Source organism: Eptesicus fuscus, chromosome 23 (genome assembly GCF_027574615.1).
Source record: "Eptesicus fuscus isolate TK198812 chromosome 23, DD_ASM_mEF_20220401, whole genome shotgun sequence".
NCBI classification, from domain to species: Eukaryota; Metazoa; Chordata; class Mammalia; order Chiroptera; family Vespertilionidae; genus Eptesicus; species Eptesicus fuscus.
Window position 1 is genome coordinate 11,170,398 of NC_072495.1, and position 60,948 is coordinate 11,231,345.

Sequence of the window (60,948 nt, forward strand, 5' to 3'; positions counted from 1 at the left end):
CCCCCGCCATACCGCTTCCTCCCACGCCTCCGAAGATGGGGTGACCTCTGTGGCTGACTGACTGCAGGATCGTCTCCAGATGACAGAAAGGCTGAGGAGTCTGGGAGCAGGCGGCAGAAGCTGGTGCTCGCAAAGGATTTCAGATCCACAGTAATCCGCTGCCCTGTGCCTCCCCAGGCCCCCTAGCCCCACCCGGGGGAAGGGGGTCAAGGTTGCAATCCAGGAAACCCGCTTGCTTCTGCATAACGTTCCCGACACCACCGAGCCAACAGTTGGGTCCTGTGTTATTCCCGGGGTACCCTGCAGTCGGTCCCCCCAAGGAGCGGGCCTTGATGGTTCAGCCGTGAAGGCCAGAAGGGAGGCACTGAGGAGCGGAAAGCTTTGCCCTCCAAGAAGGGGGGGATCGGATCCCTGCCTCCACCCCTGCCCGCCTGGGGCAGCTGCTTCTCGCTGAAAGGAATCGGCCCCTTGGACCAGCGGCCTGAGTGTCTGGCTCTGAGGCCTGGTTGCTCTTCGTTCCTCCATGGACTTCTCAGCCCCTCGCCCCGTCCCCAGGCTTTCTTTCCTGCACTGGAGTTCCACCTCCCTTTGAGCCGTGTGTGGTGGGGGAGGGAGGGGGGGAGGGTTGCGAGGTTTTGTTGGTGGTTTTCTGTTTCTCTGTTTTGTTTTGTTTTGCTAATTGGTGCATATTCAGGTTCCACCTTTGACGTGGGGATCTCTCTCCTGACCGCCGTGGGAAGCATCTGCCAGATTCCACTTTCTGAGAGTTTCTGAGGGTGAGGCTCTTACTCTCGCTTTTTTAAAGGGAGCCCATCCATTTCCTGCCCTTCAAGAAGAATCAAAATGTTCCTGAATTTCAAATACCTCACGCAAAAATGTCTCCCGAGATAAGGGGAAGCACACGTGCGAACTTTGGGGATCCCGATGTTGAAGTGAGCGGTGGTGGCCGAAAGTGTTTTGTCTTAAAAAAAAACACACAACAAAAAATCCTTATCAGTTTCATGCCCCTCAGGCGGTCGGTCAGCGCTACGCAGGCCTGGGCTCCTTCTCCGTGTTACCTCTCGGCGGCGCCAGGCGGCTTTACCTCCAGATCCTGTGGGGTTTGAATCACGTTTTCCTTTGCAGCAAAACTCCGCTTCGATGAAAGGTGAATTGGGATGTTTATTTCCTGCTCTTGTTTGGGAAGCGAGAGGTGACAGCCAAGGAGAGTCACGCACGCACTTGCACACGCATGTCCATCGGCCAGGGTCCCCTGCGCCCTCTGTCGGCCCCGCGGACAGGCCAGGGGCGTCCACACGGTGGGGAACGAGGACGCCGCCCACGACACCGCGGCTGTCGTTAGTTTTTCTCTGAAGTGCCTGAAGGGAGGGGTGGGCCGGCGGCCTGGGAGCAACCTGGCCCCACCGCGGCCGCGGCCACGCCGGGCGACGTGCCAGCTGGCCCCGCACTTGACGCTGGTCCAGATGAGACTGCAAAATCCAGATGTGCTTCCTTCCCCACAGCCTGCTCCTCGGAGCCGCTGTCCCCCGCCTACCCCGCGCCACGCCCTCTCCCACCTTGCAGCTGGCGCAGCTGGCCCAGCCAGGACGGGGCCCTACGCGAATGAATGCCTTCCGTGGACACCAGGCCCCCGTGGCCTAAAGGGCTCCCAGGGCAAACCCGTTCCCCCAGACGCCGGGGAAGCTGTGGCTACACATTCCACAAAGTGCTGGCACTTACACCCGAACCCTGGAAGGCCGTCGGCTGACGCCGCGGGTGGTGACCTCCCGTTTCCAACAGCGTCGTGGCTTGGCATGTTCGTTACCGCCAAGGACCTGGTTAGAGGTATAAAGACCTTTTTTTCACGTTACCTGATTTTTGTTGTTGTTTTCTCTTACGATTATTTTTTTTTTGGTGTGTTGTACAGCAGTATAATTTTTCACTTATTTATTCCATCAGTAGATATGGTTTGTACAATGTACAATGGTTCCATTTCAGAAAATAAAAAAAAAATTTGGATCATGAACAACACCATGTGGTTTTAGTAACATTGTAATAAAGAGTGAAATCCAGCTGATGGTGAGAAAGTCCCTCCGCCCCTGCTCTGGCCTCCCGCGCGGCTGGCTGTGTGGCCCTGACGTACAGGACGCCGTAAGCTCCTTGCACACAGTCGTGCCGGCTGCCATCAGGCACCAGTGGGTGCCGTGGGCAGGTGTTGTGGCCGCCCTACCACGGGGAGGCAACATCAGGACTGTCTCATGTGTGAGTCATGCAGCCAATCAGAGCCCCAGTTTAGAAGCCACACCTGCCCAACCCCCACCCTCCGCCCCAACCTGGGTCCCGACCGAGGACCCTGTCCCTGGCTCTGGGCAGCTGTGGCCCGTGGCGGGGACTCTGAGCGGTCAGACCACATCCCAGGTGTGTTGTCCTGACTTGTCTTCACTCGCCATCTGGTGACGTGCTCCGCCCAGAGCCAGAACCTTCCAGGCACCTTTCCGCCTCCCAGCGGCGCGGCCTTTCCCTCTCAGCTCAGACTTCCTCCCTGAATTGACGTTTTTATTTTATTTTTCTCAGTCCGGCCTCACTTCCTCTTGCACCTGCCGCCGGCCCTGGGGGAGCGAGCGGAGATAAGGAAAGGGGAGGGCTAATGTTGAGCCTACTCCAAGCCTCACCCCATTGACCCACCTGGAGGCAAATGTTCCCTCCGTGTTTGCGAGCCTCTCTGCTCCCCACCCCTCTGCTTTCTAACACGTCCCGGTGTTTTCACCAGGACTGGTTGCTCAGCAAAATAAACTCCCGACGTGGAAAGTTCAGCTGGACGGAACACCGGTCACAGGGGCCTGCTTGCTTAGCAACCAAAACGCGTTAGCCGGCCCCCCTTTCCCTCCCCTTTCCTGCCCTCGCTGAGTGCCTGCTCCCTGCATCACAGTCCTGGACGGAGGTCCCTTCCTTCCAGACTGGTCTCCCTATGCATCTGCCCCTCTCTCTGCCGTTCTTCCCCCACCCCCAGACCGCTGTCTCCCAGGCGTTTTGTTTCCGGTTCTTTGTGTTTCTCTTGGCTTCTCTGGCTTTTTCAGCTCCCTGTCTGTCTGTCTGTCTGTCTGTAGCTGTCTGACTTCCTCTCCTCTCCCCGCACTGAGGAGCAGTCAGTTTTGCAGGCTTTCCAGGCATCCGTTGAGCACCGCGTGCGTGCTGAGCCCTGGTCAGCAGTGACTCGAACTTGACCCTTCCCCTCGGGGCAGAGAAGTGAGCCAGCCGGTGCGCTAGGGTGTCTGGCAGTTTGTGAGGAATCATGGGAGAGATGCATTTTGGTGGTGTGGTTAGGAAGGCTCCTAGGATGGTGGAGGAAGCCCAGGCACGGGGCTAAGAAGCTTGTTTTCCCTTGTTGATAAGGAGTGGCTGGAGGTTTCTGAGCCAGGGCTCTGCTGGACTGAGGGCAGGGTTGCCAGTATGGCATGGGTTGGCAAAGGTCAGACTGGAGGTGGGGCAGGACAACCAGGGAACTGGGGCAGTAGGCCAAGCAGCAGGCGGGGTGTTGGCTGGAGGGGCTGGGTGCCCCGAGGTAATGTGAGGCAATAGACTGCAGACAGGGGGGACGGGGACAGGTAGGCTGGGGAGGCCGGTAGAGAAAGGTCTTGTGCAAGTCTGAGTTCTGGATCACCTGAGTGTCATGGAGGTCAGTGGCTGGTTTCAAGGGGGAATTGCACCAAGCCTTCAACACCAAGTCTACCCACTCCCTCTGGGTGAGGAATGCATATTTTCCTGCTACAGGCTGATAGTAGACACCAGCTGCCTTTGCCAGTTGCAGTCTCTTCTTCTTCCAGTAGAGGGCCCCCTCATTCACTCTCAGTGCCAGGGATGACCATGTGACCCAGGTCTAGGTCCCGCCCCCTAGTGACAGCAATTGGTTCCAGGGTGGTCACATGACCAAAAGTGGCCCAATGAGAGTCAGCCCTGGGATTTTTTTTTTTGTGGGAACTGTTGGGAAAGAGTTCTACTGGAGTGTGAAATGGAGCTGCTGGGGCCCCGCCAAGGTGGGGAGAAGCCTGCCTAAAAATGAAGCCAGCACCGGAGAGAGTTGAAAGACGGTGAGTGTGAGCTTCCTGAGAGTAGCATTGGAGCACTTGGTCCCAGCCGGCCCTGAGCCAGCCCTTCTCCTGAACTTTCCAATTTTGTGAGCCAGTACATGCCCGTGATAGTTTCGGTCCGTTTTCAGTGGGTCGTTCCCACGTGAGCCCCCATGTGGGGTGTCTCCTGGACAAATCCAGAAGGAGTGGTTGCTGAGATGGTAGCTCTGACTCCTAACTGGGAGCGTTCCTCTCCCCCTCCAAACTGCTCCTCTTTCCATGTTCCCATGTGACAAGGACTTGGAAATTTCACCTCTGGCACCAGGAACTAAACGGAGGATAGCATGGACCCGTTGGGGACTTCTGAAGCAGCCTCTTCTAGAATCCTCAGAGCTGCAGCACCTTAGAGCTCTGTGACCTCAGGTACGTATTTTAACGGCTCTGGGCCGCAGTTCCCTCATCTGGAAAAATGGGGAGAATAATAGTGCCTACTTGGGTGGTTGTGAGGATTAAATGGATTAAAACATGTAAAATGCTTGGGACGAGCCCCGGCACATAGTGAATCTCAATAAATGTTAGCTGCTATTGTTATTACTACTGTAGTTATTATCCTCACGCGTGTTTACACTCCAGAAGTCCAGCTCCTAGAAAATGATGCACAGGGGAAGGCAAGAGTCACCCACCCCCAGCTGCTTCGGGCTTGCCCTCTGAATTACTCTCTCTCTCTCTCTTAAATATATTTTATTGATTTTTTACAGAGAGGAAGGGAGAAGGATAGAGTTAGAAACATCGATGAGAGAGAAACATCAATCAGTTGCCTCCTGCACACACCCTACTGGGGATGTGCCCGCAACCAAGGTACATGCCCTTGACCGGAATCAAACCTGGGACCCTTGAGTCCGCAGGCCGACGCTCTATCCACTGAGCCAAACTGGTTAGGGCAGTGGTCGGCAAACTTCGGCTCTTGAGCCACATGCGGCTCTTTGGCCCCTTGAGTGTGGCTCTTCCACAAAATACCACGTGCGGGCACGCACGTACAGTGCAATTGAAACTTCGTGGCCCATGCACAGAAGTCAGTTTTCGGCTCTCAAAAGAAATTTCCATCGTTGTACTGTTGATGTTTGGCTCTGTTGACTAATGAGTTTGCCGACCACTGGGTTAGGGCTACACCTTCTCTCTTAAGACTCACCTCTTTTCCGTATGATTGACACTGGACTCATCCAACCAGCACCCCCAGATGGTCCTTGCCTGAGTCATGCCTTGGGGGATGAGTAGAAGCCCACTAGGAAACAGGAGGAAGAGAAACCTGGCCGAAGGAAGGGTGTGAGCAAAGGGCTGGAGATTTGACAAGACATCCCCACATCCCAGTCGCCACCAGATCCCTCTTGCAGGGAGCTCGGGCCCTGGGGCCAAAGGAACAGGCCCTTGTGGGAGCTTCTGGGAGGCAAGAATCAGGATGTGGTGCCAGGCCCGTGGGTCCTGTCTCCCTCTGGGATGCCCCTGGGATACTGGTGCCCATGGCTGCACTGGATGACTTCGGGTCAAGGTCTCTCCAGATTTTGACAGAAATATCCCTCTGCTTTGTATTGAAGAATCTCAAGACACGGTTAACTCCTGCCTCCCCCTCGCCCCCAGAGGGCTCCCTCAGTTATGAACTCATTTGCTCTCCTTGCAGCACTGAATGGTAGTGTTGAACTGGAATCAGCCTCCCATTATACAGATAGAAAAACTGAGGCTGGGGAAGTGACTGAACGGCCCTGCAGAGACGTGGTGAAAGAGGCTTTGGAATCCAGCCCATCTTCCACTAGATGAGGCAAGTCTGGCCCGCCACTTGCTTTTGTAAATAAAGTATTATTAAAACACAGCCATGCATACGTGTTTACATATTGTCCTGGGCTGTTTGCAAGCTACAACAGCAGAGTGGAGTAGTTGCTACAGAGACTAGATCGCTTGCAAAGTCGAAAGTGTTTACCATCCTGCCCCTTCAGAAAATGTTTGCCACTGATGCACTCAGTTATAGTTTCCTATTGAAACACTGTGTCCTTGAAATAATAATAATTACCTACTACGTGCCAGGCACCTGCAAGACTTTTCTGAATTTCATATCCACATGTAAGGGTGTAATGTAGCTCAGTGAATGTCCTCAAGGCACCTGCATGACCAGCTCCTCGATCAAGAAACTGCAGATTACTAGCCCCAGACATCACCCACATTCCTCCTGCTCACTACCATCCAAGGGTAACCACTACCTGACTTTTCTTTGCACAGATGAGTTTTTGCCCATTTTTTGGACTTTCTATTCATGGATGTGCTCTTTTGTGTTTGGCTTCTTTCACTCGATGTGATGTTTGTGAGATTCGTCGATATTGCCCCATGCCCCTGGAGTCCATTCATCGTCATTCCCGAGACTCCTCCACGGGGCGAGAACACAGCAGTGGACTCGCCCACCCTCCTGCTGCTGGGTGTTCGTCCTGCTTCCAGTGTCCGTGGAGTATGATGAATATGCAAGACATTGGAGCTCCATTAGCTCGTTCCACCCTGGCTTTACCCCTAAAATGGGGCTTTAACCCAACTTGTAGCCCCATTTTAAAGATGTGAAGACTGAGGTTCAGATACGATGGTGCCACAGGTGACCCAGCACGCAGGGAAAGCCTTGGGTGCAGGTGGGCGTGCTTGCTGTCCTGGCTCACTGCTCCCTTGTTAGATTCGGGCTTGAAATCCCACTGTGACTGCAGACTGGATCCCATTTATATGAAATTTCTAGAAAAAGCAAAGCTAGAACATGCAATCAGAAGGTAGAACTTGGGCTATCTGGGGCTGGGAACAAAGATTAGCTGCATAGAGGAAGGAGGAAATGTTTTGAATTGTACTCTTAAAGTGGGCGAATCTCCTGGGGAGTGTAAAATTCGTTGAATAAAGCCCAAGAAATGCCTCTATTTCTTCTTCCCCTGTGCCTCAGTTTCCCTTAGAGGTGTGAGGCTGGCTGTCCAGACTGTCAAGGGCTATCCACCCATGGCAGTCTTCCAGTTCCCCCCACAATTAGATGCTCCCCACCAGCATGACCTGACCCAGCAGAGGTATCTGTCGGGGGTGGGGTGGGGTCTCCCAGGCCAGAGGTGACACTGAATGACAATGAAGCATCCTGTTTGGCGTCCCTGTATCCGACCTGCTGTCCGGCGGGGCAGGGGAGCCACGTGCAGCGGATGCCCAGGCCTCAAACTGTTTCTCCAAGTAGTCCCCAGAGACGGCTGCTGCCTTTCAGTGTCCGCGCTTGTTTATTTTCAAAGGGATGTTGCCAGACCGCGAGGCCACCCCTGCCCTTTCATGGTTTGTTTCACGTAAAAAAATTCAGGAGGAGCGTGAGGCGGGAACGCGACCTGGAATCAATTCTTCTGCCAGCAAAGAACGGCAAGAGGCCCCAGCTGTCAGGTTTGAGGAACGTGCGGGGCCAGGAGGTCCCCTTGCTGACCCTGGCCCCCAGAACACCTGAGATCCTGATGGTGTTAATGATCATTGCGAATATCCAGTGACTGATGCTGGGACAATTGGACATCCCTGTACAAGACTGAATGAACCTCAGCCCCTACCTTGCACCTTATAGCTGGCAAAAGTCACTCAAAATGGATCCTAGGCCCAAATAGAACTAAAAGTTCTAGAGGAAAACATAAGAAAAAAAAATCTTGGTGATCTTGTGGTTAGGCAAAACTTTTTTAGGCATCAAAGCACTAACTATAAAAGGAAAATATTGATAAATTGGACTTCATCAGAATTACAAACTTCTGCTCTGCTAAAGAACTGCTAAGAGAATAAAAAGACAAGCCACAGATGGGCAGATGATCTTTGCAAAAACACTTATCAGATAAAGGACTTGTATCTAGACTATGTAAAGAACTCTCTGGCGGGTTCGCCGGGGTCAATGGGAGAAGGGGGACATATGTAATACTTTTCAACAATAAAATTTTAAATTATTTTTATTGATTTCAAAAAGGAAGTGAGAGAAAGAAATAGAAACATCACTGATGAGAGAGAAGCAATCGGCTGCCTCCTGCACGCCCCACATTGGGGATTGAGCCTGAAATCTGGGCAAGTGCCCGGACCAGGAATCGAACCGTGACCTCCTGGTTCGTAGGTCGACGCTTAACCACTGAGTACGCCAGCTGGGCAACGATAAATATATTTTTAAAATTAAAAAAAAAAAACTCTCAAAAGTCAATAATAAGAAAGCCAGAACCTAACCCCTAAAAAACCTAGCAAAATATTTGCAGACACGTCATCAAAGAAAATGTACAGAAAGTCAATAAGCACATGAAAGATGATGAGCATCATTAGTTTTTAGGAAAATGCAAACTAAAACCATAATGAGATGCTCTACATTTCCACTGAAAAGCTAAAAAGAGCCCTAGCTGGTCTGGCTCAATGGACAGAGCGTCTGCCTGCGGACTGAAGGGTCCCAGGTTCGATTCCGGCCAAGGGCACATGCCTGGGTTGCGGGCTCGACTCCCAGTAGGGGGCATGCAGGAGGCAGCCAATCAATGATTCTCTCTCATCATTGATGTTTCTCTCCCTTCCTCTCTAAAATCAATAAAATATATTTAAAAAAAAAAAAAGCTAAAAAGAGAGACCATACCAAATGCTGGTAAGGATGCAGAGAGATGAAAATTCTACGTGCTGGTGGAAAGGGAAAATGGTGCCGCCATTGAGAAAAACGTTTGGCAGGTCCTTCTAAAGTTCAACACAAACTTACCCGACAAGCCGCCCAGTCCCACTCCTAAGAGCAATCAAAATGTACGGAAGCCTGTGTGGGAATGTTTACAGCGGCCTCATTCGTCATCACCAAAAACTGGAAGCAACTGAAATGGCCTTCAACTGGTGAACTGACCGACAAACTGCGCTATACTCACAACACGAAACCCTACTCGGACATAAAAAGGAATGGACGACAGCTACCCGCGGTAATGGGGGAGGATCTGGATGCGTTTTGCTGAGCGAAAGGAAGCCAGACTCAAGGTTGCTTACTGAATGGTTCCATTTATATGAAATTCTGGAAAAGGCAAAGCTATAGAGACAGGAAGCCGATCAGTGGCTGCCGGCGCCTGGGGTGGGGAGAGGGGCTGACTACGGCAAAGGGAGAGGGAATTATGTGTGTGTGTGTGTGTGTGTGTGTGTGTGTGTGTGTGTGTGTGTGTTAGGGCTATTTCATGTCATGGTTGGCGCTGGTGAGAACGTGACTAAATGTTTGTCAAGCTCATGGAATTGTACACAAAAAAGAGAGGACATTACTGTAGGTAATTCATACCTTCTTCTGCTTCTGCTAAAGAACTGCTAAGAGGCCCTAGCTGGTTTCGCTCAGTGGATAGAGCATTGGCCTGCGGACTGAAGGATCCCGGGTTCGATTCCGGCCAAGGGATGATGCCTGGGTTTCGGGCTTGATCCCCAGTAGGGGGCAAGCAGGAGGCAGCTGATCAATGATTCTTTCTCATCACTGATGTTTCTCTCTCTCTCTCCCTCTCCCTTCCTCTCTGAAACCAATAAAAAATAAATAAAAAGAACTGCTAAGAGAATAAAACAAAACAAATAAAAACAATAATAGCCAACATCACACCATAGGTTATGTGCCCGGCAGGTTGAAGTACTTTACGTACGTTAATTCACTCAGTCCTTACAACGACCCTGTGACGTAGGTATTAATTATCCCCAAATTGTAATAAAAGTTTTGTCCCCAGAGCCCTCTCACCTCCTTAGTCTCCAAGCCCCTCGGTCTGACCCTCACGACCCTCTTCCTTCGGTGCCTCTCCCCTCTCCCGGGACGGTCCTCTCTCGCCCACGGCCGTGTAGGAAGTTGCCGCTGGCTTGTCCCACGGAGGAGCACACAGTCAATAATGAGGCTTAGCAGGGATTTCAAACTCCAATGCCTGCAGGAACCAGGCAGGCGATGCAGACCAGCCAAACCCACGGGACAACGGGGAGGGGTGGGGACTGTGGAAAGCTGGGGAGCACGTGCTGTGTCCAAAGGGGGTAGTGGCTCCTTCGCTCCAGTTGCGACGAAGTGGAAACAATATGGGCCCAGGGTTGTCAGCTCTTCGGAGAGTTCAAGGAAGTCCTAACGTTCTGATGTTTATGTCGATTTTTAAAATGTTAGCAAATCATAACCAATGGATACAAGACACTGGGGGGGGCAGGTGAGGGCATGTACTGAGGGGTAGGGGAGGCTGGGGGGAGGTCAATGGGGGGAAAAAGGAGACATATGTACTACTATTTGTAATATTCAAACAATAAAAAACAAAAGGGCAGACAGGAAAATAAGATCCCAAACTCCTGAAATCCCAAGGATTTGAAAAATAAAATGGCATTACACTTTTCTGAAAAATAAAAATAAAATAATAAAATAAAATGTTAGCAAATAAGTCACATTTTAAAAAGCCGTTTAGATACTGGTTTTTACTATTGTAAAGACATGTTCACCCCTTTCTTTTTTTTTTTTTCCAAAGTCACCCCAAAGTACAAGGAAATAAGAAGCAGAGGCAGAAAATCCATAGTTAGTGAAATAAAGCAACATGTGTAGCCCAAACCACTGTATAAAGGAGGATGGCGGAATGGAAACGAACTTTGCAAGGCGCAGGAACACAGACCCAAGTGCTGCAGAAATAGATCCCACCGCCCAGGTCAGTCCTCCCCCGAACCCTAGAAAAGCTCAGGAATTGGGGGCATCAGGTATTGCAGAAAGCAGAGGGTTAAAAACAGGGGTTGGTTGCCTGGCCAGCATGGCTCAGTGGCTGAGCATCGACCTATGAACCAGGAGGTCACGGTCACGGTTCGATTCCCAGTCAGGGCACATGCCTGGGTTGTGGGCTTGATCCCTAGTGTGGGGCGTGCAGGAGGCAGCCGATCAATGATTCCCTCTCATCATTGATGTTTCTCCCTCTTCCTCTCTCTCCCTCTCCCTTCTCTGATAGCAATAAAAATATACTTAAAAACAACAGTAACAGGGTTTGGTTGAAAGATTGCATGTGAAACAGACCTCTAGGTTGCCAGTCCCATCCTGCCGTCTCAGCTGACTGCCCCCCTCTCTCCCTCCTTTCTGCTGGAGACTGAAGTTCAACATCTGGAGAAGTTCATTATCATGGAGACTTGAGCATCACAGGTAGTAAGCATGGAGGAGTGCGGGCAGTGAGGTGCCAGAGGCTGCAAGCAGTGGGTAGCAATGTAGTGGCAGTGAGCAGAGCGAACAGCAAGGCTACTGTCCTCTTCCCTGGCCTAGCTCCAGAGTTTCGGCAGCTAAGCTTGTACCCTCCCTTCCAAAGGCAACTGGAGGTCATCGGTGCCATCTGAGCCACCCAGAGAGAAGACCTCCAGGTTCCGCCAGTTTTTAACATCAGCCTGAAGAGGTTCTCTCCTTCCCAGAAATGGGTATTGACTTTTTCAATTAAAGAAAAAGTATAGCCCTAACCGGTTTGGCTCAGTGGATAGAGTGTCAACCTGCGGACTCCAGGGTCCCAGGTTCGATTCCGGTCAAGGGCATGTACCTTGGTTACAGGCACATCCCCAGTAGGGGGTGTGCAGGAGGCAGCTGATTGGTGTTTCTCTCTCATCGATGTTTCTAACTCTCTCTCCCTCTCCCTTCCTCTCTGTAAAAAATCAATAAAATATATTTAAAAAAATAAAGAAAGAAAGAAAAGAAAAAGTATACATCCTCCTTCATGGATGTCTTTCGTGTTTAAGAAACCAAACAGAAATAAAGAGTATACTCCCCCCCCCAAAAAAAAAAAGTATACAAGTAATAATTGTTTCTTTTGGAAATTAGTAAAGATAGGTAAGCATAAAGAAGAAAAATAAAAATCACCCCCACCCAAGCAGATAACTGGTGTTAGTTAACACGGTGCACTTTCTGAGATATACACATAAATATAGGAATTTATTTATTTTTGAAATTGATATCAAATTACTGATAATTTTTTTATCTTTTTGTTTTGTTTTGTTTTGTTAATTCTTACCCGAGGTTATTATTATTATTTTTTTATGGTCAGATGAAACTGCCAAATCTGACTTAATTTTATTTATTTATTTTCATTTTTTTATTAAGGTATTATATGTGTACACATCTTACCATTGCGCCCCCCCCCCCCAGGTTATTTTTTACATGGATTTTTAGAGAGAGTGGAAGGGATGGAGGAGGGGGAGAGAAAGGGAGATTGGTTGCCTCCCACATGGGCCCCAACTGGGGTTAGGGATCAAACCTGCAACCTAGTTACCTGCCCAACCTCAGACCCTTTGGTCTGCTGGCCAACACTCTAACCACTGAGCAGAACCAGCCAGGGCTACTGATAACTTTTTATTTGTTTATTTATTTTAAAATATATTTTATTGATTTTTTTTACAGAGAGGGAGGGAGTGGGAGAGTTAGAAACATCAATGAGAGAGAAACACCAATCAGCTGCCTCCTGCACACCTCCTACTGGGGATGTGCCCGCAACCAAGGTACATGCCCTTGACCGGAATCGAACCTGGGACCCTTGAGTCCGCAGGCCGACGCTCTATCCACTGAGCCAAACCGGTTAGGGCCTGATAACTTTTTAAAAGTTGTTTTTCCATCCAATATATTATGGACTTCTTCCCATGTCAATAAATATACACGTACATCATTTAATATGTAGTGTTCCGTTATATTTGGGGCCATATATACCCGACGACTTCCCACTTGTTAGACATTACATTGTTCCTGCTTATGCTTTATAAATGGCACTGCAGTCATCATCCTTGCACACGTATCCTTAGGCTAAAATTCTAGAAGTGAAAGTGCGGTGTTGTATGTGGCTGGGCATTTAAGAGTTTACCAAGAAGAAAAATTTCCAGGTGAAAGAAGGCAAATCATAGGCTGGAAGCTTCAGACTTTTGCAACCAGAGTTCAAAGCGATGGTTTGGGCAAGGAGGGTGGGGATGTCAAACTCCTAGCGGAAGCTGGCAGTCCCTGGTGACCTCCTCCTCCTGAGAGACATCTAGGAAAGGAGTGAGTGCCGCCGGTTTGGAGAGCCCTTCCTCCCTTCCATTCCCAACACCCGCCCCTTCAGGAGGAGGGTGGGGCAAGGCGATCAGCCTGCATCCAAATGTGGAAGTGAAACTGGCTTCAAAGCAGTGGAGGGTGAGGCCCTAGAGGACTCAGGAGGTCCTGCTGGGACTAGGGTGGGTGCCCAGGGCCCTCACTAGGCTTCTTGATGCCCTGCCACCCCCACTCTCCCCACACCACCCCCATCCCAGGCTGGCTCTGAGTTCCTAAAACTTTCTCAGCTTTCTAGAAGTGTTAACTATTAGATTGAACCATACCAAATTGCTGTTTCTGGGGATCAGAAGTGGTTGGGTATTGGCATTATTTAGATACGTCTACATTGCACGTTTATTGAACACTCATCCTGGGCCAGGTGTTGTGCTAAGCACTTTGTATTCTTTTTTTTTTTTAACTGTCACAACTTTCTGGTGCATAGGAATTGTTCCCCCGCTTGACGGAAAACAAATCTCTGGCTCAGAATTTCCCTGGCTCGCCCTCCAAACTTAAGATCTTAAAACAAGCGCCTCTGCGGACGGACGTACTGCGATCTCCCAGGAAAATGCCTCAACTTGGCAGAGCCACCTTCCACCTCTGCATAAAGCGAGGTCTCGGGGGGAGGGGGGGAGGGGGAAGTTTTCTTGATCTTGTTTTCACGGTCGAAAAATGCCTTTGGTATTCTGCGACTCAGTCTTCTCATCAGTAAAATGGGGACAACAATCACAGTGCCCCGCAGCATCGGGGATGAGCTGTTTAGGACGCAGTTCCGGGCTCTGCAGAAGAAAGCGGGGTTGGGGTGGGGGTGGGGGGCCGAGGAGAAGCGGGAAGGGGGAGCCCCACCCCCACCCACCACGTGGAGGGCCCGCCCCGCCCGCAGCTTGGCCGCAGGGCGATTCTCCCGAGCGTGGGGCGGGGTCAGCACAGCCGGCTCGGCCAACGCCTCCCCTAGGCCAGGACACTGGCGATTGGCACTACCTGGCCACCGCGTCCCCCGGCACCAGGACAGCCCGGAGGGGAAGGGGCGGCGAGGGGCGGGGCTCAGAGGCGTGGCCCCGGCTCTCCCTGTTTTTTTTTTTCCTTTTTGTCCGCCTAGATACCGAAAGGCTCCCCTGCGCCTTTAAGAGGCCGAGGCGGGCATCCGATTGGCCGAGACGCGCCGGTGACGTCACTCCGGGGCGGGCGCCGAGGCGGCCCCGTCAGCCCGCGCCCTCCCCCCTCACGCCCCGCGGCGCGCTCGCGGGCAGTCGGCGCGCGGGCCGGGCCGGCGTCCCCTCAACCCTCGCTCGCCCGCGTCGCCCCGGGCCCCGGGGGATGCCCCCGACCGGGCGCTCCCATGGCCGCCGACGTCTTCATGTGCTCCCCGCGCCGGCCCAGCAGCCGGGGCCGCCCGGTGCTGCTCAAACCCCCGGTGCCTGAGGACGACGACGACTCGGACACGGATGAGCCGTCCCCGCCGCCCGCCTCCGGAGCGGCCACCGCGGCCCGGGCCCACGCGAGCGCCGCGCCGCCGCCACCCTGGGCCGGGCCGGGCCGCGAGGAGCCTCCGCGCCGCCAGCAGATCATCCACAGCGGCCACTTCATGGTGTCGTCGCCGCACCGCGAGCACCCGCCCAAGAAGGGCTACGATTTCGACACGGTCAACAAGCAGACGTGCCAGACCTACAGCTTCGGCAAGACCAGCTCCTGCCACCTGTCCATCGACGCCTCGCTCACCAAGCTCTTCGAGTGCATGACCCTGGCCTATAGGTAGGGGACCCGGCGACAGCCGTCCGGCCCCACCTGTCAAGCCGCGCTCCCTTCGTTGACACAACCAGCGTGTGGGGGGGCTGGGCCGCCTGGGGGACCCCTTGACTCCACGCATGCCCTCGGGGTCGCCCCCCCCTTCGGGAGGGTTTGTGGGTCCGGGGTCCTGGCCTCTTCCCCTGCCAGCAGGGCTCGGGTTCTTCCGGCTTCGCGCTCCCCACCCATGCCCTCCTCCCGGTGTCCCGAGGCCACCGATTTTGGACCAGAGCGAGGTGTCCGTACGGGCTTCCCCTCCTCCCAGGCGCCCCGTGTGTTTCCCGCAGTGTCGTGACGACCACCTTGCCCAGCGGTGGCTCGGGGCTGGTTCCAGCCTTGAAGGGCCGGAGCCTGTGTCCTCCCGGATAGAGAGGGGATGAAGTCGTCGTGATCTGCTTCGCTTGGCTGCTTGTGGGGATGGGAGGTCGATGGGTGCAGCGCTTCCTGACGCCGGTGTCTGGCTCCTAGCTGGACGCTCCTTCTCTTGTCCCAGCAGAAGGAGGCTGGGTCTCCTGGCACCCCCTGGACTCGGGAAGCCGGCCCCCAGCTTGGGAGGGGCCCTGGGCGTCTCCCAGGAAGATTTCTGGAACCACAGCTGCTGGAGGTGCAGCCTGTCCTCCTGGCAAGTCGGAGGGTTCTCTGGCCAGCCCTGAAACATTATATGGAGATGCCCGCGGTTAGGGCAGGCATCCCGGACACCACCCTGACGTGTGGATTTGGCTCTGGGCAGAGGGAAAGCAGGCCTGAAATGCCAGGCCCTCCCTTCCCATTCTCTTCCTTCCTCGTTGTGTTAGGTCTTAGCCCCAGGTGACTTCTGCCTCAGCCAGCAGCAGAACTTCTTTGGACTCTGCAGAGAGCCCCGTCCTGCACCCGAGCTCATGCCAGGGTAGGATCTCTGCTAAGCTAAGCAGGGTTATTGATTCAGTAACTGGCCTCGCTCAGGCTGTCTAGGGTGTTCTCTGCAGGCAGCCTAGGAAGTTTCCTAGGAGATTCCAGAAAAGTGTAAAGGAGAGGGGGGAACATTTCCCACCCCCACCCCCTTTTTTTGGGGGGAGAGCCATGAACCCAGAATACATCCAAGTTAAAACATTACCCATTTACCGGAAGTTGAAACACTAGATACAGGACTCTGGGTGACATTTTCCTCTTCTGGAATAAATGATTAATCCATTTGTTCCTTTGTTATGTTCCTGAAATGCCCCCACCCTCCCATTTCCTCTCCAAGCCGTCCCTGACGGTTTGTTTGCCACATGGCTGCAGTAGGTTACCCATAGCGCTCCCTTAATGGCGCGTTGGTCGGGCTCTGCTTTGCTGCTCTGGTCTTGCCAGTTTGAGCTGGCACCCAGCCTGTGAAGATGTTCTGTTTTGTTTTTCTGTTTTTAAACAAATGGTATTGAGACTGCAGCCCTCGGCCTTCCTTGAAGCTCTGCTTACTCCATCTCAGATTTTGAGCACTTCCATTGGAATCAAACCCATTGTAGCATATGCCCCAGTGTGAGAGAGCCCTTTCACCCAAAGCAAGGAGTGAAAGACAGGAATGTGTTTTATTAAAACAACTTAATCCTCTTCTCTGTTTTAATATAAACTTCATGTACAGAGAGAGAATGGATGACTGAGTTGCAGGAGGTATGGGCTAGTAAAGTAAAGAATAAACCAGTCTCCCCTTAGCCCTCAGTTTAGATAACCTAAAGGTTTATTGTTAACTGACACCAAGGAATTTTAGTAATGGCATTCCCCGCCTCACACACACTTCTTTCAAAAATATTTTGGCAACTGGCCATTGCTCAATTAACTTTCTTGATTGCAAAATGCACACGTAGTTTGATTGGAGACTTACCTTGCTCTTAGCACCTCCCACCCCACTGGCTCTCTTGCTTTACTGCTACTCCCTGTGCCCAGGTCCTGCCACTGCAGGTCCCCAGTGGGTGCCTGCCTGCCGAGTAATTTCTCATGAGGGTGCTCTGCCTCTCGGGGGGCTGGTGTGGATGGCCCTCGAGTTGAGTTGGCAGTGTGGAACTTCGGTACAGCGTGACAGAGGAATGACTCAAAACCAGTTAGTGGACTGGGATGTAGCCTCTGGCTGAGAAAGCGGCACGGGAACAGAAGGGAGTGTCTGTCCTCAACTGTCTGTCATGACCACTGGCTGGCTTTCAGAGAAGTGGGATCCGGCAGGGGGCAACCAGGGAGGAAGACTTCACCTCAGAGGTGGTCTGACTTTCCTTTCGGGGAGCCTGAGCCTTCACCACTATTTGCCGTTTTCTCCTCCTTGGCCGAGAGGAAGGCCAGCTGGGCCTCCCCTCCTGGCCTCCTTCCTCTCCTGCGTGACTGTTTCTGGCATGGGCTCTTTCTAACCAACTTCCTGTGTGTCCCCTGGCCTCTTCGCTCTAGCTGCCTAACTCTCCCTGGTACACTCTGTGCTATATGGTTGTTTTTTTGGTTTCCTGTAAACTGCTGCCTTCCAGCTGTTTCCAGATGAGGTTCAACTGCTCTTTTGAGGGAGGAACTAAGTGCAGGGGAAGTTGTGGTTATTTTTCCCCAGTCCTGTGAAGTGGTCTAGGGACTCTGAATATGATCTGTTCCTGAACATGCAAAGTCTTGGCCTCCTGAAGGGTCTTTGGCAGACTGACTTTGGGTGGGGAAATAGGATGTTTGAGGAATCGGGACTGTGTGAGTGCCCAGTGGCCCACGTGAGTAAATAGCAGTGCTGATGGGACTCCAACTTCATATCATTTCCTTAAAACCCATGTCCTTCCTATCTTGATTGTGTGCTCAGTAATTGGGACGTTTTGAAGGAAAATAGTTTTGCTTCCCTCAAGGCAAAATCTCCATGATAGAAGCTTACCTTTTCTCAACCTTTCTGTCTGTCACTGTAAAATGGGGAGGATAAAACTGCCCTGCTGGGTGACTGTTAGGATTAATTGAGACAATGTCTGTGACTGTGTCTAGTACCTGGCAAACAGGAGGTTTAACAGGCGGAATCCAACTCTGCATCCTCATTCAGCTGACATTGACTAGGAGCCCAAGTTTCTCATCTGTAAACTAAAGGAAATGATGTATCTGACTGGGGTCTTTTTTTTTCTTCTTTTTTTTAAAATATATTTTATTGATTTTTTACAGAGAGGAAGGGAGAGGGATAGAAAGTTAGAAACATCGATCAGCTGCCTCCTGCACACTCCCTACTGGGTATGTGCCCGCAACCAAGGTACATGCCCTTGACCTGGAATCGAACCTGGGACCCTTGAGTCCACAGGCTGATGCTCTATCCACTGAGCCAAACCGGTTTCGGCTGACTGGGATCTTTTAGTGTGGCTTTCAAATGTGTGCTCGACAAATACTCAATAGACACATTCTTGGTTTGCCCATACTTTCTAAGGCTCCACAATGGAGCTATGTACTCTAGAACACAGTTCACGGTTCTTGTCCTCTTAGCATTTTAAGGACTGTCACACATGTAAATCACCCACACAAATTCTGAATGCATCTAGTATTTAGCTCTTTGTGGTTGGTTTTGGTTTCACTTCTCTAGCTTTTTATGTAGCTCTTTATTAGGGAGCCTTGGTGTGAACGTGAGGGGAGGAGAGAGGGGTGATGGTCTTTTTATGTATTTAGAGATAAGCAGGAGCTCTCTGCACAATGGGTTTCTGATGAAGTGGAGCTTTGAGGAGACCTTTTAATTTGGACCTGTAAGATGGCCTTGGGATACAAGTTTCTAGACTGTGACCTTGAATACGTGTAGCCTGTATGGTAACCCTCTGTTCTTGACCCAAGGTGGGAATCTCTGTCAGACTTAAGGAATAGCTGGGATTAAAGGTTTAGAGCACTGTGCTCTTGAAACTTTAAAAGTTTTCAAAAGAAGAACTTTCTGATGCCTGGTAACTAGTTGTAAATGGGAACCATTTACACAAACGACTAAGTTAGTTTGACTCTTCTGCAGCCATGCTGAAGACACAGTTTTCCTTCCTGTGCTTTCTTTAGTGGTTTATCATTATACTAGGGGCCCAGTGCATGAATTCATGCACCTTGAAAGTAACTGTGGGCCGAGAGGCTGCGGTACACACGGGTGGGTCTCAGCCCATCCTCCCCACCCCTGCCTGGCCCCTCCCACCGCAGCTCCCCTCCCGCTGCCGCCTCTCCCACGCACTGATGGTGTCGGCCCCGCTTGTACCTGCTGAAGGCGAGGAGCGATTGGGGCTGGCACCAGCAGCAGGTACGAGTGGGGCCGGTGCCGGCATGCTGAGTGGCATCTGATTGCGCTTCAGGAGCAGGGGGAGGTGGAAAAGCCCTCAGGGGCGATCAGGGGCGATCAGGGCCAGCAGCTGCCACTCACACCCGCTGATGGCGCCAAGCAATCGGGACCAGTGCCGGGCACCAGCAGCGGGTGCAAGCAGCAGCTCCAGCGCTGGCTACAGGTGTGAGTGGGGCGGGTGCTGGTGGTGGGTGTGAGAGGCAGCTGCCAGCCCCGATCTCTCCTTAGGAGCAGGGGGAGGAAAAGAAGCCCTGAGGGGGGATCAGGGCCAGCACTTGCTGCTCACACCCGGTGATGGCGCTGAGTGATCGGGCCGGTGCCAGGCGCTGACAGTGGGTGCGAGTGGCGGCTCCAGCGCCGGCAGTGGGTGCAAGCGGGGCCGGCGCTAGCAGCAGGTGCAAGCACTGGGCGGGACCACGGTGCGCAGGAGCAAAGAATTTTCAGTAACCACCAGAGGCTCGCCCCAATGACAGTGACTGGTGCCCCACCTTGGTCTGGCACCCCCACTCACCTGCTCCACCATCCCGCTGCAGCCGATGCCTGCCATGTTCTGCACACGCTCCCTGGTGGTCAGCGCATGTCATAGCGACTGGTTGTTCCGCTATTCTGTCTATTTACATATTAGCCTTTTATTATATAGGATAGTGTGCCATTAAGGGTTTGGATGGGAGCGAGGGCTACAGAGATGAGAAGGACAGGCTCTCTCCTCGAGGAGCTCACAGACTTGGCGTGGGCAACAGATAGACAGACCATTGTAGAACAATTAGCAAGGACTGTGATAAAAAAACGTGAACCGGGTCAATGGCGGTGCCAACGATTGAGTGTGTGTGTGTTTACCTAACTGGTATCAATGTGGACTGTTTCCCCTGACATCAGGGTTTAATGTGCATTGCCCCTTTCCTATGTTAAGGGTTAAAAATTAGGAATCACATTGCCCAGCGGGAAGCCCCAGTCTCCCTTTTACCTCTCATCTACCCTTTAGTAGTTTAGGACCAAATTTCCTTTTTATATAGAGCCCGATTGGCTAAATGCCATCCTGATGGAAAGGCGAAGGGTGATAAAATTGGGAAGATCCTGGAAAAAGAGGCTAGAGGAGAGGTGGTGGGAGTTTATTTACGAGGGTAGGAGAAGAGAAGAGAATCAGATTAACTGAGCAACAACTATATCCTAGATTCTCTTTATATTAACTTAAGCATTTCTCACAATAACCCTCTCAGGTAGGTGATGGTAGAGTTCTTATTTTTCATATTTTTTAAAAAAGAAAGAAAACCTGAGCATAGAAGTTCATTTGTCCTATCACTAAGAGGTTAGTCAACTTGCCCAAGACAGTGTCTAGTGCTGAAATGTTATCTCCCTTATCTGCTCATAAAAGTCTGCCGTCTTAGAGAGGTGGTAAAAATACCAGTTCTTCTCCTAATGGAACGCATGGAGAATCCAAGATGGGGAAAATGAATGCCTTTAGGTGGCTCCATGCCCTTCCACGGCTGCCCTTCCCCACTGGTGCAATCCTGTCCTTCCTTCAAGGCTCAGCTTGGACACCAGTTGCCCTAGTAACCCCGAAGGGAGTGAACGCCATGGTCCTCTGTAAGTCCACACCCCTTATTGATTCTGCCTCATGCCATTGCATAGACCTGAGCCACCAGGATTTCCGCTGTCTTCACCTTTGATTTGCCCACAGAGCCTAACAGTGTCTGGCACATACTGAGTGATTAGGAAATATATATGGCATTGAAAAGGGAAGCTCAGGCACCTGGTCTTGCTTCTGGCAAACTTTTATTTATCTTCAGCTGTGCAAAGGCAGACCACCTCTGTGGAACAATGCTTTATGGGATGTTGGTGTGGAGTGGGACAACAGGCCTAAGTGTTTTGCTAGGTGGTGTGTGTATTGTGGCTCATATGGACTGGAGTGGTAGGCAGATCAGTGCCCCCACCCCCACCAAGATGTCCACATCCTAATCCCCACAACCTGTGGATATGTTGGGTTACACAGCAAAGAATTAAGGTTGTTAATCAGCGGAGTTTAAAACGGGGATATTATTTTGGATTATTTGGGTGGGCCCAATGTAATCTCAAGGGTCCTCCTTAAAAGTAGAAGAGGAAATCAAAAGAGAACCAGAGAGAAAGAGCAGCAGGAGGGCTTGGCCTGATGTTGTCTTTGAAGCTGGAGGAAGGGGCCCAGAGTTAAGGAATGTGGGCCTCCTGAAGAAACTGGAAAGGGCAAGGAACAATTCTCCCTTAGATCCCAAGATGCAGTCTGCTGTCATCTTGATTTTAGCCAATGAGACCCATTTCAGACTTCTGACCTCCAGGACTATCAGATAATAAATTTGTATTGTTCTAAGCCATTAATTTTGTGGTTATTTGTTATAGCAGCAATAGAAACTAATACAGACTTGGTTCCCAAGGTTGATTAAGGTAATGTTTTTAAGCACATTGACCCAGGTATAAAAAAGTCTTTCTTATTTCTTCTTCCACCACCGGAGAGCATAGCAGCACACGCTGGAATTATATCAAGTTCTGCTGAGTGTATTAGGCGCCAGTTCAGGGGATCTCGTGATAGGCGGGACCTTGTTTTAAAAGGAAAAGTCTGTAAAGTGGGCCTTATTCTTGCTTCTCAGTACAATTCCTACAGTAGAGTATTGTAGAAAGTTAATATTACCGTATTTTCCGGCGTATAAGACGACTGGGCATATAGAAGATTTTCTTGGGTTAAAAAGTCGTCTTATACGCCGGAAAATACGGTACTTATTTTTAAGGATTCATATAATGGCTGATGAAAAATTCACTGTGAGCTCCCATTGAATTAAATTACTGAAATTGAATTACTTCTTGGGTATAATATGTGCAGTCCAGATAGCAAATAGCTTAGGTGATATATTCCATCTTTTGTTGGAATTCTTTCTATAGTTAGAATTCCAGGCCACAGGACTTGTGTTTTAGTCAGAGCTCTTTTGGCTACAGGGATCAGGGGCCCTCTTGCACTAGCCCATGCAATGGGGGTTTATTGCAAGTATCTGGAAGGGAGCTGGTTATCTGGAAGGGTGCTGGTAATCTCATGATCATTCCGGGATTCCTGCATTGCCTGATTCCGTGGAGGCTGCAGCTGGGCTCCAGGCAGCTCTGGGTCCTCAGCAGGGGAGTTTGCCCTCCTTTCCTGATAATTCGGTACTTCCCTTGGTGATCGGTCTTCTCTCTCAGGCTCTGTTTTTCTTTGTGGCTTTAATCCTGCTGCCACCAGCTGGCTCTCTCACCTGCTGTCCTGTTCTTCTCTGCTTCACAGCTTCTGCTTATGGGAACTTCTGCCTCGGCCTGGCTGGAGCTTGCCAGTGGCCTGTGTTTCACACACAGACCTCGCTTAGAGCTTTCTGTTACCATCAGCGCTCTTTGCCAGTTGTCTAATTAAATTAGCCTCCGCCTCCAATTCGAATGTTTGAGAGGGAGACTGTCTGGCCCTTCCCTCTCTGAGCAGACCCTCACCAGCCACAGAGCATGCATCTAGCCATGGTCTTTGGACTGGTTGCTTTTGGCACAGTGCTTATTCCTTTCAGCAGTATTAATCAGTGTGTGCCAGACACTGCTCCAGCTCTTGGGGATAGATATAGTAGGAAACAGGACAGATGAGTCATCTCCCCTCACGGGGTTTATATTCTAGTGGGAGAATCAGCAAGCAAAGTAGATTTCTATTGTTCGTGCAGTGAAGAACATACAGCAAGAGGGAAGATGGCAAGTGACAGGGGATGGAGGTGAGTGGAGAGGAGACCGAGATCTCGCTGATCTCGGAAGTTCTTTGAGGAAGTGACATTTCAGGTTTGAACTGAAACCTGAGTGGATAGTCATCCAGGCAGTGAAAGAGCCCTAGGCAAAGGCCTAAGGTGGGATGAATGTGGCACAGTCCAAGGCTAGAAAAAGGGCCAGCAAAGCATGGCTGGTATGTGGGGGCAGGGGGAGGAGTCAGAATGACTGAAGAGGGGAGGGGCCTCGTTGGCCTTGGTAATAAGTTGGGAAACTATGCTCATTGCACTGGGGAGTACGGTTCGTTGAGGCCACTCTGTGGAGACTGGTCAGTAGGAGGCCATGAGTGGAAATGGGTACCACTGGGGGTCTGTTGGCACCATTCTCAGACAAGGATGGTAGCAGTGGGGGTGATGAAATGTGGATAATTCAAGGTGGGTTTTGAAGTCACTGATGGATTGGACATTCAGGATGAAAGGGGGGAAGAGATATTAACAGTGACTCTGAGGTTTTGGTCTGAGCCCTGGGAGCCATTACCGGAATGAGAAAGCTGAGATGGTCCAGTCAGCTGCATGGCCACCACTGCTGTGCATCTAAACTGGGCTGCCTGGGCCACCCTGAAAGACGGAGCTGGGGGGGGGGGCAGCTCCCCTGAGAAGAGGCTGCAAGGGGGTGACCAGTGACATCCTCACTATTACCAGAGCAATTCTCCGCTTAGCCTGACCAGTCCAGGCACCCTGAGTTCTTCTGTCCATGCTGCTCATCTTGCCTCCCTACCCTCTGTTGTGCCTCATGAAGGGGCTAATTGGGGAGGGGAAGTTTTGGAGTTTTGAGCTGGCTTTCGGAAAGTAGTGTTTTTTTCTGGTGAAATATATACTGTCCTATATCCTGAATGGTGTTTTTTCTCAGTTGGGGCTGGTTGTGGTGGAGCAATATTGCTGGTCTTGAATGCCCTAAAGATACTTCTCTAAATCTAGCATTCTTAATGTGTTCAGGGTTAGACTGCATCATCAGAAAACTCTTCTGGAAGGAGGCAGTGTACAAGGGTTTTTTTGGTAGCTCCAGAAAAGTGTCCAAGATCTGGAAAAATAATTCCAGAAACAGAAATCCTTGTCATTAGCTTTTGAGTCTCAGAAGTGAACATAAAGAATCCCACTGAGTAACAGTGAAGAGGAAAGCTAAGTCAGAGTTCATAAGGGGCCATCAGAGAGAGCCAGACTGCTGGTAGGAACAGAGGTTTGTGGAGTTGCAGTTGCACTGGGGAGTGGAAACATGGGGACAGAGGCAGCACACTTTCACTGTTTCTCAGTAGGAGGACCATTTAGAAAGCGAGTTAAGGATTCCTTCCGTCAGCAGGTCCTGGGCCTCTTTTGGTCAGTGACCATGAGACAAACTCGGTCATAGAAACAAGAAGCAGCATCTTATATAGAAAGTAAGGGGATTAACCTAGTTTCCAGATATTTACCCAATAATCTAGCTTTAAAAAACCTACAGAACTTTTTCCTATGCTCACAGGGTAACTGGCCCATTTGCAAATGGCTACCTTGTCTTATGGGACCTACCCAGAGAGCTTGACTCGACACGGTTAGCATTAGAATAAAGGAATTGAGAAAAAAGCAAGCGAGTGCAAAGGGTTAATACTGATCTTTAGAGAAAGCTAATTTACAAATTCTTTTCCTTATTAAAACAAAACACTTGCAAAGAATTCTTAAAACCATATATTATTATGTTAGTTTGCCGTTTTAAACAACTATTTTCTAGTTGAGTAGTAGGGACTTTTAAATTACCTCCTTTGTTTTTTAAATTATTAAACAGATCTTCTGCCTTAGAGCAGGACTCTTTCATCCACTTATACAGACAAGTTGTTGTTGTTTAGCAAGTTTATTGAGGTATAATTTACATATCACAGAATGCACTCATTTTAAGTTCATTGAGTTTTTAGTTGTGTGATCAATGGTCACAATCCAGTTTTAGAACTGGATTCCATCACCACATTAAGATCTCTCATGCTCTTTTGTGGTTAATCCCAATTCCCACCTTAGCCCCAGACAACACTAATCTGCTTTCTGTGTCTACGGATTTGCCTTTTGTAGATATTTCATGTAAATGGAATCATACTATACGTGGCCTTTTATGTCCGACTTTTTTCACTTAGCATGTTTTCAGGATTAACTCACGATGCAGTGCATGTCAGTATTTTATTCCTTTTTATTCATGAGTAGTCTTCCATTGTATTAGTATACCATTTTTTGTTTACTCATTGACAGACATGTCTCTGAGGGAAGCCTACTACCTTCATTACTTGGGTATTGACTTTCCATTTCCTGTAACAGAATTCTCTCACAGATTCAGATAGGGACTTCCTTACATGGTGAGACTAGGAAGTGTCAATGGATGTGGTAGAAAGATGATTGGATTGGACAACACAGGACAGTGCAGTGGTGCGACTGACTAACCACATATCACTTAGCCCCTCTAAGTCGTGGTATCCTTAACTGTAAACAAAAAAAAGCAAGAGAGAAGGGGTTTGACTAGAGTCATGGTTACTGATCTTATTAATGCACCTTTTGCTTTTGAGAGACTGCCTAGAAACAAGTTACATTGAGCAATAAGAAAGAACAAACTGCCCTAGCTGGTTTGGCTCAATGGATAGAGCATTGGCCTATGGACTGAAGGGTCCCAGGTTCCATTCCGCCCAAGGGCATATGCCTGGGTTGCGGGCTCTATCCCCAGTAGGAGGCATGCAGGAGGCAGCCGATCAATGATTCTCTCTCATCATTGATGTTTCTCTCTCTCTCTCCCTCTCCCTTCCTCTCTAAAAATATATATATTTTTTAAAAAAGAACAAACTGCCGAAACCGGTTTGGCTCAGTGGATAGAGCATCGGCCTGGGGACTGAAGGGTCCCAGGTTCGATTCCGGTCAGGGGCATGTACATTGGTTGCGGGCACGTCTCCAGTAGGGGGTGTGCAGGGGGCGGCTGGTCGATGTTTCTCTCTCATCGATGTTTCTGGCTCTCTATCGCTCTCCCTTCCTCTCTGTAAAAAATCAATAAAATATATATATTTTTTAAAAAAGAACAAACTGCTTGTATGTGCAACAACATGGATGAATCGCAGAGACATTATGTTGAATGAAATAAGCAAATAAGCCTTACCCAAAAGAGTATATGACAATTCCACTTATATGAAGTTCTAGGATAGACGTAAGTAACACATGGTGAAGAAAATCACACCACTACTTGCCTCTCAGGGAGGTTGGAGAGGGGAAAGGGAGAATGCAGTCACTGCTAATTGTTACAGGTGTTTTTTAAAAAATGTTTTGTTGATTCCAGAGAGGAAAGAAGAGCAAGAGAGAGATAGAAACATCAGTGATGAGAGAGAATCATCGATTGGCTGCCTCCTGCATGACTCCTACTGGTCGAACCCTGACCTCCTGGTTCATGGGTCAACACTCAACCACTGAGCCACACCAGCCAGGCATGGTTATGGGTTTTTTTTAAGGGAGTGATAAAAATGCATTAAAGTTAGAGAATGGACCTGACCAGTTTGGCTCAGTGGATAGAGCATCGGCCTGCGGACTGAAGGGTCCCAGGTTCGATTCCAGTCAAGGGCATGTACCTTGGTTTTGGGCACATCCCCAGTAGGGTGTGTGCAGGAGGAAGCAAATCGATGTTTCTAACTCTCTATCCCTCTCCCTTCCTCTCTAAAAAATCAATAAAATATATTTAAAAAAATAAAGTTAGAGAATGGTGGTAGCTGCACAACTCTGTGAATATACTAAAACCAGCAAACACTTTTAAAGGATGAATTTCATGGTATGTAAATCATGTCTTAATAAAGCTGTTCAAAAAATATTTCAAAAACAGTTCAGGTTTTCAACATTAACTTTAGGGAATCTGACTTGGGAAGCACAGGACTAGGTGATGATAAAGATCTTAAATATGTCAGTGTTTATAAATTCCATAATTCTATCTCTTCCGTGTACAGAAAGTGAGAGTGATTGGGAAAGTGACCTGCCCTAAGCATTTTCCCTAGATTAAAATCGACTCAGAAATTGATTCTCCAACTTGCCCCCTCGGTTGCCAGATCACCCTCTGTAAGGTAATCAATCCTATTAAGATTTTTTCCTTCTTAACATTGTCTGTTAGGGGGTCACAACTCAAATGCCCACATCGGCCAGGAAATAAAGCTGGCCATTTTTAAGGCTAAGGGGACCTTTGCTATCTTTTATTTTTTGCTTTTCAAAGTCATGATTACAGAGAAACATTTCTTTGTTATGAAAACCACGTGGGCATAAGTGAAATTGACTTGGTCTCTGATGGAAAGGCAATAGGGAGCAGTGGTGAGGTAGAGAATGCCTGATCTAAAGGGGGCAGCCATCACTCAGCTCCAGGTGATTCTTGCCAGTGTTACAGGTTCTGGCATATTTAAAAGATTGGAAGAAATCTGAATTTGTATGTGAACTCCACTTTTAAGTTTTGGTTCAGTCTATAATTTACTGTCTGAGTTCAGAGATTAGGTATTCTGGGAAAATGAGTTTAATCTAGGTTGGATTTAGTTTAGAACTGAGTTTTAGCCTAAGAGATGGAGTGTGTTGTGCTGTTTGCCACAGGCACAAGGGAAGTCTTTTTATGTGTTCTCACTCTTTTGTGTACGTTCTGCCCCAGGCTCTATTTAAAGTCACAGGACTATAATCTTCTAGATACAGAATCTTAAGACTGTCTGCCTGATAAACCCCAGAAGTATGCATGCTCCTAGAGTTATGAGGAACTTGGGCAGTTAGTTAAATAATCTTGTCTTGGAGGTGGAAGGTTGATTCTCCATTTTGTGAAATTCTTGGACCATAGGTTACTCTTAGCTTTACATTCCACTTCGGACTATTACCCCTTCACCACCAGGCTTGATTGGGGTGGGGCTGTTTCATGGAGTGATTCTGTGTTGAAGGAAAGGGATAATAATTTGACTTAACTCCAGATAATTGATTTGGTTATAATTGAAACAAAATTAAAACTTCAAATTAGACTGAGGAAGCCTCTCTCTTGGCTCCTGTTTAAAGTTTCTAACCTATATATAACCTTACATTAATTACCTCTATCTTTACCCCCCAGGTGTAAGTGTGTGTGTGTGTGTGTGTGTGTGTGTGTGTGTGTGTGTGTGTGTTTGAGGTGGTTAAGAAAGGAATGGACCCTCCCCCAAACACACACAAGAATATGGTCTGTGTAGCCACCTTGCACACGTTCCCTACCTTTTCTAGCTCTTGGGTTTTCTATCCATATTTGATCTGATCTGGAAAGATGTTGGCAGTTAGCTGTATGGTTCTTAAATGCCATATCTTCTGCTTCTAAGCGAGATTGAAATAGAATTTGGATTTATTAGAGGTACAGTGTTTTCTCTGCTGAGACAGGTTCACTGAAAAGTCGGGCAATTATTCTTCTAAGCTTAGAACTTACTTTTTGGAATTTGACTGTAATTCCAGGCCCCTTTCCAAGTAAAAAAATTCTAACACCCAGATATAACCACTGTCAATTCCCTAGTGTTTATCCTTCCAGACCTTGTGGTTTTTTTGTTTGTTTTTCTTTCTTTTCTTTTCTTTTTTTAGGAATGGTGATTGTATTTCTCCTCCCCTCCCCCCCCCATTTAATAGATTGTGAACATCTTTCCAAGCTCCCAAATATTTATCTGCAAAACGTTTTAGTGACTGAATAGTATTTCATTGTGCATATGTAATATTATTTATTTAATCCCTCTCTGCTGGTCATTGAGAATATTTCATGGTATTTTGGGGTAACTTAAAGGTGTTTCATCTCTGTTTCTATACCCCAGGTTGGCCACTTTCTCTGAAAACGTCCCTGTGCCTCTTCCTTCTTCCTGACAGAAATCACCCTTTACCTGAGAACCTTTCAGCAAGACTCTTGAAAAAAAGCAGCAATAGGCATTGCCACATTAGGTCGCACCTGCCTTGCCACACCCTCATCAGTAAGGTGTGTGTGGAGGAAGGTGGTGAACATATACACACAGCTGAAAAGTAGCCTTTGTGCCCGGGGCTGCTGATAGGAAAGCTCCCTGCATTCTCATGTGTGTCCCTATAGCCTGCAGAGGGTTAGGGGACACATTGGATGGTGTTTGACACAGTTGTCAGCAGCGTGCATGCCTGGACTGAACTCGGAGCTTGCGTGTCTGTGTTGTGCCCTGCTGGCTGACAGACCCATGAGACCAGGGCTTTGCAGGGATGTGAGCAGGATGCCGCCCTTGGCTTTTTGTAGTTCCAGAAGCAGGGAGAGTGTGGAGCCTCACAAGAGGCTATGATTCCAGCTGTGAGTCCGCACTGCTTCGGGGAGCTCATGTGTGATGGGTAGCAGTGTGGGTGAATGTTCCTCCGAGTTACAAAACAAAACTCTGGGATGCCGTCGTACATGGAAGGAAGAGCTGATTCACTTCTAGGAAACAACTTAAATACTTCCTATCACATCGAGTCCCGAGATGCTGACCTCTGGCTTTAGTGCCTTACTCGTCACCTTGATCTGCTGTGGGGTGTCTCTGGCTTCATCCAGCCCATGCTGGCAGGGTATGTGCTGGAGGGGCTGGGTGAAGACCTGAGGACTTCGGTTATGTTTTAAAAACTGGATCAGGTCATCTGACTCCCTAGGCCCAGTGGAGAGGTTAGGTTGCCTCTTGTGGCATCCCACATCCGGCAGCTGCATTCTGGCTCAGAACTCCTTACCGAGGGCTCCCTGTCCCAGCCCAGCAGAGCCGGGCCCTGGCCCCTTCGCTCTCTCTCATGCTGAACATCCATTTATCCGACTAGTCTCCATTTCCCTTTGGCTTTGGAATTCACGATTCTCCTCCAAGAGAAACCTTGGCTGAGGGCATTGTCCCATGGGAAAAAGCCTTCCCATGAAAGCAAGGAACCCAGTTATCAGCTTAGCCTCTGGCTTGTCCTTGGTGTTGTCCTTGCATAGTTGCTGAGAGCCAGCAGGCAGGTGGTGTGGGAAATTCACCTGTGGGCTACACGGCCTCCTCCAGATGCTTCTCAGAGCAGCCTACCAGAGACCTGCTGGTCGCAGTCGAGCTGGTTTGGCATCTATGCAGCCAGCTGCTTTTTGCCCGACAGCTTTGCTTATCTCTGTTCTTGTGCTTGTTGCTGGCTCCTTGGAGCTTTGGGTGTGTTTGCATAGTGCTTTGAGATGATTGCCACTGATTTTGTGAAATATGGATGAAGTGAACAGGGCAGGGTGTGGTGTGAGAAATATTGTAATCTGCTGGTGCCCACCCCCACCATTTTTTGCCAAAGAGAGAATTTCTTTGTTTCTTGCCCTAGAGGACCCTGGAGTAGCAGCTTTCAGGCTTTTGTAAAGCTGGGAGCAGCCACTCCAGCTTGGTAGCTCTAATTGAGATCTTGGGTGTACTGCCCTCCTGAATTGACTGGAAAATTGACCCAGCAGCACTGTAGAAATACTTGACGTTTCAGCTCTTGTCCTTTGCTGGCTAAGTTCACTGGAAATGTATCAGTAAGTGAGATTCAAATGCATCCTGGGAGCTCAGCTTCTGGGAAGGAGAGCAGGGCTGCAAAACAGCCAGCTCCATGATGTGTCATCTCTGAGTGGTAGCTGTCTCTGGTGCATCACATGGGTTGGCTGATGTTGGTTTATGTATGTAACCCCCCCCCCCTTTTTTTTTTACTGTGATGTCTCAAAGTCATGGGGACCAGCAGTTGAAATGAGTAAAAGAGGGCAGGTTTTTCAACTGGCTCTTGTTGGGCTGTTGCAATCTCTTGACAAAGCCAGCATTGTTTTGAATAAAGCAGTTGGTTGGCTTGAATTGCTCTGGTGCTCTGAGCTAGCTGTTTTTCTTCCACCTCAGCCGTGTTCCTGGGGGTAGCCTGGTCCAGAAGGGAGAACCTGCTTTCCGTTGCCCTCTGTGCTCAGCAGCATCTGAGGTGATTAGTTAGCCATCCAGAATAGACAGCTGTCTCAGTGGGCATTCCACGCTGCTCCTGACCCCCGGCTGGGTGACGGCCAGTCATGGCCTCTTGGCATGGAGCCTCCAGGAGTCAAGCTGCTTGCCTGTGCTCTCAGCCTTACTTGGCACTCGCCTGCCCAGTACAGGAGACCACCTGCTCTGGCCAGGTTCCCCACCTGCTGTTGAGGCTGACATTTATGCTGACCTTTTGGCCTGGCATCTGCCCCTATCATATGTGTGATGCTTCAAACTCAAGATTTAATCCATAGAGCAAATAATTCCTCTGGCTGGACTCCCAGACACAGTTCCTCAAGAGTGGGACAGAAACTCAGTGTTTGGCTTCTTTCTGACGTTTTCAGAGGTCGCATTGTCTCACCTCTGCCCCTCATTTAGTTTCATATTTGTGTGGTCAGATTAGTCATATCAATGGAAGTCCCAGCTTCATAGCTGAGGACAGTAGGAACTCGCATGGGGGTGGAGGTAGCTCACACAATGGTGAGAAGATCCAGACTCCATTTCCTTCCAGAATGGGAGCTTGGTTTCTTTGCATTTGATTGGATAGCTCTTTAAATGCAGTTGTGATTGTGGAGTGGCATTTGAAGAACTTAGGAGAAATGAAAAAAAATTTTTCTTGCAAGATTCTGGCCCCAGTCAGCCAAGTTGAGCAGTGCTTTTTCTCAAAGATGGAACTACAAAGGCAGGAGGAGATGATACATGGTGGACAGAGCTGGGGGGTAGGGTGGTAATATAAAATGACCTTAACCACAGGGTTAGTTCTTAGAAATAGTCCTGGGAACCATCCCACATGGTAGATTTGAGGCGCACTGAAGAATCTATCAGTGCATCTAAATCACTTCTTTTGTTCAGTCCTTTGAGTTTTGTGGTATTGAAGTTTGAGTATTAAAATGTTTGCAAAAATACCTTACTTATTGGCCCCTCTCTTAAGGAATAGAGCTTCCTTTGCTATAAGCCAATTTTCCAGATCGCCATTGTTTATTTCGTTAGTCATATATTTTATAAACATAGGCTTATTAATGGAAAGGGGAAATCTCTCCCAAATGCACGGTAGCCATCACTGCTTCTTGAACACACTGATGGTAGGTAGTATAACTTTTGATTATTTAGAAACCTGTTTCTGAATATTATTTATTATATTATTACAGTAACCTCTTGATATTCTTGCACTGTTAAGGTACATTTGCTTTTCTAACCAGTGATCTTGGGCTCTCTTGTGAGTTGGGTTTTCAAATTTTTAATGGTTGTCTCCTGCAGGATCTTGGTTGCCACTTGCTCTGCAGTGTTTACCACTTACTCTCCCTTTTTGTCTGGTGCCTCTCTCTTGCTATTGGTTTGCTTAACTTGTTAAATTGAGTGTAAAATAAGAGTAATTAACTTAGTGAGGGTTTAGAGACGCTCCTTTGAATCAAGTGCACAGACCTTTATTATCTATCTTGAATTATTTTATTTACTCCTGTATAACTAAATAAAACTCCACATACTTGCAAGATAATGCTGCACTTATAAGCTTCTCTTACAGAATAATCTTAAGCCATCTTTATCCCATTGCATCAGTAAAGTTTGTTGACCAGATTAACTTGTATGTATGATGGAAATTATCTGCAAATCATGTGAAAGGGCAAAAATATTAAACTCTTAAGAAAATTACAGTGTATTCTTATTTCTAAAATGTGACAAATAAAAAAGTAACTCCAAATCAACATGGTAAACTGTGTCCCGTGGGTAATTAATATTACTTTCAATTAATTCTGAGGTGGAAATTCACTTTTCCCCCTTTTTCAAGATGGACATAGTTTTGTAAAGGTCTCCCTCTAGCCTTCCTCCTCATTATATAGAAATGGAGAATTCAGACATTTCAGAAAGATAGAAAAAAGCAAAATCATCTGAAACACTGTTCTTGGAGCTATATACCCTGTATTTTGTTATTGTGTCCTTTTTACGTCTTTCTATATCTTTGTAGGTAAAAATAGAACTGCACTATCATTTTCAGTTGTTTTTTGAAGAGCAAAAGTTTTTAATTTTGATGAAGTCATGTGTATCTGTGGGTTTTTTGTAGTCATAATTTTTGTTTATGAAGTCTTTATCAAACCCAAGGATTTTTTTCCTATGTTTTTTTCCAATAAATTTGTAGGTTTGGGTGTTAGAGTTAGGACTATGATCCATTTGGATTTAATTTTTGTATATGATATAAGGTAAGGCTTGAGATTCAGTTTAAATAGCACTTTATGAATGTTCTTGTTTATATCTCTTCTCATTCTACTTATTTAATTATTTTCTGAGGATAAATTCTTAAAAGTGTAAAACTGTAAAATCAAAGGGTATTCATGCTGAAATCTTTGATATATGTTGCCAGACTGGTTTTCAAAAGTTGTACCAGTTAGAAAAGACCACCCCAAGAATGGGAGAAAATATTTGCAATTCATATATCTAATAAGGGATGTGTATCTAGAATATATACAGTTTATACAACTCAGAAATAAAATAAAAAAGCCCAAGTTAAAAATTAGCAAATGTCTTGAATAGACATGTCTCCAAAGATGTAAAGATGACCCATAAACACATGAAAAGATGTTTAACATTATTAATCATTAGGGAGATGAAAATAAAAATCATGGAGATACTGCTTCACACCAATTAGCATGTGATAAGTGTTGACAAAGATGTGGAGAGCTTGGAACTCTGGGAATGTAAAATGGGGTAGCTGGTATGGAAAACACTTTGATAGTTCCTTAAAAAGTTAAATATAGTCCCGTCTGGGTGGTTCAGCTAGTTGGAGTGTCGTTCCATGTACCAGAAGGGTTGCGGGTTTGATTCCCAGTCAGGGCACATACCTAGGTTGCAGGTTCAATCCCAGGTCAGGGCAGATACAGGAAGCAACTGATCAATGTTTCTCTCTCTAATCAATGCTTCCCTCCCTCCCTCCCTCCCTCCCTCCCTCCCTCCCTCCCTCCCTCCCTCCCTCCCTCCCCCTTCCCTCTCTCTCAAATCAATTTTTAAAAAAACACAAAAAAACAAAACATAACCTTGGGTGAGAATTTAAAAAAAAGTTGAAGACAGCATGACAATTATTCCTGAAAATAAAGGTATTCCCTTTCATAACCATTGCCATTTTCATGCCAAAGAAAATACTAATTCATATACTATACAGCCTACATTAAAGTTTGTCCCGTCTTCTTAAGACTGTCTTTTGTAACGAGTGTTTATGAATCAGCACTCAGTCAAGACTTTCATTTTGCATTTGGTTTTCATCTCTTTAGTATTTTTAAATCTAGAATAATCCCTCTGCTTCTCCCCCCTTGGCATTGACTTTGTGAAGCAGCCAGCCCAGCTGTCTGAAGAATGCCCCATGGACTGTATTCGTTTTCTTGTTGTGTTGTTTAGCATGCTGCTCTGTCCCCCGGATTTCCTGTGAACCACATGTTAGGCTCCAGAGTCTTGATTACATTTAGGTTCAGTGTTTTTGGTGAGTGTGCTTCACAGGTAGTCCCTTCACAGGTGCAAATGTCACCTTTGATCATTTGCTTCGCTGTCTTCTTTGTAAAGATATGCTTTTCTCTCTGCCATTAGTAAGTCACTTGGGGAGCGTAACTAATTCTGTAGAACTCCTTAGACGTTAATGTTTTTTCACCATCTCCCTCAGTTTGGCAATTACCTTGTAACTTCGCTTATTGATTTTTTGATTTAGAAGAGTTTTTCACTTTTATGTACTGGAACCACTAATAGTACAAAAGCTATCTTTCCAAAACTTCCCTTTTCTAAGTCCTGTCCCCTTCTTTTCTCTGTTTCTTCTTTTCCCCCTTTCTTGTTCTGCTTGACTTCAGAAACAAGCTAGCTCTTGCTCCTATTCTATCATCTTTTTGGACTACAGATTCAAAAAATTACATTGACCCTAAATGTGAGCAATGGATGAACTCATAGCTCTCTCTTCTTTTCCCCAGAATCAGCTACTGCTGCTGACCCCATGCATTGGCAAGGAACAGGCAGCAGTGAGGTTGAGACTTTGATCCTTAAGGCTCTAATCAGTGGCTCTTACCTTAACTTCTCTTATCAAAGCTAAGGATGCAGTAGGGAGGGGACCCAGAAGCCAAACTGCTGGTATTTGGAGAAAGACCTCTTATTCCTTCTGCTTAAAACCCTTTTCTCCACATTCCCTTTCCCTGGTTAGCTCAACCATCCTACTTGAGGAGGACATCCTGGACCCACCGCGCGTTTGCGTGCCCATCCGTGTTTCCATACACGTCACAGTAGCCTAGACGTTCTATATTTCCCATTAGCTTGTGAGGTCCTGAGGTCAAGAGCTGAGACTGGCTTTGTCACCCAGTCTTCAGGGAAGAGCCTGACACATCGCACTGAGGTGAATGTTGCTGGGAGTTTCACCTCCTGGCCTGCAGGTGATTTCTTCCCTATGTATGGATGCATTTGCTTCCTGGTTGGGAAAGCAAGGTGTGATTGCAGCCTCTTTTTTTTTTTTTTAAATCAAGACACACATTTGTCTGTACCTTATAAAGAGCTGAGGAATTTAAACATTTTGGCATTTTCCTTTTTCTTTGTTATAACTACCTCAACGTGGGCTTCTTAGCATTTTCTATCTAGGGTAACTATTTCTCATTATTTATTCTTACAGAGTCATAGAATTATGGACTTTGAGCTGAAAGAGCCATAGCAATAAGCTACACCATGTGAGTCCACCGCCTTTGCACTTCCTCCTGGAGCGCTGGCGGGGTTTAGAACATTTCAGCATTCCTCCTGGCATCCCGCTTTCCCGCCCTCTTCTGGGTGTTCCAGCTCTATCTAAGTGCTTGATAAGGGACATTATGGAGAAGCGCACCCGAGAGCCGATGTGGGAGGCGAGTAATCAGTCCCCCAGCTGCATTTTCTTGCTGAGGGCACTTTGTGGGGTAAGGGGACTGCAAGTGCAGGTAATGGGCGACCATAAACCCCCATCTCCCATTCCTGTTGAAGAACTATTAGGCTTTTCTAGGTAGATACTCATCTGTGGTGGATAGTGAAATGTGCTAATAAAAAAAGAAAGATGATTGTATCTGTGCAGATAGGAGTGGGATTTGATTGCACTGTCATTGAAAAACATATCTAATCTCTAAATGGTAGTTCTCTCCTGCTCCCAAGGACCTTTCTTGACTCATCACTCGCCCGAACAGTCACTGGGAGACTTGGCTGCTGTGGCCTCGAGGCCTGTAATTGCACTTTATCACAGCACAGAGAGTCAGAGCAGTTCTGAGCGTCATGGAAACGTCAGCTGAATGCACAAATCTCTTTTATTGAGACCCTCCTGTGTTCCAGACACCGTTAGTTCATTCTAAATATCTTGTTTCATTTAATTCTTGCCTCTGCTCTATGAGATAGGTTATCGGCCCCCCTCTCTTCCCCCCCCCCCCCAAATGAAGTTCTGAAAGGCCAGATATCTGCTCAAAGCCACATCGTAGGCAGGTGGGGACACCCCATTTCTTCCCCTCTCCCATGGCCAGCAGCCGGTAACAGAGTGATTATGAAAGCTGCCTCTGATTAGAAAAGCTGCTCTTGAACTTCAGAGTCAGCCCTCACTGAAAGGCACCCTGTGTTCCCCTGTGAAGGGTGGCCTGGCCTGAGGTTCTGGTGATAGATGAATTTTTATGACATGAGGAACCGGCACAGTGGACAGGATCAGATTTCCTCGGTAAAATCTGACTTGAGAGCAATCAGATGTTAGCCAATTGTTCCTTATGTCAGGAAAGTGGAGCAGGCCCTCGCAATAGCATAGACTCTGAAACTCTATAGTTTAAACAACAGTTAAAGTGGTTGGCTTCAAGTTTTGTTCATAAGTACCTCTCTCCCTACTCTCCTCCCCCCCCAGAACGCACATGGTCCCAAACATCTGCAGGATAAGGAAGTACAAAATCTCCTCGCCATTTGGTTCAGTCTTTCCTTCCGGCCCTCTGGTTGGTTTTGTTTGTGAATGTGGAGGGGAAACACCAGCTCATCGGGGCCTGCAGTTTTGAGAAAATAAATGTCCACCACTTTCTGTGTTGGCTTTGTCCCTGCTCTGCAGTTTGCTAAATTATTTGTACCTTAGATATTGTCATTGTATTTTTGTCTATTTTCCCAGGAGGCCTTGAAGCAAGGGTGATGAATAAGATATGCTACCAGCCAAAACCGGTTTGGCTCAGTGGATAGAGCGTCGGCCTGCGGACTCAAGGGTCCCAGGTTCAATTCCGGTCAAGGGCATGTACCTTGGTTGCGGGCACATCCCCAGTAGGGGGTGTGCAAGAGGCAGCTGATCGATGATTCTCTCTCATCGATGTTTCTAACTCTCTATCCCTCTTCCTCTCTGTAAAAAATCAATAAAATATATATTAAAAAAAAAAAAAAGATATGCTACCTGACCTTGGTTTTTAAAGGCGTGTGTACCCTTTCATGGAGCGATAAGAGCACACTTTTCTTTTTAGACATTTGCTGCAGCAGTCAGGATGGGAAATGCCCAAACAGGGTGAGTAAGGCCCGAGTTAAAATGGGGATGTGATCATAAACTGAAACTTCATCTTCCACCCCTGTGTTTCAGTTTGAGTTGGTGAATAACAAATTATTACTTTTGACAGAAAGGACATAGTGAAAATAAGTATATCACAAAGAAAAAAAAAAAGTAGATATTTTGAATCTGATAAAGATGTAATATGTTCCTATATCTCAGGAGACAGTGTCAGCAGTAGGGGGCGCTCATCTTGGTGGGGGTCAGTGTAGAGACTTACAGTGTTTCCGAAATAGTGACCCACCTGACAGAGATGATCTGGCCTTTGATGTAGTGGGTTGGTCTCCCACTCTCCTGCCCACCCAAACTCCTGCTACTTGGAAGGTTGACAGCATGCATGGGAAGAGGGTGAAGAGAGGGAGAGATTTAGGCTGACAGCTGATTCTCAGTAGCAGATGGGAGGGAAATGATCTTTAGCAGGCAAAGGTAAAGCAGATTTTATTTTTGAATTTTTATTATGTGAGGAGGGCTGCACACAGTTTTTTATTGGTTTGCATGCTTTTTAAAATCCCCTCCTCAGAGATGTCAGAAGTCTGTGGTTGTGTTGGGGTTTTCAGATCCTTTTCTTCTTTCTTATATTGAATGGCAGCTGTTGTTACCCCACATGCCTACCTACTTCGGGGATCTCTCATTTGTATTCTTTAGTGCCAGCATCTCCCTTTCTGGAAGTTCGGAGCTTAGAACTGGAAAGGAAGTTGGGATAAGCTACTTCCTCACTCTCCCTCCCTCCCTCCCTCCCTTTCTCCCTCTCTCCCTCCCTTAAAAAAGGGAAACTGAGAGCCAAGGAGAGGAAATGATTTGTTGAGCAGAGATGGTATCCCACTTCAAGTCTCACTGCTATTTTGCATCAAAGCTGGGACTGAAAAAAAAAAAAAAAAAAAAGCTGGGACTGCAGTGCTGGATCCTGACTCCTGGTTTAGTCTCGTTCCGTTTGTAATATACTCCTCCTCTTCATCTGGACGATTCCTTTGTGTTCTCTAAAATAAAGCAAACCTGGAAAACTGATAATCAGTTAATTTACAAAGATGTGTTATCTGATTTTAAGTGGTGAGGGGAGGGGAAAGGTGGGACGGGGGAGAACATAAACCAAGATCAAACAAACAACACATCCATGTGAGTGTGTGAGGTTCAGGCAAAGAGAACTGTGCTCTGACAGGAAGGACTGCTTGGAAGGATTGGGCGCAGGACGGTAAGGGAGGCATGGGGCAAGGCCAGGGAGCAGGGGCTGTTCTAGTCAAGAGTGGGGCTCTGCGGGCAGTAGGACAGCAGTGGAGTTTCATTCGGGAGTTCATTGTCCACATACGCTGTGGTGGTATGTGCTGGGCACGGTTCGTACTGGCGAACAGAACAGTAATGGTCACTCCTCCATGGAAAATGCAGTCTGGTTGTGGAGACTGTCCGCAGACACATAAATAGGTAACTGCGGATTGTGGTAGGTACAGGATGTTGTGAGAGGGCGTAGCGAAATCATTTACCTTGAGAGCGATCCAGGAGGGCTCCGACAGGAAGGTAATATGTGGAAGATGAAGACTTTAGACAAGTGAATGAGGATATGTCAAAACCAGATGTGGGCAGCATGGGGTGGGGGGACTCTACTTTGGTGAATATTTAGGGATTCTATTCTGTCTGTGAGCAGGGGAACCTCTGAAGGAGTTCCATCTAGGGAGTGATGTGAACAGGCATGCGTTGTCAAGGGCATTCCGGCTTGCTGGGTGGGAAGGAGGGGAGAGCGGAGAAGCCCAGAGAGTGATCGGGGCAGCTAGTGTAAGCCTGGAGGACACACGTGGAAGGGAGCAGAGGGGAGAGTACAATAGGAAGAGCCCAGGACCAGTCCCGAGGACACCAGAGATAGAGGCTGAGGGAAGGAGGAGGGAAAGCTGGTGAAGGAGAGACTCAACAGGAGCAGCCGGAGTGACCAGAAGGCCGGGAGTGTCCAGAGAAGGCCTGGGGTGGGGTGAGGCATGGGGGCCAAGGAGCAACGTCAGATGTTGCAGGGAGCTCTGGTCAGATGAGGCCTGAAAGTGACTGTTGGATTTGACAGGGTGGACGTTATCAGCATCCTTGGCACGAGCAGTTTTGTTGGCTTGTTGAGGCAGCAGCGAGGATCCATCCAATGTCTCCCTTTCACATCTGCTCACATGCCCCTTTGCCCTTCCAGCTCCCTCTCCACCTGCTTCTGCGCCATACCACTGAGTACTTCTGACACAGCACATACTTGGTTGTCTGTCCATAGAATATAAGCTCCATAAGGCTAGAGACTTGGTTTTGTTCACTGCTCTATTCTTAGCACTGAGAACAGTGCTAAATAAGTGAGTTGAGTAGACGAATCAGGATCGTGTCATGGGGAAAGTCATGGCCACAGTATTCATGCTTTGCATAGCCACATCAACCAATTTCTTTTGTTAAGCACCATTGAACACAGGGCTCCAGCTCCTGGCCCCAGAAAGGTTAGAATTTGATAGATGTACTTATACTAACTTCAGTTACCTACTCTGATGTCACTGTGACCATAGTTATTGTCAAGGTTAAGGTTTGGGGCTTCATGTTTAATAGAGAACAGATTCCATGGGTTTTCTTTATTAGTCAAAGCTGACTTTTAGCAAAGGAGCCAATGCTTTTAAAGCCTATTTATAGATCTTGGCTACCTGGAGAGTGTTACCTTATCCTTTGAAAAGCATCAGACAGCTTCAGATTTCTCTGCCTTTTAAGTAAGTGATGTAGCTGGCAGTACCTTGAAAATGACTAATGATGGTGACAATAACACTTGTTTCTTGCCAGATTTCATAGGAACTCAGAAACATTTGCAAACATGCTCTATTTCTACTAGTATTACTTCTCTGGTAGCAGTTTCTAGAGTCCTGGCTCAAATGTGCATTGTGGCCCCAGACCTCTGTTATTTCCTCTTTAAGCCAGATGTCTGAAATGGGGTGGGGTGTTTTTAATCTTTATGTAAAAGTCTAAGCCTTGGTGAATATTTGAATCTACTAATTAATTACTTTTCCCATAGGAGGATGGAAGTGCTAGGGAAAGGCTGTGCTCTTTGAGGTCGTTATTCCTAGTACTGAATGTGATGGCAATGCCTCACTTATGTCTGTGGCTTAGCCACTTTGATCAGGTGAAGATGGCAGTTACTATATCATTTGGGTGGGGCTGTGTCAAATATAATAAAATGTGGATGGTGCTTGTGTTTGCACATGCAACTATGTGCATTTATCTGTCTTGCTGGTTTCTCTTCCTGTATTTTATTTTTACATTATTTTTCAATGTTAATGAAAGTATTATGATTAGAAATGAGAAGGGACATATGTGAAGAAGCTTATGGAATACCACACAGCTTCAGATTCCTCTGACTCTAAGTAAGTTAACCAGCTTGGATAAGTGGAGAAACATACACTGACCTAGGATGATAATGACCTAGTTGGATGGGTCCATGTTGCCCACATTAATTTATGAATTAAGTGCAATCCCAGTCAAAACACTAAAATAGTTTTCTTTTGAGACTTTACAGAATGATCATAAAGTTCCCATGGAAGGATAAATAGGCAAGAATTCTAAAAATTTCTTTAAAAAATGATGGGACTATCCTTACGTAGATACTAGATGGTAAAGTACATCACAAATTGTAATTATTAAAGCACTGTAATACTAGCACAGGATTGGATGTGAATCAGTGATACACGAGACCCCAGAATTGACACCAAGTAACCACGACAATGATTTCCGGGCTCAACAGGGAGGACCCATGCCCAGGTATGGGAGCCAGACCTGAAAACCTCACAAGCTTCCTCTGGGAGGAGGCTCTGCTTGGGCTGGACCCAGGGTGGAGGGCCCACAGCTCCAGGCGATTGCCCTCTCCTGTCTTGCCTCGCCCGTGGCTGCACCCCATGCCTTGGCACCTCAGTGAACCTGTCAGTCTGGAGCCTGTTAGTTTTGGCTCCTAGCAGCCTGTGGAACCAAGCCCAATCCCAGGAAAGGCCAATAGAGACCACTCTTTTGAAGAAAAATCAGAGTCCTGGAAGAGGACCAATCTGACTGAGCATTATTCATCCACTCACTCATTACAGAAACTGCTTAATAGCCATTATCCTCATATTTGGATCTCTTGCACAAAATTGACAGGCACAAATTTTCCGTCTGCTCATGTGATTAATTGTCTTCCCCAATTAACTAGAAGCCCTGTAAGGTCTTGGGTTGTCCCTGATCCTATTTCCTTGTTTATTTTGAAAATATAACACATGCAAATGTTATATTTAAACAGTATAAAACATTAAACAATGAAAACTAAGTCTCTGACTGACTCCCTTAATTCAGTTCTCCAAATGAAAGTCAGTTTCACGGCTACCTGTTTCTTGCCTATCTTTCCTGAGCCTGACTGACTCTTTCTGACCCTCCCTTCCTTGCTCTCTATCTCCCTCCCTTCCTTCCTGTGTGTCTGTGCATATCTCCCTGCTGAAAGTACAAATCGTGGCCATACTACATGTCTTGCACTTCGGTTTTCCCCCCACTTAATGCAGGTAACCACCATCTTGCCTGTATGTCAGTACAAAGAAATGTGTGTTGGTTTTGAACTGCCCCATAGTGTTTCACTCTGCAGGAGCAAAGCCTGACCAGTGTGGGCCCTTGGTGGGCAGCTTGCTCCCAAGAGGAGGGAAGGAGCCCAGACCACCCACACCGGCTCCTCTTACACTCACTGGTGACATGCCCACTCTGCCTAGCTGGGAGAGAGTGAGGGGGAGGCAGCGCTAGGGATATTTTGCTACTGGGCATCTAAGAAGCATCAGGAATGGCAAAGAAATATTGTCCCATAACAAGCAAGTACGGCCAAATGAACAAACAAGTGGCCTCCACCACTGTTCTGGGACCTATCGTGATAGGCTGACTAGGAGTAGGACCTAATTCTACCTGGGACCTACAGAATCCCAAGTCCCCGCCCCAGCCCCACCCTCCCCCGTTCTTAATTCCAGCTCCAGTCTGTGCAAGGCTTGCCCTTTAATTTCCATTCCAGAGCAGTCTCTTGCCAGACCTCTGAAGAATTCGGTCTGCTAGTTCTAACCAACAGTTTTCAGAGGGACCTTTGTTGTACTGTGAACTTCCTGTTTCATGTCATGAATCTGCCTTCTAGGAAGGGTGGCATGGCAGGGTGAGTATGAGTTTGCTTTATGGAAAAGTTTAGCGTTCACTTAGTAACTCCATATTTAAAAGCACTTCCCAGGTGCCAGGCACTGTGCTGGGATGAGTCAGACATAGGCCTTGACCTTCCCGTGGTCTGAGTGGGAGGGCGTGCGGTGAAGCCAGGCTCATTGTTCTGTCGGGGAAGCCCCAGGACCTACACAGGCATATGGGAGGGGCAGGTTTGGGAAGCTAAGGCCAGAGGAGGCCTTTCATCTGTCTGGGGGAAGCCAGTGGTCTCAGAAACTCCCATTCTGTGTTTCTGGTTACCCTTTAATGAAGGAAGAGGGATAATCCTGAGTTAGACTAAGAGGTATCCATGTCTGGAAGACTAATTAAGCTGGGGCAGGGCCTGGGGAGCAGAAGCCCCACCATAGGTGCTTTCTGGGGTACTGCTCTAGGGAGCTCTGGCAAGCTCTTCAGGTCTCGGGACTTTTTAGAGCAGCCAGCCAGCCTTTCCTGGCCCGTTGCATGGGAAACTGGACTCCGGGTAGCCCTGTAACAAGGGTCCCCGTCCAGGTTTGGTCTGTGGCTGTCGGCATAGGGAATGTCTCCTCTATCCCACCTTTCAGATTGACAGTGACATCAGCACACAAAAGGCTCTGAGAAGCCCGTCACTGAAGAAACTTACAGAAATGTAGCCCCCGTTTCCTAACAGTTTGCCTGTGGAATCCTTGCCACCAAAGAGCTGCGTGTATCGCTTCTTCAGCTCTTGTCTTGAAATTGCCCTGGAGGAGGGGTGGTCAGCCACCATGAAAACATCCAGGACCTCTCCTTTCACCCTACCCTCTACTTCTGTGGGTGGGACTCAGACTCTTCTTTGTGTTGGTTGAGCGCCACCTGTTGGCTATTGAGATATTATTACAGAAATGGGGAGGGGGGGGGGCGTGTAATAGCAGTTTGTGCTCTGAAATCTGACATACTCCTGCTGAAGTTTGACCACATTTGACATAAATATCAAGGAAAAGTGAAACATTTCAGCAAGAGATGAGGAAGAAGACGAGAACCCCCAAACTACACCCGGTCAGGTTTGGTTTCCAGCTCACAGGGTTTGATCTCTCTCTGCATCTCCCCACCCCCTTCACTGTAAGTAATTGAAGCCGGCGGGTGACCTCACTTCTCTGAGAAGATGCTGTTATGCTCAGGTTGCCCTGCTTTGTCCTCGGTAACAGAGTAGCGATAAGGTTGGGTTTGTTGTTAAGCCCAGTGGTTAGTTCTTCACCAAACACTGCAGGGCACCAAAGCTGGTTCTCCTCCCAGGAGCCCCCACTTTCCATTATCGCCCTTCTCCTGCTTGTGTCTTCTGCACCATCTCTGCAGGTGGCAAATGCTGGGTTGAGATCCAGCAACATAGAAAGGGGCCTTTTATCCTGGGCTTTAATGTGAAGAAACTATCAGTTATAGGGAAGTTTTGGATATTTGGGATATTTTCCCCCTTCAGGAAATAAAGAAATAGGGACCATTTTCTGTTGTTTTTATTCCTGGAACCACCTGCCTGGTTAGGCATCAGGTTGCTGACAGATCTTGGGGAGGTGGGGGAAGCGGGTTGGTTTTGCCCGCTGTGGGACTGATGCACTCTGGGACGTACTCTGCTCTCCAGCCTGGTCTGTCTGGTAGCGCCGCACCCACCCCCACAGGCTCCGGCCATGCTGAGTGTTCTCCGCTGCATTGGCCAGGTGTGTTCCTGCTCACCTCGGGGCCATGGCAGGCCGGGCAGCAGGAACGGCCTCTCCCCCTCTCCTTGGTTTATTTAAAGGTTTCTTATCCTCTAGGCCTTGGCTTAGCTTAGATGTCACCTCCTCCAGAAAGCCTCTCCTGACTGGCAAACTGGTCAGTTATGCCGACTGTATGCTCCCAGAGTCCTCTGCTCTTCTTCTCAACACTCAGCACTTGGGCCTCTGGGGACTTCATCTGCCTCATCCATCCCATTCCTCATTCTTAGCTCACGCACGGCACAGAGTAGACTTGTCAGATGAGGAAACAAGAAGCAAGTGGTTCTACAGCCATGTGGAATTCAGGATAGACCTTTGCCCAGGTCCTTGTTCATGGGTATTGAGAGTGGGCATGTGGGTGTCACCTTTTTCCTCCTGTAGAAGAGGAAGAGTCACATGACAATAGTGGCACAAAAGAGAGGCCTTTTCAAGTCAGGAGGTGTTAAAATCAGGCCTTTCAGTAATAACGTAAATCTAAATCACTGAGATGGTTATTAACATCTTACATTTTGCTTTAGGGTTCACCCATTGTGTGTGTGTGTGTACACACATTTAATCCTTATTAAAACACTCTGGAGGTGATAGTATTATTATGATCTTACCCAGGAAATGGGTGCCAGAAGAGTTAAGTGACCATAAAAGTTCAGTTAGGATGCAGTTATGCAGTAGAGTCTCTGACACACTGCAGCTGCCGGCTGTTGAACTGGGGTGAAAGCTGAGCAGTGGGGGCGTGGGTTCAGAGTGCCATTGGATGAGGATGAAAGAGAGGAAGAAGGTGTGTAACTGGTTTGAAGGCCCTAATTCTTTGAGCTGAGGCTGCTGCTCTCTGTCTGTCCCTCTGATTCTAAGAGAATGTGCTGTGACATTTTCTCTCTGGGGGGTCACAGCCTTCTGGCTGATGTGATTCCATGATTCTCAGCCTGGCCCGGTGCTGAGTGGGTAAAGGGGGCCATGAGGTTTTGCCAGGTGCACAGCCTTTTGCTTTGTAACCCAGGTTTTCAGGTTCAGCTCAGGTTTATTGTGTGGGTACTGTCTTTGAAGACCTCAGCTGTTGAGCTATTGGCATGTCTCTGTCACTTGAGCTTTCTGAGTGGGTCTGGAAAAGGGAAAGGGCTGTGACCTGCAGTCAGGAGGACCCAGAGAACCCCGTTTGGTATGAACCAAAAATAGCCCCTTGCCTAGCTCAAGCCATCTGAAAAAGAGGAGCCCTGTGCCAGCTGCTCCGAGGAGGGTCCTGGCAGAGCCCTTGGAAAACTAAGCTGTCCGAGGAGGCTGTGCCTCCAGAGAACGTTCCTTGCCTGTTGTTAGCTTGCTTTGCAAGCGCTTTCACTCATTAATGAAGAATTACTACCTGAGCCCCTGCTATGTGCCAAGTTTTGTGCTAGGTCCTTAGGGTGAGGGATGCCTAAAGGCCCTCCCTCTAGAAGCTGCAGTCTGTCTATTGGAGGGAGATGTGGGCACAGACATTTTTCTAAGGGCTATGGGTGAGTGATCTTTGAGGTGTGAGCTGTGCTCTGGGAGGTCTCAGTGTCTGCTCAGAGGAGATGGTGATGGAGCAGTGTTTTGAAGGCTGAACAGGTGGGCAGGGGCACAGGGAGCTCCGTGAGGAGTGAGGGCCATGTGTGCAGAGGCCTGGAGGCAGGAGAGCGCCCCACAGGTTCAAAGGCCTGTTGTAAGTACCTTGTGGGGAGGTGGGCCAAGACTAGGTTAAAGGAGCTTGGCTTTCATTCAGTGGTCAACAGATTTCTTTTTCCAGCTTCACTGAGGTATAATTGACGGGTAACATTGTGTAAGTTTAAGGTGTTTAAGGTGTACAATGTGACTTAATACATATATTGCGAACAACAGATTTCTTTTTAACTTTTAATTATGGAAAATTTTAAAGATATGCAAAAAATAAACAGAATAGGATAATGAATCTTGCCCTCAGTCTGCTTCAACAGTTAACAACCCATGGCCATCATCCCAACACCTCTACTCCACGTCACTTGGGAGGGGTCCCAGGCGGACTTATATATTCTATCAATCTCACCTGTGACTTGTCATGGATTAATCCAGAATTTGGGGGCCTGGAATGATCAGGTGGCACTTTCTGATGTCACTTCGTTTTCAGAGGGACCAATGAGTTTCCCTCTTTCTTGCCTTTCAGTGGGAAGTTGGTGTCTCCCAAGTGGAAGAATTTCAAGGGCCTGAAGCTCCAGTGGAGAGACAAGATCCGGCTCAATAACGCCATCTGGCGGGCGTGGTACATGCAGTGTGAGTGCCAAGTGAGCTGGGGCTCCTGGAGCTGGGGCAGGAAGGAGGCTGCAGGGGCCCCCAGGCCTGTGGGGTGGCCCTCCAGGTTCTTCCACCTGGAGGCCTGTGCACCTTGGGCTCCAGAGCCCACCCTTGGAAATTGTGCCTCAGAGAGAAGCCTCTTTGGGGCAGTCTGCAGAGACAGGAAAACCAAGCCAAATCCTAGTGAACTGGACTCTTCTCCGCCATCAGGCACAGGGGCCCAACCACGTGGTCTGTGTGGTGAAGGTGCCGTCGTCGGCAGGAGACAGACGTGTTAGCTGGTTGCTTACAACACAGTCGCCCACTGTTGTGATAGACACCAGGGCCCAATGTCGAAAAGGCAGAGGCGGATGGAGGGGTTTGTTCTTTTCAGGGGAATCAGAAAGGGTGTAGCAGACAGGTGACATTTGAAGCATCAGGGAACAGTCCCCACTTTCAGCAGGTCTAAGAAAATGCAGGTCCATGTGTGGGGAGGGGTGTGGGATGGGAATGGGGGCATGAGGACAAATATGTGATACCTTAATCAATAAAGAAATTTAAAAAAAGAAAAGAAAATGCAGGGCCGGCCTTGTTCTGTCTCCAGCTGGCCTGGGTGACTTCTGCAGGAGATTGGCGTGCTTGGGCCACCCTGGTGTTAGCCTGGCGTTTCCCTTTCTTACCCACGCCATATTGACACATTCTTTCTCTTTAACCTGGATCCCTTTGTTTGTCTGAAATCTTGTTTCCCAAGGGAAAGAGAATGAAAGAACACACGGGAGAGGGTCCCACCCCAGGGGAGGGTGTGGACCAAGAGGCAAGTTTCCTTCAGGGGTCTTGGTCACAGTGATGATGTCTTACCCCCTCTCTGCCCAGATTTGGAGAAGCGTAAAAATCCCGTATGCCACTTCGTCACTCCACTAGACGGCTCTGTGGAAGTGGATGAGCATCGCCGGCCAGAGGTAAATGGCAGTGGTCATGGGTGGCCGGGAAAGGAACTCGCCCTCACTCAGGAGGAGAACACTCATGAGGGCTGGGAGCCAGGGTTGGGTTCCCCATGGGGAGACCACAGGGCAGCATGCTGGGACTGCGCTGTCCTGTCAGCTGTTGTGACCTTGAGAAGCCATGGGGATGCGGAAAGCAGGTGGCTCCCCTTCTCAGAGTGGGCTGACCCAGCGACTGAGGGACTTTCCAGTTGGGACTTACCCTCTACTTCCCTGTGACTGCAGTGTTTCTTGAAGTCAACAGGGAGGGATTTGGGCTCCTTATAAGGCCCTTGAGCTAAGGGAGAGGCCATGCCTTCTCACAGGAAGGATTGAAGGGCTGAGGAAAGGGGCCAGTTCTCTGCTGGGTGGGCTGCAGGGGTTTCCCCCCTCGGTTCTGCACCCACTCACATTCTGTGGGCAGCCCCTGCCGCTCTGTAGAATAGGGGCCATATGTCCCCAGCACAATGTAGTAGTGGCTATTGGACACATGCATTTGGGTGTTACCCCTGGGTCTCTGTAGGGCTCCTCAGCACCCGGAGGGAGCACTCTGTCTGACCCCATCCAATCCAGACCCTCAGGACCCGTGCTGCCGAAGCCCCCCTTGGCTATTGCATCTTCAGTTAGAGGCCACTTGCAGCCCAGAAGAGGGGGACACACTTTGTGAATGAAGCCTAGGACCATGGCGGGCTGCGAACTGGATTGCCCAGGCTGACTTCCAACCCGGCGTCAGACATGGCTCTGTTCCTGGGTGACTTCTGCGGACGTACCGCGGCGCCATCTTTCCCTGCTGACCTGCTTCTCTCTCACAGGCCATCACCACAGAAGGGAAGTACTGGAAAAGCCGCATTGAGATCGTGATCCGGGAATATCACAAGTGGAGAACCTACTTCAAGAAAAGGGTAACTGGCTTGGGCTCCAAAAAGAGCATGTTGGGGAAGTGGCCCCAGAGGAAGGAAGGGACCGAGTCCTGCGTTCAAACACTGGCCCTGAGGCTGCAGCTCCATAGCTGCCCGTGGAACGAGTGTTCTGGCTTTCCGAGTGATGGGCCTGCTGTGGCCGTGATCTTTGCTGTCAGCTTCTCCTTCTGTGAACAGGCTTTTTGATCCACAAACACTGGTCAGGAATCTCCTCTGCCGGGCATTGCCTGGGGGTGGCAGGGAGCAGGACTCTCTCCCCACGTGCCCCCCAGAGAGAGGATGCCTGGATGTTTCCGGAGTCCACGCTCTTTTAGGGAGGAGAGGCTGAGGGCCTCATCTCTTCCTGGAGCCCTGGGTGACCAGCTTGTCTCCTTTTCTCCATAGTTACAGCAGCACAAGGATGAGGACCTCTCCAGCCTGGCCCAGGTGAGGGAGCTTGGGGATGTGAGGACTCTCATAGGGAACCCCCTTTTGACAAGAAACAGCAATAACTTGGATGGCTTGACAAGTGAGCCCCACATCAGAGGAGGTTGGGAACATGGACTCTCCCTGCGGCTAACGGAGGGGCCACTGCCTTCTCACATGAAGGACTGAAGGGCTGAGGAAAGGGGCCAGTTCTCTGCTGGGTGGGCTGCAGGGGTTTCTGCCCTCAGTTCTGCACCCACTCATGTTCTTTGCAGCAGCCCCTGCCGCTCTGTAGAATAGGGGGCATATGTCCCCAGCACAACATGGCTGGGAGCTCTGAGTCCACCACCACCTGTTCGACTTCTCCATCCCCTCTGTTGGCGGTAGGAAGATGACATGCTTTATTGGCACAAACATCGGGACGGATGGAAGACCCCAGTCCCAATGGAGGAGGACCCCCTGCTGGACACAGACATGCTCATGTCAGAATTCAGCGACACACTTTTCTCCACACTCTCCTCACACCCACCGGTGGCCTGGCCCAACCCACGGGAAATAGGTAACCCACCCCCAGATCCCTGACTTTGAGTGCCTGGCTGGTTTCCTTCTCTGTCAGGCCTCCCTGGGGCAGGCTTCACCCCTGGGCCATCTCTGAAGCTGCATGTCACTTGTTTAGAGCAGGCGGTAAGAAGGAAGATTGACCAACCTCATTGACATCTGACCGCTACATGCATTGAGTGGGTGGGGACTGTAAATTGAGTCTACCTAGGAGCTGTCAGGCCCATGGTATCACTGTGAGAAACAGCAGGGGTTTGATCTGAATCAGTTTCACATTTCTGATTCTGTCCCCTTAGCAAAGGATGTGTGCCTAGCCCAAGTGACAGGGCCTGTGACTCACTCTGAAGAAGATGAGAAGCACTCCTGGGCATGACCTCTCATCTGGCCTGAGAGGTTGTCCAGTTCACCCGTCAGCGAAGAGCCCACAGAATGAGAATTGGAACGGGGTGGGGGACCTCTGCAGAACTGTTCATGATTTCTGGGAGTGTCCATTCTTGATACTCAATTGACCTTTCTTGCAAAAACTCACATTCTTTTTTGCATTCTGAGGGTAGAGAATGGCCATGAACCCACAAGAAGGTAGAAATCCCATCCAGTTGCCTACATTTCTTCTTGGAAGAATCTAGAATTTGAGCAGGACCAGGTCTTTCATATGTTCCTACAACTTTGAGAAGGCAAAGTCATTGCTCTGTCTCCTTTCTGATCCTTACAGCACATCTGGGAAATGCAGACATGATTCAGCCGGGGCTGATTCCTTTGCAGCCCAATCTGGACTTCATGGACACTTTTGAACCTTTCCAAGGTGAGGACATGAGCAGAGAGGGCATGGCCACCTACATCTCCTTCACCCGGGACAAAGCAGACTGGTGCTTCCCTTTCATAGAGGGAACTGTTAGAGTGGGATAGGGAACAGGAGGACTTAGAACTTCCCCAGCACTACTTTCTTTTTTGGTTGTAGCTGCAAAGTCTGCAAGTTTCTCTGGGGCATTGCTGTCGTGGGAATTGGTCTTCTCATTCTGTCTCAAGAGCCTCTGGTTTGACCATGATTGTGAGCAGTTTTCCCTCTAGGCAGCAGAGGGCGCCAGTGACACGGCCACCTCCCCACAGTTTCCTGCAGTTAAAGCTAGTTCTTGAGCTCCCACCATTGTAAGAGCTGGTGAAACTCCAGGCCTGGGAGTATTTCAGAGCTCACACTAGTTGCCATCTGGTGTGGTTCCAATCAGAGGGCCTCTTTCTGCAGAGTTACCTCAGGGGGAATGCCCTCTGGCCAGGGCATTCCTCTGGGTAAGGTGGGGTTCAGTGCCTGATTTGTTTGCATTTTAATTCAAGGAAGTGACAGACACACGGAGCTCAAAAGCCCCGATGTTGTCTTTCAGAACTCTTCTCTTCCAGCCGCTCCATTTTTGGCTCCATGCTGTCTGCACCTGCCTCAACATCTGCACCAGATCCCAACAGCCCACCTGCTCAGGTAGAGGGAGCTGGAGGAGGGGCACAGGGCTGGTCATGAAACCTCTGCAGTCGTGGCTAGGCTAATGACATGACCACACAGTCATGAGCAAAGTGCTAGGGGCTGCTGGATCACAAGAAATTATGCTAGCCCCCCCCTTGAAAGCATCCTGGAGATTCACGTGGTGGGAGACCGACTCCATAAACATATGCTCCTAAGGCTCCAGGTAACCTGTGTGCCGTGAGCTCTGTTCTGACTATTTAAGACAAAGTAAGCAAGACAGCAAAGAAAAATGTGGGTTGCTAATGAAAAGAAATTCTGTGTATTTCTTTTAGTTTTTACTCAGCAATCACCAGAGATTGGTTACCGAGTGAGGCCAGGACTTTTGCCCTGAAGGGGCTCTCGGGCTGGTGCCTGTGTGCAGTGAGACACCAGTAACCTGGCCCATCTTCTCCCATCTGGCTCTGGGAAGACTTTCCTCTGAAGAGATTGAGATCTGAGCAGTTGATTCCTTATAGCGATTCCCTTTTAGGAAGAGGTGACCTCTCTGGAAGTTGATATATGAAACTGTCCTGAGGGAACCCCATGAGCAGCTGGGATCCAGGCTGCCTCTGCTCTGTAACAGAAGATGGCAGGGACTTTTGGGGACCCCTGCTGGACTTCAGAAACAAGATATTCCCAGGCCGAGAGCCAGCTGTGTGCAGACAGTCACTTTGTCTGAGCCCTGTGTTATCATTTAGTTTCTAAGGGAAACAAGACCCCTGTCGACATCTGGGAGACACAGATCCATCCCCCAGATCAGCAGTAATGGGATGGGAGAAGCGCCTTTGTCCCTCTGTCCAGGGGTTCATCTCAGGTGCCCGGCAGACATTATTGGACTTTGTGGAGTGTAGCACCAGAAAGTGATGGCGAGTTGTGTGATCCCAGTATTTTTTCCTCACTCCTTTCTCTTCCCTTCTCAGGAGAGCATCCTGTCCACCACCTCTCTCCCCACCGTGAGCCTCCCTGACAGTCTCATCGCATCCCCCGCAGCCACTGCCCTGGACCCCACAGATAGGCCGGGCTGTGAACGCACTTCCCAGCCTGAGAACCCCTTTATCCAGCCCGCAGACTTTGGTCCCTCAACGCCCCCTCTGAGTGTCCCACAGCCTTTCCTCCCCGTGTTCACCATGCCTGCGCTCTCGCCCAGCCCCACCCCGGTGCCGGCTCCTCCTGCTGTGCCACTAGCCCCTCCTTCTGCCACCCCCCTGAACCCCCCAACCCCACCCACCTTCCTGCAGCCACAGAAGTTTTCTGGAGTCAACAAGTCCCCCGCTGTCATCACCCACACGGCTTCCACCACTCTCACGCACGATGCCTCTGCCACCACCTTCAGCCAGAGCCAGGGCCTTATCATCACCACTCACCCCCCCACCCCCTCAGCATCCCCCTGTGGCCTGGCACTGTCTCCAGCCACTCAGCAGCCAGCTGTGGGGCCTCCGCAACCCCGTTTAACTTTTGTGCATCCCAAACCTGTATCCTTGACTGGAGGGAGGCCCAAGCAGCCCCCCAAAATAGTGCCTGCTCCCAAACCAGAGCCCGTGTCCTTGGTATTGAAGAATGCTTGCATTGCCCAAGGTGAGTGGGGAGGGAAGCTGGAGTCTGACCCCCCGTCCACCACCCCCCCCCCCCCCCGGGATATTCCCTTGGCCCCAAGGCTTGCAAATTCATCACACACACACACACACACACACACACACACACACACACACATTATGATGTGAAAAAAAGTGAAATACTGCATGTGATTGCTCTAGTCTGTTTTGTGTTCTGTGTTGTTCCTTTAAAATTAGTCTCAATCCAGTTGGAAAACACATGGTCCTGGTCATCTCTTTCCTGGGTCTGTAGTCTGTCCCCTTCAAAGGAAAATTAGAAAAACATGTCAGGGGCCTTGGTGGCTTTGTCTTTTCTGTGCCCTGTGGTGAGGAAAGCTATGTCTCAGTGGCAGCCAAAGGGTCCCATTTTTCTCCTGGGGGACCCCATTGTGGTTTGGCCAGGCCCGGGGTTAGCACCAGCGTTGAGAGCAGGTCCCCATGGCTTGGGGCCTCCCCCTCACCTTCTTGTTCTGGCAGCTGCCTTCTCAGGACGGCCACAAGCAGTGATCATGACAGGCCCTCTGAAGAGAGAAGGGATGTTGGCTTCAACCGTGTCCCAGTCCAATGTGGTCATCACGCCTGCTCCCATCGCCAGGGTGAGGGCCTGGACAGACCTCAGCATCCTTAAACCACAGCATGGCCTGCTCTTGGGCGGCCCTCGTCTAACATAATGGTCGTCAGGAGTGACCCCTCTCTCTTGTGTCACCCCAGGCTCCTGGAGTCACAGAGTTCCACAGCAGCATCCTGGTGACAGACCTGGGCCACGTCACAAGCAGCCAGCCCGGCCCCATCTCCCGGCTCTTCTCTGCAAGCTCAGTGCAAGACTCCCTAGTGAAGGGCGAGCAGGCCCCACTGCACGGGGGCAGTCCCCAGGGCGCTGTCGTGGGCTCTGGTGAGTGGTCACTGTGGCTGGGACAGTTGGGACTTTGTGAGTGAAATGAGCTGGCCCACTCCTGGATTGGGGAGGCCCCCAAGGGTGCCCCAGGATTGAGCCTGGGCTTACAGGCCGAGCAGCGAGATCTCATAAGCCTGCTGGTGGCCCAGGCTGGGAAAGTGAGCGATGCAGGCAGGATAAAGCCAGGAGCAGAAAAGCAGCAGGCATGCTGCAGCATGATTCTTTGGTTTTTGCTTGGGGGCCATGGTGGGAGGCTGAAGAGGGGTTTCTGCGTCTTGGGACTTGCTGGGGGTTCCCTTCGTGTGTGAGGGCTGCAGCAGGCACAGTCTGGCCAAGCCCGCCTCCGGCCCTGTCCTCAGCAGGGTCTCTGTTCTCCTCAGGTCGTGATGGCCCAAACTCCGGGCAGGCCTCTCCGTGTGCTTCAGAACACAGCCCCAGCCCTCAGTCTCCCCAGAACAACTGCTCAGGGAAATACCCTGCAGATTCCAAAAATGTGGCTGTGTTAAAGGTACCATATGTCTCTTTGGGGTCTCTGTTCCCTAGGAAGGATGGGGAGGCAAGGACCTTTGGGACAGCCACGTCCTTACGAGGGGCACACTGGAAAGGAGAGCCATGGCTCGGCTGGTGCTCCCCAGGCTGAGGTAGCCTCGGAAGTGTGGGTGTCAGCACCTTTAATTTTGATATTAAGCCCTCTTTCTCCACCCTCCACCCACTGAATGGCCTGTGGGAGCAAGATTGAATGCTGTAGTGTGGCAGAAAGTGTCAGCTGTAGGACTGGAGAGGTTTGCAGGTGGCTGGGAAGTGCCAGACCCCCAGTGTTTGTTCCTTGCCAGGACTTTGAAGTCCTTGCCACACTCCATGCTTCAGGGGTGGTTTTCTAGAGTCCCATCCTGTCCCCTCCTGGCTCCTGCTGGAGCCTTTCAGCTTCCTGTCACCGCTCCTTCCACTTAGCTCTCTAGCCCGGCCACAGGGTCCAGTCTGCCCCTAGCAGTCAGCAATAGGTTGAGAGGGAAGGAGGAGGGACGAGGGGAGGTGGCCTGCAGCGCACCCCACATCGCAGTGATGGGTCGGTTCCCCAACAGAACCGGCAGATGAAGCACATTTCAGCCGAGCAAAAGAGGCGCTTCAACATCAAGATGGGCTTTGACACCCTGAACAGTTTGATCTCTAATAACTCCAAGCTGGTGAGCTGCCTGGGGGCGTTGGGTGGGGAGCTTGGTCCTGGGGCGTGGGCGCTGCTCTGACCCCACACCCGTCTGCAGACCAGCCATGCCATCACGCTGCAGAAGACAGTGGAGTACATCACCAAGCTGCAACAGGAGCGCAGCCAGATGCAGGAGGAGGCGCGGCGACTGCGGGACGAGATCGAGGAGCTCAACGCCACCATCATGTGAGACGGGGCACATCATGGAGGCTCGGGCGGTGCCCAGTCCTCACATGTGCGCCACATAGGCAGGATCCTCCTGCCCATTCGGTGCCTCCGGGGTCCGTATTTGTTACCGGCTGCTCCAAGCTTCTTCTGACTCTTCCTGTCATTGCAGCTCCTGCCAGCAGCTGCTCCCTGCCACAGGAGTCCCCGTCACCCGGCGCCAGTTTGATCACATGACAGACATGTTTGATGAATATGTGAAGAGCCGGACCCTGCAGAATTGGAAGTTCTGGATTGTATCCTTGGGTTTCTTTTGCCCACCCCACCCCAAACCGGGGCACCAAAACAGCAGACATCTACACTCTAGTCCTTTAGAAAGATTTTCTCATATAATGGCTGTCATTCAGCTTGTGAAACAACAGGTCAGTTTTCTCCTTGAGAGAGCGGGGCCAGGCCCGAGACGTGGAGTGGGGCTATCATTGGCCACTGTTCGGGGTCAGGGCTTCCCGGGGAGGCAGAACAGGCCAGCATTGCTCTCTGGGTCCTTGAGGAATAAAGACAAGAGCCACTTGTAGAAGGAAGTGGCCTCTAGCCTAACACGTCCCAACAGCCAGCTTGTCCTTTTGAGGGGCGGGGGGGCGCGGGGGATGAGTACCAGGTGACAGGTGAGAGACCAGGCTCACAAAACCACACGGCAGAGCCCTTCCAGGCTGCTCCCTGAGTAGGTACCCCAGGCCTTGAATGCTGTCATGAGGCACTTACCTGTGTGCTGGGCCCTGTCTCTGTGGTCAAGGCCACCCTTGGCTGGCCTTCCAGATGGCCCTTTTAGGGGATGGCTCCTGCCTTCTCACTGCCCACCCAGCCACTACTCTGCCTCTGGATTGGCCACTGCCTCAACCTTGGGTGTGACAGACGGGTCTGGACTTACAATGGCTAGATGGGATTTTCAACTTTAGGATGGTACAAAAGTGATACAAATAGTAAATTGCGTGAGGTAGTCAATACTTTATTATAAAATGGGCTTTGTGTTAGATCAGTGATTTTCAACCCATGTGCCACAAGAATTTTTTTTTTTTTAATCCTCGATATTTTTCCACTGATTTTTAAAGAGAGTGGAAGAGAGAGGAAAGACAGAAATATTGATGTGAGAGAAACACATTGATTGGTTGCCTCCTGCACGAGACCTGACAAGGGCCCGGGCTGGGGAGGAGTTTGCAACCGAGGTACATGCCCTTGACTGGAATCGAACCCAGGACCCTTCGGTCCGTAGGCCAACACTCTATCCACTGATCCAAACCAGCCTGGGCACTGCAAGAATTTTTAAAACATGCAATACTTGACTATTTTGTCAGGGGCACTGATCTCTTTTTTCTTAGATTGTCAAATTTAAAAAATGACAACAGCCAACATAAATAATCAGAATTCTACCCTACTTTTTTGTCAGGCAAAAATATATTTATATCTATAAATTTTTGGTATGCCACAGAATTTAATTAGTTTATGTATGCCATGAGATGAAAAAGGTTGAAAATCACTGTGTGAGATGAGTTTACCCAACTATAGGCTATTGTGAGTGTTCTGAGCATGTTCAAGGTGGGTTGGGCTAAAGTATGATGTTCCATAAGTTAGGTGTAATAAATGCATTTTTACTTATGGATTTATCAAGGTGTAACCCTGTCATTAGGCAAGGAGCATCTGTATACATATGTTGTGTTCACATCATTGCACCAGGATCCATTCCAGACCAAAAAAACCGCTTCTGTCCCTGCCTCCAGCCTGCTCAGTGATCAGTTCTAGTTACACTTGGTCTTAGCCAGAAGGCCAGGAAGCAATGGGGGTCAGTTACAGTTCGATAGGAGCATCTTAGGCGAACGGAAGGGCACGCTTACCTCATCCAGATGTCTGTCGCTCAGCTCTCTGTGCACAATTACTTGCCTGCCCCAAGGGAACAGGCCCTCCCGCTCGCTTACCATTTCTTTAACCCACGTGCCCTGCAGTTCAGTATCATCATCAAGCCGCTGTTCGAGTCCTTCAAGGGGATGGTGTCCACCAGCAGCCTGGAAGAACTGCACCGGACGGCGCTGTCCTGGCTGGACCAGCGCTGCTCCTTGCCCATCCTGAGGCCAAGTGAGTGAGGTGCTGCACAGGGCGGTGGGGTTGAGGCTGCCACCTCCGTGTTAGTGCCGGAGAGACGAGGACCCTTGAGGCTGCAGAAAACCCAGGCCCCACTGTAAGCAACCTTGCAGACAGGGCCCGGGGCATGAGGATGGCGCTGTGCGGAGCCCTGAGCTAGTCATGCCAATGGCAGGCAGGGAGCAGACCTTCCCAGCGCCTTTCTGTGGCTTCACTGTGTCAGTTCGATCAGATCCAGCTTATGTTTATTGAGCTCTTCCTATTGGCCGGCCCTTTCAGATGTTTCCTTGTTTAATTCTTCTAACTAACAAAGCTATGTCTATATGTTAAGGTTATGGAGAAGTGGTAGTAACACCGGTGAGCAAGCCGGAAGAGCTTAGGCCTCTCCACCTATCTGCAGGCTACGGATAGGATTCGGAGAGCTGCTTTAAAGGCAGAGGGGCTGTCCTGGTGTCCCTCTCCTCCTTTGGCAAGCATGAGAGTCACACGATGGTTGTACACGTAAGGCCACGTGTGCATACTATCCGTGGTGGGACTCAAAGCGGTCACCTGCACCGTGTCTTCGGGCTAACTCCCCCTCCTGTCTTCCAGTGGTGCTGAGCACCCTCCGGCATCTGAGCACCACCACCTCCATTCTGACAGACCCGTCCCAGCTGCCAAAGCAGGCCGCGGAGGCTGTCACCAGACGTGGCAAGAGGTCGGGGGAGTCTTAGTGCTTAGCCGGCACGTGCCGCACAGGATGCCAGAAGACCCTTCCCTACCTGTGGAGAGGAGCTGCATCCCACGCCCCTCCTGACACAGAGCCTCAGGGCCTCCCTCCAACTCCGCCAGCCCCCAGGGCTGCTCAAATGCTGCGCTCAGGTCTGAAGCAGGTTCGGGTCCTGCCAACAGCAATAGTCCATCTTTGGGAGCTCTTTGCTGTCAACTCTCACTCAGCGACCTCAGTCACAACCTCCGCTGCCCTCGGGGCAGCCCAGACAGGGAAACACCACAGTTCATTCCTGTCCTGCTGGTCTGCCAGGCCCACGGAAGTAGGTGGGCACGAGGAGGCAGCGCCTGCTCCTGGAATTAGAAAATGTACAGGTCCCTGCCCAGTCCCTGTCTGTTGCGTCCTGGCAGTTGTCTCTGGATGATTCCCTGCCTGCTCTGGCCCGTCCTGGGGCGGTAGGAAGACAGTTTCCTTCCTCCCCCAGACTCTGACCTGTAGACAGATTGGACAGCTGCGCAGGCTTTCTCATGGCCAGCTGCCTGGCAAACCCCGGACTCACGTGTGCAAAAGCAGAGGGTGTGAATGCACGAGGACAAAAAGGAAAACACGAACAATGCGAAGCTGCTGCTCCAGCTCGGAGACCCTCCTGGATGGCCTGTGACCTGTTCCGATTTGGCTCCACTTGCTGGCGGGCAGCACCCCCGGCACCGCTGATGGGAATGGTGGCGTGGACTTGGTCCGAGGCTTCGTCAGGTATCAGCTCTCAGAGTGGCCTTTCCATCTTGTCCTCCACCGGCTTCCACACTCAGCCTCCGACACGCCAGCCGTGTCTGACGGGCACGCGTGGTCCTTTGGGTGCAGCATTTGAAAGGCCAGGCTCCAGGGTGCTTCCACCAGCCTGGTCATCTGTCTGCACTGTTCACCCAGGAGCCTCAAACCAGAACGGTTCTCGGACCAAAGAGGTCACCACACCCAAAGGCTGTCCTGTCCTGTTTGGAGGAAGCAATTGAATGTCGACAGGCAGAATTCCTGTCCTGCCTCAGCCGTCCAGACGTCGCCCAGATCAGATAGTGAAGAACTGCACTCAGAGTTGATGAGGTGGGGGGAGGGGTGCTCCCCTAGGGCACCGGGTTGTTTCCAGATATGGGGATCGCAGCGGAGGGTCCAGAGGAAGGTGTGGCAGGAGGGTGGTCTGGGCCAGTCCTCGCTGTGTCTGCAAGAGTAGCTGCGGGTGAAGGGCGCTCTAACACCCAGGAAGCCTGGCCCGGCCAAAGGCACCTTCTGGCTGAAAGAATGTGCTTTTATCGTCCTGCTGTGAAGTTCAGAGGGTCAGGGGGCTCTGTCTCCTCCCACCAGAGGTGGAGATGGGCAGTGCTGGGCAGGCCAGGAGAGCTGGTGGGCTTTGAGGGGGCCCAGGAGCCATGTGAGGGGGACCACAGCTACCTCCTGTGGTTCTGATCCATTAGGAGGCTCTCCCTGGTTCCTGGAGGACTGAGGAAGGTGCTCAGAGGGCGGCCATCCTGGAGGCTGGATGGGGGTTCTTCCCCCTGTGGCCGTCCGCACCACCACCTCTGCTGCAGGTCGCTAACCTGTCACCTGCCCCCTGGTCTATGCTTCACCCCCTCAGCCTCCCCAGAACACGTGTTTACAGGCCTCTGGATCCCTCTCCTGAGAGGCAAGCACAAGACGAGGCTGGGCTGGTTCCTCATTACCAAGGGGATGTGGTAAGAGAACCACCGTTACCCCCAGGTTAACATGAAGCCCCCTCAAAAGGGGAAGACCACCGTGGTAAGGGCTCCCCTAGGGCCAAAGGGGAAAAGGAAACACGAAACATTGGCAGCCGTTCGGGCTCATGGAGGGGCGAGCTCGGCCCCTCCGCAGATCCGTGCCTTCACAAACCGCGGGGGTGGCCGCAGTGCCTGGCCCAGCCCAGACCTCAGTCTGTAGCTTTCTCCCACCCCTCCCTGGGAGCCTTTTTAAACAAGTTCAGTGGATATAAAATTGGCCTCTTGCTTCGTTGGCCTACCTCTCTCCGTCTCTCCCTTTTGCTGATTTAGTGATCAGATTCCGTTTAGGGCTGTTAGGCTGTGTGTGACTTCGAAGCGTGTGTGTCTGTGTGGCAGGTTTTTGTTTGAGGTATTTACTTAAATCCACTTCTCTTGGTGCTCACGATTACCGTGGCTGTAGGGCCACAAAGCTTTTCTCTTACTGCAGACACACTGTTGCTTGTCCTCCAGGTTTTCTTGTTTTTGAATCTTGTCTGATGAATCTGGCCAGCACAAGGGCCTCTTGACCTCTATCCTTGGGTCCCGGCCAGGGCATGGGGAAACTGAGGCAGTCTGCCAACGCCTCCAGTAGACGCTGACCATGGGGCTGTGGTTTGTTTACACTTATTTTCACTCCCACTCCTGTCCAACTCCCATAAAAGAAACTTAAAAATGCTGACACTTTGGAGAATGAGAAAATCAATCTGAAAAGGGGGAAAAATCCTGTCTGGTACATGCATTCTGCAAGTATTTCTGTGAAATCTTTCTGTGCCATCAGCTCCCTGCACTGCTCTTCACTCTTTCACAATGAGTGGGGATGCAGGGACCGAGCAGAGGCCGCTGTGGGGCTTTCTGAAAGCGAGAAGGCCTGTCCCTCCTGTCCCAGGCGGCTTACACACCCGCTGTCACCCTCAGCAGCCCCCGACCTGTGGCAGACCCGCAGCTTTGCAGCGGTTTTCACAGCACCAGGGAAGCAGTTCCCACGTCAGAAATTAGTGCTGATGGAAGGAGGGGCTGGGGCGGGGCAGTGAAATCCCCAGCATGCTGTGGATTGAGGTCACATATGTGTCTTTGGGCACCCACCTTTCTCCACTTCCTGTCCTTGTGACATGACCCCATTTCACCTTTCCAGAGGTCGGGCCTGAAGGTGTTTTTGCTGTGGCCAATAGAAATACAAACTTAGATTCTTAGAGGACATGGGACCCCAGCGTGGTGTCCAAACCCTTTGTCCCATCCCAGGTGAAGGGGTGTGGTAGTGGGTGACATCATTCATTGCCTCTTCCTAGCACAGCCTCCTCCAAAAGGGGTCACACACCCCTGTCTCCATGTGCACTTCTGGCTGGCTCCGCCCCAGCTGCCTCTCAGGCTGGGCCTCGTTCCTTGTGAGGCCTGGCTTCCCACCAAACGAATCCTGGGGCAGCAGGGTCGTCGTTTTCAAGATCACAAGTGTTTGCTCTCTGGCTGAACAAGAGCTCGTCAGAGTGGAGCGGGGCTGTACTGTGGGTCTGTCCACCCCCCCCCACCCGTGGCCAGCAGATTCGCTCAGCGAGCAGGGGTGGGTGCTATGGGCCAGGCCCCGCGCTGCCTGACCCTGCCTGCCCTTGCCTCCTCAGTTCAGTTCTTTTACCTCACTGGCTCCGACGTGCAGGCTTGG

General features: G+C 49.7%; 1 protein-coding gene and 1 long non-coding RNA gene across 2 annotated transcripts; both read left to right on the forward strand.

The window, feature by feature from the left end:
• The first annotated feature begins 3,074 nt into the window (after positions 1–3,074).
• Positions 3,075–5,896, forward strand: LOC129148112 (uncharacterized). The gene is made up of 3 exons (XR_008555293.1): positions 3,075–3,225; positions 4,344–4,469; positions 5,722–5,896. It is a non-coding gene; the product is annotated as an uncharacterized LOC129148112 (long non-coding RNA).
• An 8,205-nt stretch (positions 5,897–14,101) lies between these two features.
• On the forward strand, positions 14,102–57,596 carry MLXIP (MLX interacting protein). The gene is made up of 17 exons (XM_008142905.3): positions 14,102–14,829; positions 46,372–46,478; positions 47,352–47,437; positions 48,271–48,360; positions 48,763–48,804; positions 49,171–49,342; positions 50,054–50,143; positions 50,718–50,809; positions 51,751–52,405; positions 52,900–53,018; positions 53,134–53,314; positions 53,698–53,825; positions 54,400–54,501; positions 54,580–54,707; positions 54,859–54,982; positions 56,684–56,813; positions 57,411–57,596. The coding sequence occupies exons 1-17, from the start codon at positions 14,417–14,419 to the stop codon at positions 57,530–57,532; spliced, it is 2,781 nt and encodes a 926-aa protein (XP_008141127.3). The 5' UTR covers positions 14,102–14,416; the 3' UTR covers positions 57,533–57,596.
• Positions 57,597–60,948: the final 3,352 nt, after the last annotated feature.

Bases quoted from the DNA above. Each gene is read 5' to 3' on its own strand.
- MLXIP (XM_008142905.3), top strand. From the start codon at position 14,417: ATGGCCGCCGACGTCTTCATGTGCTCCCCGCGCCGGCCCAGCAGCCGG. The intron at 52,406-52,899 runs GTGAGTGGGGAG...TTGTTCTGGCAG, and splicing joins GAATGCTTGCATTGCCCAAG to CTGCCTTCTCAGGACGGCCA. The intron at 54,502-54,579 runs GTGAGCTGCCTG...ACCCGTCTGCAG, and splicing joins TCTCTAATAACTCCAAGCTG to ACCAGCCATGCCATCACGCT.